General features: G+C 40.5%; 4 protein-coding genes across 8 annotated transcripts; all 4 read left to right on the top strand.

The window, feature by feature from the left end:
* The first annotated feature begins 17415 nt into the window (after positions 1–17415).
* Positions 17416–21497, top strand: LOC127354941 (homeobox protein MSH-C). Of its 2 annotated transcripts, none has more exons than XM_051385329.1 (3): positions 17416–17519; positions 18884–19546; positions 20173–21497. In XM_051385329.1, exons 2-3 carry the CDS (start codon positions 18892–18894, stop codon positions 20583–20585), a joined length of 1068 nt encoding a protein of 355 aa, XP_051241289.1. In that variant the 5' UTR covers positions 17416–17519; positions 18884–18891; the 3' UTR covers positions 20586–21497. The 2 variants fall into 2 exon arrangements, with proteins under 2 accessions (XP_051241289.1, XP_051241290.1); XM_051385330.1 differs by lacking the exon at positions 17416–17519 and adding an exon at positions 18398–18407.
* Positions 21498–22744: 1247 nt separating this feature from the next.
* Positions 22745–26754, top strand: LOC127354942 (ATP synthase subunit d, mitochondrial-like). 2 transcript variants are annotated; one of them, XM_051385331.1, is made up of 6 exons: positions 22745–22858; positions 24068–24198; positions 25089–25185; positions 26000–26071; positions 26391–26453; positions 26571–26754. In XM_051385331.1, the coding sequence occupies exons 2-6, from the start codon at positions 24077–24079 to the stop codon at positions 26700–26702; spliced, it is 486 nt and encodes a 161-aa protein (XP_051241291.1). In that variant the 5' UTR covers positions 22745–22858; positions 24068–24076; the 3' UTR covers positions 26703–26754. The 2 variants fall into 2 exon arrangements, with proteins under 2 accessions (XP_051241291.1, XP_051241292.1); XM_051385332.1 differs by lacking the exon at positions 22745–22858 and adding an exon at positions 23047–23069.
* A 638-nt stretch (positions 26755–27392) lies between these two features.
* On the top strand, positions 27393–56039 carry pnpla6 (patatin-like phospholipase domain containing 6). 3 transcript variants are annotated; one of them, XM_051384030.1, is made up of 36 exons: positions 27393–27503; positions 31943–32031; positions 34474–34527; positions 34766–34853; positions 34953–35035; positions 35175–35266; positions 35400–35540; positions 35982–36141; positions 36285–36365; positions 36614–36742; positions 36925–37005; positions 37234–37369; positions 37531–37605; positions 38652–38752; positions 39161–39340; positions 40151–40228; positions 41098–41303; positions 41644–41775; positions 41941–42064; positions 42226–42339; positions 42415–42490; positions 42591–42740; positions 42869–42932; positions 43228–43396; positions 43506–43688; positions 43982–44100; positions 44383–44539; positions 44740–44856; positions 44993–45062; positions 49871–49987; positions 51781–51929; positions 52048–52200; positions 52756–52872; positions 52991–53078; positions 53382–53524; positions 54172–56039. In XM_051384030.1, exons 2-36 carry the CDS (start codon positions 31984–31986, stop codon positions 54238–54240), a joined length of 4044 nt encoding a protein of 1347 aa, XP_051239990.1. In that variant the 5' UTR covers positions 27393–27503; positions 31943–31983; the 3' UTR covers positions 54241–56039. The 3 variants fall into 3 exon arrangements, with proteins under 3 accessions (XP_051239990.1, XP_051239988.1, XP_051239989.1); XM_051384028.1 differs by having other exon boundaries at positions 53379–53524; XM_051384029.1 differs by lacking the exon at positions 49871–49987 and adding an exon at positions 47937–48053 and having other exon boundaries at positions 53379–53524.
* Positions 56040–60294: 4255 nt separating this feature from the next.
* Positions 60295–64625, top strand: LOC127354582 (ependymin-like). The gene is made up of 6 exons (XM_051384561.1): positions 60295–60448; positions 61091–61125; positions 61226–61360; positions 62437–62620; positions 63337–63424; positions 64037–64625. Exons 1-6 carry the CDS (start codon positions 60373–60375, stop codon positions 64185–64187), a joined length of 669 nt encoding a protein of 222 aa, XP_051240521.1. The 5' UTR covers positions 60295–60372; the 3' UTR covers positions 64188–64625.
* The last annotated feature ends 6582 nt before the right edge of the window (positions 64626–71207 follow it).

Raw genomic sequence — 71207 nt, 5'->3', positions numbered from 1 at the left:
AAGGTGTTTCTATTATTTTCCCCACAACATTTCAGACTAATTAGGAGTACCTAACACTCCCAGTGTAGAGCAATGTAAATATGAGTGCATGACTGTATTAGTATATAATAATGAGCTGGGACTCAGTGCCTGTCTCTCTGTCTGTGGGTGGGACAAAACCAAACTGAGGGCTTTGTAAGGACCTGAAAGCGGGACGGAGGAGCCACTGTTGTGTAACATATCACATGATAGGAGGACACGTTCATTCACTCCATCGACACTTCAGAAAATCCTACATATGCGTACAGTAGGCTACATATGTATGTACATTATGTTAAGAATGAAGGAACTATTTATCCCATAAACCATTGGGACTGATAACAATAGTAGTACACCTTTTCTTCTTCATTTGACCATTGTCATTATTATAGTGTTTAAATTGTTAATAATAGTGTTGTAATATATTGCAGTTTGTGTGTATATATATAGTGTAATGACATGATTAGCAAATTATCCAGCCTACAAATATGAGGCCTCACAAACAGGCAGCGTCAGAAAGAGAAATCATGGTTGCTCTGTGGTAAATGTAAACAACCATACAGTTCAGTGTTAGCAGTAACTCACTAGCTAAACCTGTTGTAAGTGTGTAAAATAAACAATAACAGCTATCTCCACCAATCAGAGACGTCGCTGTTACACTTTAGGATTGTGGGCACTATAGTACTTCTCTATGAGACCGCAAATAAAACGATTAAAATCATACAGACAGGTGGCTTCTACAGGAGCATATACCATCATTTCACAATCTCATAGCTCGTGGTAAGTCAAGCTTGGATGGTTGCGACATTATGGCTAAAAATCAATATCCTTGATTCAGAATATGAAAGAGATTTTCCTCTCACTGTTGAGCTCTATGTGCCTGATGTTGTGTTTAAGCTGTATATTTTTCTGAAGGGAGCAATCAACACAAGAGAGTACGTCTCTAAGTACCATTTTATTAAAATACAACACGTCTAGTAGCTGCATTGAATGGACTATTATCTCCTCCTCTTCAATGATTTCTGCCTCTGTAAACGGGGAGATGGAGTTTTTTCCTCTGATTGTAGCTAAACATCAAAACCATTATATCTCCACGGGACATCACCTCATTTGGTCAGTTTAAGAAAAATAAACCAGACAAACATGGACAGAAAATGTCACTCTTAGCAGTTTTTAACAGTGTCACGTGATTTAAGCTGCATTTTTCCTTTGAAAGCAAAGATCAATATACAGTATTTATACCTTCTGTTTTTTATCTTAAAGCATTTCCATAGTATATCACAAGAATGCGGCTCTTACACAAAAAAGGCTGCGGTTGAAATCCAATACATATGAAAAGAGGCATTTAGCCTTCCAGAAAATCTCCAACATTTTCTTTTTCCTTTGCATTTCTTCTCTTCCTCTGCAAACCTTTTCATCTTATTGAGGTTTCACCGCATTACTACAGGGACCTTAAACCGCAAGACCAAATCCTCAAGGTACACGGTACATAGGCTTCGTTCCCACAGACTTTAAAAACCCATATCAGCCCATGTCTGCACATCTCTCCCTTACATCTCCCTCGCAGCCTGTAAATCACCAAAGCTCACTCCCGGCCCCATTGAATAAACGTGCTGGACTCGCTGACTAATTGATAGCGTTACAATCTGAACTGGTTCATAGTGGCGCTAAATTGAAAACACCGGGGGAGGAAGACTGGGAGATGTTCGTAGTAAAGAGAGGGAGGAAAGGCTGGTGAGGAGAGAGAGACAGAGCTCAGGGGGATGTCAGGAGGAGACAGAGGGAGGGAGAGGAAGAGGTTTTGATGATAGAGAAAGAGGAGGAGGAGAGAAAAAGGGGGAAGCTGATAGGAGAAAGGGAGGACACGCTGCAGAGGAGGAAGTTCAAGAAAAGACAGAGATACAGTAAAAGAGAGGGAGATGGCCAAACAGAGGGGAGAAGAGGGAGGAGAGGAGGGACAGTATCACCAAGATAGGGCAGGAACGGCATCTGAGTCATTTTCATAAATATCTACCCACAATAAAAACATACACATGTACATCACATCCTCTGTTGAGTCTCTGCTGGTTTAACTGTCTTCAATACAGCCGAACTTAGAATTAGTTCTTCTCATTTACATATCTTTATATCTTCGTTACAGACAACTGAACGAGCAGTTCTGTTAACCAGAAAGTGATTCTATCCTATCAGCAGGACCACATCATTTGTCTGTAGGGAAAGATGATAGTCACGGTTAAACTTAACTAGTATCGACTGTTGGCAAGAAATAGAAAACAAACAGTTGTCTCCTGTGTACACAACCCATGTTTAGTTTACCTGTTCAACCACCATGATCTCCTCCCTGTGCTGACCTTTTTGCTCTTGAACGTCACACAGCTTTCTCCTCTGCTCCGCTAGAAGGCTTGGTCACAAACATAATTCTTCAAGAATGAATGATGCTGTTTTTTTGTTGTTGTTGTTTGTCATATTTGTTTCACAGTTTTCTCATCTTTCACTGCTATAGCAATGGTTTTGTGAGTTTAGACCCTGAACCCACTTTGTTATGATTACGGAAGGTTAGGTTATAAGCACGAAAAAACATTTGGTTACAGCTGGAACAATTTCAAATCACATTCTTTGTTAACCCGCCATCCGCTCTGAGAGACTCCTACATACAAGGCTTTGACACTAGTCCTGCTTGTCTTTGTGACAGACAAGAACAGTAATTAGTTCACTAGAGGTGCTTGTAAACATAGGTTGTATTAGAACAGCAAATTATGTTTACAGTGGCTCTATGGATGGCAATGTCGGCCTGTCGGTTGTAGAAGAGCATGCTGGTCCAGACTGAAATATCTCAACAACTACAGGATAGATTGAAATATGGTACAGACATACCTGCTCCCCTCCAAATGAACACCACCATCATCAGGTCAGATCAGCCTCAGCTGTATCCTACTTTGTGTTTAGTGCTAATTAGCAAATGTTACCATGCTAACACGCTTAACTAAGATGGTGGGCATGAACCATATACCTGCTACATATAAGCATGTTAATATTCTCATTATGAGCATGCTGGGATGGCTGTAAACTATTGTTTTCCTTGTGAGGACCATAGATGTATAAAGAGAACTGGATACAACGTTGGAGGCGGCGCTCCATTCATTACTATGAAAGCTGCTCCATTTTTAAGTCATTTCACGGGAGCTGTGACGCTCGAAAAAATGTATTTACTGTTTACATCCGCTTCTTTCACATTTTAGGCTTATGGGGAAAAAAAGTACTTTGAGGCCGTGTGCATCACGTTATAGCTGTAATTACACGGTTTGGCCACTATGTCGAATTGGCTTCAAAGCCTGGATCTCTTCCTGGGGGCTTGGTGAGGACAGTCTCAACAAACAAATGACTGTGTTAAGATGGTGGTCAAATCCTTGTCTTTAATGACTCATCTGCCAGAATTAACATAAAAACAAGTTATTGACAGCACCTTTATCATGTGTTCGCAGAGAAAGTACGAGCCCCTGACCATGTTAGAGTGAGCATACAAGGTTGTTTTGCAAAACCTTGGTATTCCTTATCTACACTAAAAAAAACATTTTATCATTGATCCACTCTTGGGTGCCAGAGTGTCCGAATGGTTTAAGGTGATGGCCATGAACCACAATGTTTTCAGTTTGAGTCCGGCCTCAGACTGTTTTTGTATGTCGGTCCCCATCTCTCGCTCTCTCTCTCTTTCTCTCTGAAATTCTAATTTAAATGGCTTTATTGGCATGACCTAACACTGTACATATTGCCAAAGCAAGCGTGTAGATATTGAAAAGTGAAAAATGTATTAGAAAACATAGTACACCAAATAAAGTTACTACAGCAAAGAACCTACAAAACAAACAATCATTGAACATAACGGTAACAATGTGTGTTCCTTAACTCTCTCTGTCTCTCTCTTTCTCCACCCTCATTTCCTGTCATCTCTTTACTGTCAACTTTAATAAACGCATTAAAAAAATGGATTTATTTACTCTGGAGAATCTTTCCAAAAGTTCCATTTTCTTGTGAGGAACAGCGTGGACGAAGGGCAAAAGCGGAGACGCACTTTCAAATTTAAAGTGTAGGCGTACAGACTATAGACAGAGGGAGAGAAAGAAAGATAGAGAGACAGAGCTGGATGGGGAGGAGGCGACGGGGGGGGGAGTTGTCTTTGATCTCAGTGCATGTCTGCTATGCTGTTTTCCTTCAAGGCTTCCTGGTAAGTTTCAGTAGACACCAGCGGGTCCACTCTCAGGGATCGGACGCTAATGGATCAGTTAAAGGGGCCTATGCTTTATGGCCGGGCTAAGTGTTATCATCTGGGGTTAAAGACACTGACCATAGTGCAAACTCCTGCCAGATAGCCGCTCCTCTGGGGGATTACAGTAGGCCCTTTGCCAAAGTAAGGAGGCAATTGAGGGAAAGTGCTGCTCATTCTTTGTTTTGTTTTGGTTCATTTATCTCACTTAGATCTCTCTCTTCTATCTCATTTTTCTCCTTTCTTTTTCTGTTTCTTTCCACTTTCTTCTTGTTCTCTCTACACACACATCAGGGAATACCTCACTAAAGCTTCCTGAATGCTGTTTGAAACCATTTGTCAGTTGCGCAAGACAGAAAGCTGACGATGGATTCCAGAGGTTGAGGTGACCCCTTTCATACAGCAGTTTATCCGTGGGACCTGTCAGGGCCGACTGCTTCAAATACGACGCAGGACCCGTCAGATAAGGATCACAAAGGCAGAGACATGCCTCCTAAAGTGATCGTTCTCCGTCTGTGTTTTTGTTAAACGAGCGCGCCGAGGGCTGGATTGACAGCTCATAGACTCCCTCTAATTGAATGTGATAGATTCAGTCATTAAGTTAATTGGCAGCTGGTTTTGATCAGGACCTGTCACACTCACTCACAGATTTTATGGCATAATTTTTGTAGTCAATTGGGAAAGTCAGTCTAACAGTGAATACCAGGTCTGTGAGAGAGCACCGGACCTTTCAGTTGTGACTTTTCATCACGTCATGTTAACAGCATGTGTTGTGCCAATGTGTCGCTACTGACGCAAAAGTAACATGGATCAGTGGGACAGGAACTGGCTGTTGACAGGGTTTGATATTTGCTTAATATGTTAGTTTTGCAAATGTTGTCCATATCAGTAAAATGACATTAAATGTGTTTTCCATTTTTGACATGAGAAGAAGAAAAGGGTACAAATAATACCAACTTTCATGCTGCGACATAAAGGTTAGTGTTAATTACCTATCTGTTTTCAAAAGTTAAACTATATATTTGTGATCCATTTTATAGTTGGAACATATGAGTGCCACAGACAGGAAAGTCAGAAATGATTCAGAGACTGACTGACAAATTGTTGATACTGAGCTTTTCATGGCATTTGACAATATGCTATGAAATGACAATAACAAAAATATAAAATATTTCCTTTTTAATAAAGAATACTCCTGTGTCATAGTCTTATGTTGCAATTTAAAGCAATAACCAACAACCCTGCTCAGCTGCAGAAGCTACTACTGTAAAATTAAGAAGAATAAAGTCATAATATCACCAGAAAAAAGTCGTAATGTTACGAGAATAAAGTCATAATAATACGAGAATAATGTAATAATAATACAAGAAAAAAAGTCGTTTTAATGAGAAAAAAGCTTCCATAGAGTTATAAAGATCTGACGTAACCAGATCAACCAAACAGCAGCCTCAGTCTGAGCCCAGCAGCCGCTGTTTGTCTCAGTCCTACTGTACAGTCAACAGGTAAGCTAACTTATTGATAATTTCGTAGGTAAACAGTTTTGCTGGCTGAGCCAACAGACTGACAATTCTCATAAAATTACAACTTTATTCTCATAATGTCACGACTTTATTCTCGTAATGTTACAACTTTATTCTCGTAATATTCTGACTTTATTCTCGTAATCCCCCCCCCAATTTTATTTTTTTCTCCTAGTATGGCCCTATTACTCCGTCATACAAAGCTGTGAGCACCACGAGAAAAGTTAATTCCTTCTATTGTATTTAAGAGAGACATCTCAAAAACCTGGCAAATGAAAGCAATAGAAAATATTTCTCAATTTGGGAGTACCAGGTAAAAAGGTCAAATAACTCTAAAATAAAAAAAACCTTACACTGACTTTGCTCTTACCACCATTTCTTTATACAGTCAATAAGTAAATGTTGTTGTCTGAACCTGAAAAGGTCCTTGTTACACACCAAAACATCTCAGTGAAGTAGAAGAGAGGGGACCTGTCGTAAAATAGCCAATAACACGTGTTTCAAATTGACCATTGGTTATAGATGGTTTACAAGGCTGGCTGGTTATCGGCCCAGTGGCGTTTCCCCGTGTTGATAAAGCACCAGGGAGTTGTGGGTCAATTAGTTTGCCACAGCAGAAATTCCTGCAGACAGCCAATTAAAGCTCTTGGCCTGTAGTCATGAAGCACACTCTTCCTGTTGACGGCTCACATAGTTATTCTGAACCCCCGGCAGCTCCTCACCAGCTCTGCCAGTGTAAAATCTCATTCTCAAGTCCAGTACTATTATGAGAGCACTTTAGGAGATCTCCATAGTTAGCTGAAATTACTTTGAAAAAAAAGCTAAAGCATGTGTTTTTGTGAGCGGCTGACGGACGGGTTATTCGGTTCAACACAGTGATTGAGTTCCTTATTTTGTGCTTTTAAGTCACTGAAAAGCGTATGCAAAAAGATAAACACAACATATAAAGAAATAAACAAAATCAAAAAGGGTTAAAACAAGTTCATGTGTTCAAAGGAGCAGTCAGTGCAGGGATGATTGGAGTGTAGGCCAAAGTGGTGCCGAGTGTAGACAAAAGACGACATGAGATGATTGCAGGGAATCAATTTTCCATTCTGCTCCGTCTGTCTTTGTCACAATGGCCTCCGAGAGCAGACCTATCTTCTACAATGAGGAGGATAAACTTTTATCTTTTTCCCTTTGCTTCAGAGTCAAAAAGACCAAAAAAAAGCTCCCGCTGTCACAAGCTTTTATTATGAAGTCTTTTGTTCACGTACGGGCTGCAAATTGTTGTTTTTGTGACATGACGCAAACGGAGCACAAGAGTAAACACTGGTCCGTTGTGGGAAGTCGGCAGAGGTTTGGAGATCACCAGATTCTTTGTGAAGGGCAGAAAGAGCAGCAGCTGAGTCATAAGCTGACGTGTGTGTGTGTGTGTGTGTGTGTGTGTGTGTAATGGAGAATGGTATAAAACTTACCACTAAGCTCTCATCAAACTAATAAAATCATGCAAAACATTGGTGTCAACGTTTTTATCAAAATACAAACATCTCCGTCACAATCCTCCATTTTACAGAAAGTGTAAAACTTCAAAGATGAACCACATAATTTGATCAGATTCAGTCACACACCTGAGAGCTGCTTGATCTGTGTGTCTGTCCGTGTGCTGGGGGCCTCAAATAAAACAGAACTGGTTCCTGGGATCGCTGTCATCCTCGCGGCTACGACTACATGCATAACCACTTATGATCACTTATAACAAGTCTATAGACACGGCGGGCGTCAGCTGATCCACGCCGACAGGCACAAGGAGCGGCACCCCGGGAGAATCCCCCTTTAAAGCCCAATTATCCCGTGGAGCCGGTGTCGTTTCAAAGGCCAACAGTAGAAGATGTTGGCCCCTGATAAGGGACACATGTGTTCCATCACACTTAATTGAAGCAGGGTTTCCTGAAAAAAACACAACCCTGGAGCAATATGACAAAACAAACAGATTTAAGGACATAACAACTGTATTTGTAATAGGAACGTTTTTCATGGTGCATGGAAATTGCTTTTTGTGGGGTATATTTCTTTTTGCTAAAGTCATAGTTCAGCGCAGCGCAGTGAATGTGTGTGTGAGTATTTCTTTTCTTTTTTTTTTCTTTACTGGACATCATTCTGTCTTGGAGAGCACACCATGACGATAGGTTTCCAAACCTTCCCAAATTTGATTACAGGTCTGCAAAAACCTCAAACAATGCCGTGGCAAGCATGTCACTTACGGTCACAAGCCAAAGTCCTTCTCTGTTTTTTTTCACTTCTCTTCTCTTTCTTTTCATCCTTATGATCTGAAGTTAAGAATAAAGACATAAGTCATGTGTTTTAACAGGAAACACGCAGAACAAATTTACAGTTAAAAAAGAGCTGAGCTGGATGGAGGAAACAGATAAATCCTGATTTGCGGGTAAGGTAAACAAAAAAGCAGTGTATAGTAGTGTGAGAGTCAGTGAAATCCCTGTTCAACCATTACATCACCTTTTGTGTTTGTATGCACATAGGAAAGTTGAAATAGCTTTTAAATAATTTCAAAGAAGAATGTGAGAAAAACAAGACTGGGGGTCAGTGCTGATAAAGTTATTCTCAGTTATATATTTGTAAAAAATGTGTTGTTCCAGTCTTTTCCCATGATCTGCAGGATGTATTTAGCATTTACAATTTCTCATTTATGGGGATATTATTACTTCTCTGGCACCGAGCGCCGTTTTTGGAATCCCTCCCTTTAATGTTAAATCATGAGGACATTAAAGTCTTTCCTTGACTTACAAGACATGACATCTCTGGAAACATACAACCCAGGTCAAAGATGGAGCTCGTTAAAGGATTGCACACGACCACAAATTCACAGAGAGAAAAGGGGATAAAGAGAAAAAAATGTTTAGCTAACTCAGACTTCAGTCGTCGGGGAAGCTCGGCTTTGTGACTGGCCGCTGGAGATGAGAGACAAAGACAGTTTTGTGCAGACTTCTCAATAAGGCTCCCCTGTCGTATTCAGTTTATCGCAGCAAAATTGTGTTTGTTATCGACAATGGCTTTTAACACGCACCACAAGCAACAAGGGGATATGACTGTAAGGAGATAAAACCTCAAAATAACGTACACTGTACTTTTCTCCCTGTGATGTTAAATTAAGACCACGTTTTTTAAAAAGGTCAGATATGATCAAAAGCTGGTGCGCTCACAAATTGTTTTCCCCTGTTTTCAGTGGCACCTAACTGACGTAATATTGGCTCTTTTCTCATTTTCTATCCAGAAAATCATCCCTTCTTCCTCATGACTTAGGTATTCATACTGCACCTTTAATCATCACTAAAGAAACTAATCTAAAACACATTTAATGCACATCATTCAGCCAATAAATCTCACCTACAGACTACAAAGATATCTCAAATTGACTTGTTTAGTCTTCACAGCGTCCACAGCCAACAGTCAGCCAGGCATAACTACAGCTAACTGTTTGTCTCATTAACTGCAGTTTGTATCCCATTAAACCAAGCCAGGGGGACACTTAATGACCCCACAGACGAGCAAATTACAGAGTTAATATTGTGATCTTTAATTAGACTTTACTAGCAGCTTCAGATTTGGAAAAGTTATTTTAAAGTCTTATTTTTCCATAGAAATCCAACAGACGAGGCTTCAGCTCCACGAGACAAGTTTACACATCCCATAACTGGTCAATAATCCCATTCGCTTCATTTGGAGCATTCTTTTTTTCTCTCTCTTTGCTAAATTGCCCAACATCATGATGCAATTTGGGTTTTTTTAATCACCGTTTTAGCAGTTACAGCGCGGCTGTCCGATTTCCTGCAACAAAAGTGTGTAGCACCATTAGCACAAGTAATTCCACACAGCAGGCCTCCAGTTGTGCATGTGATCGGAGAGAGGAAGAAAACAACAAGCTTCACAATGGAAAACCTGAGCTAATGTCCTCGATCGTCCCACCTTGTTGTGGTTGTTTTCTGAGGCAATTACATTCTGTAGACATTATGGGGCAGAAATTCCCACAGATGGGATATAATCCCTCGGCTCTGTTGTTCTGTAGAGTGTGCGTGTGTTTATGCAAGCTGAATTTCAGGTGTGTTTAGCGTTACACTGTCTCACATGGAATTCTGAAACGTGTGACAGTCCCATAAGATTTCCTAAATGGGTCTGGAGGAGTGCTGGAAAGTTATCGCAAGGTCAGCGGTGAGTCATGGAGCTGATGGCAGACCACTGGGGAGTGTGGTGCAGTGCAGTTTGCTACTGTGTCATCGTTACATTAAGAGAAGTCAAGGTCGGGCTTTTTAAGTGCTTCCACAAAGAATCCCCTCTTCCCTCTGCGTTGGCCTGCAGGAGTCATTTTATGGACAACCACGCACCTATAGTAAAGTGTATTTTTACATATACCCAGTGCCATATGCCTGACAACATGCAGGCTAACCTCACCGTTTTGGCTCCCTCCACATTTCAGTCCATTGCAGAAGTCAAACAAGCAAAGCCACGCAGCGGGTCAGATATTGAAAATCCTGCACTTATAGAGTGAAAAGCAAAACAGAGAGAATTCTTGTCCTGTTTTAAACTTTGTCTTATATAAACGTAGCCAGGGCTGGGGTGATATCTGATAAAATAGATCAAAATTACATTATTGGCTTTTATAGCCCACTGAAAACATAGCCCAAAGGTATGCTATTTGGCAGAGAGCTGCTCGTAATATGTCTAAGAATTGTTACCATCTGGCTTGACTGCAGGGAATGCTTCTCTCTTAAAAACCTCAAAGTCAAAATGATACAAGTAAAACCCAGCATTCATAACCAGGTTGGCTTTTTATGGACGCCTGTCCACATCGATTTGGCTCCACGGTGTCTTGAAGATAACTCATGCTATTTAGAAGTAATCTTTTTTTTCTTTCTAAAAGTGGGTTTTTACCTTTTCTCTCTGATGCTACGACATCTGAATACAGTATTATATCAGAGCATGACGAGCACTGCCTTTTAGAGGAGTTTTTCTTTGTGAAAATTCTTCTTAATTCTGCTATAAAGCCATCCTCTTACATAAAGCATGCCATAGAGATAAGGAAGAAGAGTGCTGGTATCACTTTTATGTTTGGCTGGTTGGCTTCATCAATACAGCCTACCCAAAAACACAAACATACAATATGCAATCTCTCTGTCTGTTATCCCCTGACATTTTAACCCCTTTTTTCAGAGCTACACCCTTCTAATCGCACTCCTGTACACAGTTTCAGCCCCCATTACCTTATTATGAGATTACAATGTCAGTGTGTTCAGAATTGTGACAATTACAGTAAGTGGTGGAGTAATTTTCGGTATTAAATGGGGTCTTTGTGTGCTATGTTGCTGTATGTTTCCGCAGCCTGTCATAGGCTGAAAGAGGGCATTCTGGCGTCGAGTCAAATACTTTCTCATACGTTCAATGATGTGAGCAGGTATATGGATTTATGTGTATATATATGAGCATTATGATCGTATAAATGCAGAGTTACATATTCATATTAGCAAACACGCTCAGACTGACACACTGACAAGCTGCCATAGAGCAGGAAACCCGTGTGTGTGTGTGTGTGTGTGTGTGTGTGTGCTGAGGCCTGTGGCATATGAAACATGAGTCCCTGTTTAGCAGTGTGAACCGTGGGGGGGAAGCAAGGGGGGAGGCTGTTTTCTCAATGCCTCCTTGACCTGTCACTATTGATGATGTGTGTATGTGCATGGATCTGTGCGTGTATGCACGCGCATGTGAGTGTGTGAGAATCCGGCAGACATCTACAGGGGGACAGCACCCCCTCTCCCCCTCCTTCCCCGCTGCCGATATCCTCTCATGCCACCACCACCACCCCTTCCCTCCCTCCCCACCTCTCTGCCTCCTCTCCTCCCCTCTCCTGGCGCCCCGGTATGAGAGAGAAAGCTGTTGTTAATAAAAAGTTTTCAAAGAATGGGATGAAAAGGGAGGTGAAATTGAGCGGCCCTGGCCGTATTATTTCTTCTCCGTATGGGAGCTGGCCTCTCGCGGTCTCTCCGACGCTCTCGGACCAGGAGGGGGTCGCTGGCTCGGTGACCATTACTGCCCCAGGGCCAAAGCAAATGATTTGCCTCTCTGAGGCTTCAAAGGGGAGCAATTACACTTAAGTAACCAAATGAAAAGATAGCCCAGCTTGGCAGCAGTTTGGGGGAAACAGTGGAGGCCTTTGAGGGAAGAGGCACCACACCTCAGGAGTAATATGTAACAGCTCGCATCACAGAGAAAAAAAGAAAAAGAGAAGAAGAAAATAAACAACAGAATATTCTGCCACTGAATTCAGAAGAAAAAAGGTGCTGAAACGTTCCCAAACCAAAACAACAACACCATTTAGAGTGGTTTACCATTCCAGCCGATAGCTTTTAAAGCAATTGTGGCCATATAGAGGTACAGACCCAACCGCTGGCCACTTTGGCTTAAACACATGCTGTATGCAACATTATATGGTGGCAAATTTGGAGAAATTAAATATGATTTTTTTTTTTTTATTATTGTTCTTAAATTGTGCTGTACTATATTTTCAATGCTTTGTTTTTGTTAGTTACTTGAGATGAACCTCAGAAAAGGTCCAGTCTGCTTGTTTCTATGATACTTGTGTTTGTTTGTTTGTGGATACTGTAATTACTATCTGCACAAACTTCGAAAAGATCTCCATCCAATTGAGCTTGAGACAATGATGCTAAAACAAGATATAAATCATCCCTGTGCTGAATTAAACTGCGTGTGTAACACAATGAATAACATTAATTGCAATCTTGAGAAGCATGAATTGTGGTTCTGTGAGTGGCACACATAAAGTCAACCTCTCCCCACTGATAAAAGACTTGAAAAAGGCCCTATTGAGTAAAATGGAGACTGGGAGTTTGGTAGGGGAGCTCACCTGTGGAGAGGAGTCTATAGCTGCATAGAAGGCCCAACAGCTGCCAGGGTTGTAAGTCTAGGCACCTAGCAGAGCCGCAGAATGGGAAATGCAAGGCGCTCTTTCAATGCACTGCCACTTAGTAACAGAAGGCATGTGCCAAACTTGCAGAATGAGAATGAAAACTCCCCCTTCGGAGTTCACTAAATATCAGCAGCGCCTCTCTTTTTATCCCCCCCCCCTCCTCTCACCCCCTCCTCTCTTTCTCTTTTCTCCCTCTCCTTTAGTCTATTATAATTCCTCCATAAAAGAACAATGGTTGACTGAAAGACCCCCAAACCACAGAGATATACCAACAATCGGCAGGGAGAAGGAAAAAGGGGGGACTCGGCTGAAGTGTGGAAGCCATCAATTACTGAGGGCCTAAAGTTAACATCCCAGCAGGATATGAGCATTAGAATGCAGATATAGGCAGGCTATGGGCAGCAGATGCCTAGCGGAGCGGTCAAAAGAGCACCCTGAGCTCATGAGAGGACATATGCAATGTGGGAGACTCTCGCCTCAGAATCTACAGAAGAATAGAAAATTAAATTGAATGATGATTGTAGTAGCGGCTCAAAAGAGCCATTGTGTGGAACTAACTGGAATTATGGGTTTGAAATGTGACAAACAACTGACATCTCACATAATGGATGCCAGTACACATGGCTGTGGTGCAGCCTCAATAAATCTCACACATCATCAGCGAGATTGCCATGGATCTGCAACAAGTGGCCCCGTCGGCTCCAGTCGGCTCGAAAAACGCACCGTGATTCCTCCGCATGCACTGTCCTAACAGGATTTTCCCCTCTCACCACATCTCTCTATTCTGTTCGCTCAGCAAGACTCAGCCCTCTGGGCTTCCTCGCGCTGCTAATTTACACTAGCCTGCAGGCTACCTTCACAGTCAGAACAGTGCAATTGTATTTTCAGGCTCATTAAGCAATAGCACAAAAAAAGGGCAGCTCTTACCCCCCATCTACTTTCCCGTCCACGCTCCTTTCAGCGGGAGAGAAAGGGGAGTACAGAAGAGATGAAAGGTGGGATAAAGAAATGGAGCAAAGTGCTGAATTATAGTTGCGAGGCTCTATCAGGTTGTTTGTGTTTACTACATCAGTTCATTTTGGGAGCCAGCGATGAGGAGGAGGAGGAGGAGGAGGAGGAGGAAGAGAGCCTGCACAGTCGCTGCTCTCGATCTTCTGAGAACCAATCCGGCTGCTCGGTAGCAGCCCCATTCAGGATCGACCCATGCTTGTTTATTTGAAAGAGACCCCGCTTTTTTAACTTCCCACCCTCTCCATTGTTCGACTTTTCATGGGGAGGACTTTGAAATTGTAATCTCAGGATATTCAAACACACACATTTGTTCTGACCTTTGGTGCCTGCAATAACATTATTACTATCAGACAGGCATCGCCAATTTGGATCTGTATTCAACAGCCTAAACACTTTTGTTGACTTATAAAAGATTTATATGACGAGTTAGATTAAGAATCGTGGGCTGAAACAAGTGACAAACTTTTTTGTCATGAAAAAAATTAAAGGAAGTTATGGCCTGAGAAAATTTAAACTTAACTACATGTGTTCTCAAAGTGCACAAGTCCTGCAGCAAATGTGCAGAAACGACAATAAATGCCAGTTGAGATTTCCTGTAACCAATCTATTCAGTGAGTTTTTCCGTTTTCTGTTTTATGAAGCACTAATATAAAATGCCTGGTAACTGGAACCAATTGTCAGAATGAAAACACTATTAACTGTCACACATTTAAACATGTAAGATCAAGATTTTACCTTGTGAAAAGACACATTTTCAGTTCTAAAACTTTACACTGTTGTGCTTTATTGAAAATCCGTCCGTCATTATTGCTGAGATCATTATTGTTGCCATTTCATTTTCAGAGCTATCAATGATACTCCTGTAAATTGTCAGTGTAGTCTATCTGTCATGCAACAATAATGGTCTCAGTTACAGTCTTATAATGAAATGAAACAAAAAGAAGAAAATTGGTTGCAAAATATTCACACCCAGTTTAAATACCAACTAATACATGTTTTATGACCTGCAAAAGAAAAGATTTCATACAATATATTCCCAATTGCTGTAATTTATACAATAGTTGCTGGTTTTGGCCTCGCTGGGATTCGAAGCCAGCAGTAAAAGAGAAAATTGATGCTGCTGCCTTGAGTTTTTTTTTTTTTTTTCTCAAATCTACTGCATCATAGCTTTGGCTGCTAAGAGCGTATGAGATTGTGGCGACATTCTTCGGTTTGTGAATGAGACCACAGAGTAGCCACACAAAGTTCCTCGTCCCCAGTCTTCAACCTAACTCGCCCACTCACATTGTCTCTAGACTTTCCTCAAGAATGTGGATTTCTATGGCCGACGGCAAGCCAGACAAAATTGCCAATTGCATTGTCACCTCTTGTGGTTTTTCTCCTTAACAATCTCTATTGGCAGCAGAGTTCAGGAGGAACCCTCTCAACGAAAACATCTGTTTCTGAAGATGCTGGAGTGGGGAACGGTGTTAAAGATGTTATTCAAAAATACAGCGATCAGTGTACGTGCAAACATTAATTTCAGCTTGAGTTCAAAATGCAAGTTCCACCACCACAGTCGAAAGAAATAAACCCTGTTGTGTTTAGGTTTGGGTTTAAAACAGCAGCTATAACAGGACACTCTGTCCCCCTGACTGCTTTTTACAGTCCAAAAAAGAAGCCATGATGAAGGCAATTTGCTGCCTTCACTTCAGCACGGCAAAAATATTTCCCTCATTACCCTGCATTCAAACACAGGGCACAGGGATGCCACAAAAGGAAGTGGCTTTGGCAGAAAATGTCAACCCAGCGTTTAAGTGCAGGATTGAAGCCGGTCTGATGTGGATTGGATCAACTTGTTAAGTCAAATGAAAGGTCAAGATATTTTTCCACAGCGTTGAGCAACCCAAAGAACAGTTATTTAAACTGCTGTTAAATGGAAAGTGCCATGCTGGTCACCTTATGTGAGGAAGGCACACGAGTCGAAGTGGCAAACATGAAAATAATACATGGAAAGATAGATAGTTACCTCTTGCTTTCAGGCAGAAATGAAGACTAAACATGTCCACGGAAATGTTCCTTTCTTACGCGTAACCATCAGTTACGTGAAGTGGACAACCATGTACAACTTTAGCACAATATCCCCCCCTCCTTCTGCTGATTTCAGATGAGAAAAGTGAGCAGACTGAGAGAGTGATGTGTCGGGACGCGCTCGCTTGTCCTCATCTACTCTGCGCTGTCATGTCAGCAAAGCGTCCAACTGGCCGAGCCCTGTAGCTACAGGTCTTTGTGCCACTGTCGACACATCTCACAGGGATTGGGTTCCATGGCTCGCTCGCTCCACTAAATGATCGGTTTGTTTGCCGGAAGGCCTTGCTACTGCAGGGAATTCACACATTGTTGACAGAGGACAGACACCAGCTCGCCTAGACTCCCACAAAGTCATCAGCTGCATCAGTGCACCTGAAGGGTCCGGCCGTGATGGGACCGTCTTTTGCCCAAGAAGACGTTTGATATGAGAACTGAGCTATACGCATATAAAATTGTCCTCTCTCTTGGCCCTTGCACTTTATGAACTGGTTAAGTGGTTTCATCGAAGCATGAGAGTACTGTAAACGGACCCCCTGCACATACACGTGAAAAAGTTTTCATTTCTGGTGCCGGCTGAGGGGAAAGTGCTTGAAGGACAGATCTGCTTTCAAACTCACTAACACCTTCTGACACAGTTCACTCGCCTGCATGCTGTTACTGAAATGTCTTTTGGGGTAGGGGTGAGGGGGCCCGAAGCTAAATACACTGGACCAAACACCAGGGGAGGAGAGGTAACTGTACTTCTTGTGTAGATTTATCTCTGGGTGTACCTGTATCGGATGAATCTCTGTATGAGTCCACGCGCTCTGCGGGCCGACTCTCATCCCCTTCTTTGCACGACACTGCGGAGATGAGATAGAAGGAAGGGTACGCAGTCTCTGGGATTTAAACCCAAACCAGCTGGGTGACGAGAGGCCCCTGGTGTGTGAGGAGACAGAGGGCCGGCTTTGTCAGATAGAAAATGAAGGAGCGGACTCAACATCAGGATTTACTCAAGCTGAATCATCGACCGAAGTTGTGCCTCTCACCTGATGAGGGGTAAATTGTTCTTTGCACCTGAGGGGCTTTCAAGAGGCCGGCCATTAGTGGTCTCAATAAAGAAATCTGTCAATCAAACGATCTTTTGTTTTCTGTTGTTTTTTGTGAAATGGCAGCTAATTTCAAGATTCCAGCAGCATGACAGTCATGTGCTGCGGGATGGGGCTGCAGAACTGAACCAAACAACTATTTGTGGTTTCTGAAAAAGGCAAGACTAATAATTCATTGTTTCATCCAATTAAGCACGTAGAGGACTAATAAAGTAATTTGGTGGAGTAAAAGAGGGTGGGACAGTAAAGATCTTAGGTTCTTAGGAGACTGATTATCCCATCTTCCCACTTACCCACTTCCTAATTGTATATTTCACAGAGTTGATGATAGTGGAGCTCTCAGTCTCGGGCTTGTGTTGGGTTGGACTGATGATGTCCAGGAGGCCGCAGTGTGCTGCTGACACTTTTAATGAGATGTCGGCTTGGACGTGTTGAAAGGGATGAACTTAGATTACACACATCATGAAATTGAAGGGAGTTTAGGTCTCCCACTGCAAAGCTCAGGTGGTGTTCATAAATACAGCTGTTTAATGCAGCTTTATACTTCTACTTTCCGACACCTCACCTCAGTATTTGTAAGTACTTTTTATTCAACTACATGTAACTAGTTGCTCTGCTGATTAAGACTTTATTTACATATGATCAGTCTGTAAAATTTAATTTATTATAGATTTAATTGTCTGACAGTACGTTAAGTATTTAAAATAATTTCCACCCTAACCAAACACAAAGGTAATAATTATCCAATAATGTTATATTAATGACACTTGTTGGGATTATTCTGAATACTGATACTTTAAGTCAATTTTGCTAATAATATAACGTACATTTTGTTGATAAGCTTGTGTGCTTTTTACTCCAGTTAAATTGTGAATGCAGATGAACTGTGGTATTGATACTTTAAACAAAAGGATCTGAATTAAAAGGACCAGCAGCCATCACAGCGGATCGCATCCTGTACAGCTGAGCTCAGCAGTGACTCTTCTGAAACATTTTACCTCGATTCTTCCAATTCACAATTACAATTACCTCGATTAAATTAGTCTTAACAATTTAACAATTTTTTTTTTTTACCTGTTGCAAAATCCATGCTCGTGCTGCGGCGATTTTGATGATGCTGCTGATCTGATGAGTATAATTTTAATAAAACTTGTCCAAATGAATTAAATCCCACCCTCGTCGATTTCAGAGTAGACGTGAAACAGTTAACTGTCAGCGGCTGCTTCCTCCCAGCTCCATGCAGTGGACTATGAAATATTTGGAGGACAATTGGTTAAGTGGAGTTAACCATTGCCTTTTCTCCCCGAGGTATCTTCCTTTTTGATCCTGCCGAGCCTGGCGCCTTGCAGAACACAACTTGTCTGGCTTATTAAATAGTATGACCTGGAGAAAGAAAACGCCTGTTGCTTCTCAACTGAGGCCATTGTGAAGGGAGAAGAGCTCATGACAGGCTTTAAATTGCTGTAATGCTGTGTGACCAACACTCATACCTAATCAATTTCTGTCCTGGGTGCGCACCTTTTCTTATCTGATTTCATTCTCGGTTTCATTGTTTTTCTCGTTTATATTTTCCGTCTGTCATTTAATGACTTTATGCTGCATGTTTGTTTATTTATAAATGTAATCCCGTGTGCTGTTGGCCCGTTTAGTCTGTAGATTTAAGATATTTTAGCGTTGTTCCCTTGTCCTTCTTCTTTGATAGAAGTAGCCCTTATGGCTTTGATACTGACATGTGACTCTTTAGTTCCTGCTCAGCTTTACAGTAGGAGAATAATTCAGTGACCGACCGATGGAGTTCCCGGCTAATGGATGTAAATGGTCAACAGAGTCCTCCCCACTGGTTAATTGCGCTAAAATTGGTCTAAGCTACTTTGTGAGGGCCATCAATAGCCCTGCGCCGCATGGGGTCTGTATGATTAACTTCTCCTTCCTTTCAAAGGCCTCTTGATGTTCCCTTGGAAGGCAGCGGGCCAATCAAAACCGCACTCGGAGACGTCACGAGGCCAACCTGACGAGCTGATTGGTGGGAGCGGGGAGGGGGACCAGCCCCTGTCCTTTTATAGACGACCCCGTACAGCGCGTAAAAGCTACTGGGCACCGCTGACAGCGCAGAGACGCATATTGGACACTGTACACCCTCAGCAACTCCATTCCTCTGAACGGGCCGCGCGGAGGTGCATGGCCCCATTTCCCCGTATCATGATGAATCCTGTGCAGGGGTCGCCGTCCCAAGACGCCAAACAGCTTCATCAGAAAGAGGAGACGGACACGGAGGGAGAGGAACTTCAGCCTAAAGACATGACCACAGATAAAGGATACAAACTCCAGCGGACCAGCCTCCCGTTTAGCGTCGAGTCGTTGATTTCCAAGAAGACCACCTGTCGGACTTCTTATTCCCCCGCAGATTTAGCTCTGGTGCTGCCGAAGCCTGTGGCCGGACAAAGCGGCGCGCAGTTCTCTCCAAGGACTCTTTACGCGGAGAGGAAGGTTTCCGCGGAGAGCTCGCAGGGTGTTTCCAGTAGCTCCAGCGAGGACAGTCCGCAGTTTTGTGAGAAAGATCAGAGCACTTGGTTCCAGACGTCCTCCTTTCCCACTCCGCCTCGTAAGTCCGTCCCTCTGCTGGTCTGAGGGGTTTCGCAAACTCTACAACCAGGACTCACTGCATTTGTTTGTCTTTTACTGTAGATAACCAAGGCCTCAAAGCATATTAGTGTGTTATCAGGCTATAGTTACACAAAACTATACTTTCCTTGTTGTGTCACAGTAATAATAATATCGCCAGAAGCGTTAAATGCCTGTGCGTAAAATGTCTTTCTTGCTTTTTGGCTTTTGTTGTTGTGTCTTAGAAAACGCAGATAAATTATGACAGCGCGAGTATTTGGCTGCTGCTCCGGTTCTTTGACAGATTGCTCTTTCTTATACTCTTTATATTTCTTTATATATTTAACATACACTGTATGATGGCCACAGCGTGATTAAATATTTCAGTTAATGTTTGCACGACTGAATTTGGTCAGTTTGTGATGCAGATTTACAAAGAAGTTTAATTTGTCAGCAAAAGTAAAGTAAATGATTTTTATTGGTGTGTGTTTACTTGCTGCATCGTGATTGTATTTGCATTTATAAACACTGAAGGCTCAAATGTTTACCTGCTGTGGTGAACAATAACAATTACGCTTCAGTTGAACGTAACTTCAACTAATTTTCTTTGTTTTTTTTCTCTAACAGGGAGCTCAAGTCCAACTCAGTGTACTTTAAGGAAACACAAAAACAACAGGAAACCTCGCACGCCTTTCACTACCTCCCAGCTGCTCGCGCTGGAGCGCAAGTTCCGCCAGAAGCAGTACCTCTCCATCGCCGAGAGAGCCGAGTTCTCCAACTCTCTCAACCTGACGGAGACTCAGGTCAAAATTTGGTTTCAGAACAGGAGGGCCAAAGCCAAGAGACTGCAGGAGGCTGAGCTGGAAAAGTTTAAACTGGCCTCCAAGCCCGTCCTGCCCGCCTTCGCGCTGCCGTTCCCCCTCGGAGCGCACATGGGGTCTCCGACGTGGGGCCCGTCAAGCGCCTTCCCGAGGCCCAGTCTGCCGGTCCCAGGACTGTTCAGTGGACCCGTCACTTATGGGATGTACTATTTGTCTTAGTGTTACTGTGTGTGTATGTGTGGTTTTAAGAGACAAAAAACAGTCGTCTGTCATGGTTGCAATACACTTATGAACGAGGATGATGCTACATCTCGGAAAACATTTTCATATTTTCAATTCGGAGTTTACAGAAATGTTCTGACCTCCAGAATAGAAAACTGTTCAAATGTGGGACATATTTTTGATATGTAAATGTGTGCGTAACTGGACGGAGTGAGTTCACTTGCTCTCCTCATTTTAAGACAGCGTCCAGTTGTGGGTTGTGGATTCACAGGCCTAAATTGTTTAGGCAAAACTCCAAAAGTAAATGTCAGGTTTTCAAACGACATGCCTTAAATATCTCATTCCAGCTCCAATCCGCCGTGCCCCGCAGTAGTTTGTGTAGATGCACATTTAGTGCGTCCAGACATGAAGGCAATGATCTGAGGTGGAGGAAAATGTTTAAAAGCAACAGAAAAGTACTTAAACGGTGTCAGTGCCTTAAGACCAGAGTATCACTTGAAGTATTTCTCCTAATTCAGCTTTGACTGTTTCTAGTAAAACTGCAGTTTTCCGGAGTTGCTGTTTGAATGTTTGCATTTCCCTACAGTTCCTGTCACGATTTCTATATTTTGTAAAAATGGAGCAAAATTATATTTTAGAACAACACATGTATTAGGTCGTTTTTTTTGTTTTTCTTTTACTCTCACAACGTGGCCTTTATGGGAGTGATGGTAGATTTTCTCTGAGGATTTTTGCTGTAAATGTAAATAAAATGTGTAGTGTTCATAAAGTCCTGCGGCCTCGCTCGCAGGTAAAGTGGTATTTATTGAATATATTTGTATCTGTACTGTGTACATACATCACTCTATCTAAATGTTCAGTTACTTGTAAAAACTGATTTTAGTAAATAAACATTATACAAGACCTGAAGTGGTGGATTCATTTTACAACCGGTTTCACTGTCTTTATAATTATTATAGTAGATAATTAGTCTGATGAATCAGCGGAGCAGCAGTTTGAAGGTTTGCTTTGGGTTTATATAAAGAGCTCCTTCAAGAAATATGACTTTATCAAAGGGAGCACAGACTCAGTTTATTACTGTAATGTTTAATAAAAGCTGTTTGTAAGCCAAACGTCAACCATTGTTGCCAAAACCTCGTCGCCTGACCTACATAATTGTTATTATTATCCAATCTGAAAATGTCCCAATAATTATGTAATTTTTTCCAATGTCGTGCCATTAAACAACTTTAGTTTAAAATAGCGTGCAGACTGTGATTGAGCCATTAAACACTTTGGAAATAAATTGTTTGGGAGATTTCAATATGTGCCAATAAGACAACAGTTCAAACCGCTATTCTGTTAAAGGAAAAACTATTTGTTGTATTTTAACACAACCTTATGTTTTCTGTGGCACATCACACGCGTTTTACATTTAAACAAAACATTTTCATGTCATTACATTTTAGTCCAACACATCTTGTCGCTTCAGACATGTTGAAAACGCAAATTGAAGACACACATATCTGTTTAAAGGGCACTAGGAACAAAATAAACACCTCCTGTCTAGTAAAAACTATTTTATCTAGCCTATTTAGTGCAATTGTAAAAAACAGCTTAGGCTATATGTCCTTGCTACCGCACCTCCATTAGACAACGTTCGGCTGCCATACGGCTGTTACCATGGCTATAATAAATAAATAAATAAATAAATATTGCGAAATAAGCACAAATTATCAACATGATACGATTCGGAGAAAAATCCATTATTTAATTGCCAGCTGGTGTCGAGCGTGATGCATTTTATTATTATACTTAGCTTATTGTTTGGTAGCGCACTTGTAACACATTGCTCTATTACACTGTCACCCTGTAGCCTTCCAGCAGGTAAGTAGACCTATATAAGCCTATGTTTAACACGGGTTATATTATAAAAAAGATCATTCTATAATTAATCATGTTCCTATTTTCATTCTCTTTTGTTCTTGCCATCGTACCTCTCCAACAAAAGGGATCCTGTGTCGCCTTTTAAGCTGAATAAAATCACAGAGACACGACTTTATTGTGAGGTATATTTATATTTGTCCCATGAAAGCGCAGATATACAGATATAAGTGCAGATACACGGTATGTCAGTGCAAATGAAGCCTCCTCTATGAACGAGTGGCCGTACTCTCTCCGTCCAGCAGAGGGCGCTGGCGGACTCGCTGTTTGCTGCTGCTGGTGCTGACGAAGAAGAAGAAGCCCTTCCGCTGTTCCGCTCAGTCGCAGACTTCACTGTGTACAGCGAGGTGAGTAAGAGGACGAGTTCATGGCTGCAAGAACATCTAATGGAAATATACCTGAGTGACCATTTATGCAGAGTACATGTGCATCATTGTGCATGAGATTGAAAAGTAAAGTTGAGGTTCAGTCGGTGTTTTAGTTGAAATCCCGGTGTTATTTCTCTGACCTTGGCTAGCAAGCTAACAGAGCTAGCTACCGTTAGCTAATCTTGCTAACGTGAGTTGAACATGTCAAGGGCCCGGTGTCATTGATTGCTTCTGTCTTTAATGTGTTTACTGTCTTCTACAGGAGTTAGTACAAACATACTGTAGCATGTGTCACATGCAGTTGGACGGTGTTTATTGTTACTGATATTTACAGTAACGTTACACTAATGTCTTCATTTCTACCTGCGTTAACGGTGTTAGTCAGCGGGTTTAACCTTTATTTATTTATTTATATATTTATATATATATACTGTCAATGGGGCTAACACACATTTATATGTGTCTCATTGTGAGTCAGTCATTAAAATCATCGCAGTGCGCATTCAGTTGGTGGTGAATATGTTTTTGTCTGTGTCGAGGCTACAACACTGCTACATGTATGAAGTACATTTTGTTCAGGTTAGATATATCCATTTTGTCAGCAGCTTGTATAAATAACGTGGTGTCAATACAAAGGTACAGCGTCCTGGTTAGATCTGCCATACATGCATTACTGTCATTAAAATGTTGAAGGATCGTGTAATCCAGCCACATACACTCACTTTCCAGTTCATTAAATACACCCAGTTAAAATCAATGTAGTCTAACACAAAGTCCTGCAGTGACTCCTACCTTCATGAAGGTCACAATGTTTTATGCACTTTTTGGAAGCTGTATATGTGTTTCAAATATTTTGTCTACTCTCACTGATATAAGTGGAGTAGATCAAATATTAAATTACATTAATGTATAACTCGGTATAATTCATCAGCAACTACAGCATCCAAATTCACCATGACCATGGTAGGATTTATTACCGGGCTGTTGGTTGTACCAGACTCCATTAGTTTTAGCTAGGTGTATATAAACACACACACATATTATATATATATATTTATATATATATATAACCTGAGAACATATGTATGGGCACACATTTTATTTTCCAGCCACATGTAGTCGGGATCATCGTGATGTTTTTTGTTGAAGGTTTGTCTGGACTAAACAAGATTTCTTTTGACCTTTCAGACCGTCAGGATGGCAGGCAGACGTATGGCCCTGAAGGCCATTGACTGGGTGGCGTTTGCTGAGCGGGTTCCTCCCAACCAGAAGAGCATGTTCAACGCTCTAAAGACTCGCAGTGATACCATCGCTGCCAAGTGAGTTTGAGACCAACAACAGGGTATAGAAAGTCAACTTCAGTCTGAAAGAGCGGGACTTCTATCATGCTATAACACGGTCCGAGCACTGTCTAACAATACAACTGAATATTAATAGATTATTGAAGTAAGTGCTGCTTGGTGTTGGATGTGTTTTCTTGCTAATAAGCAAACCGAATCAATCTGAGGGGACTTTTGGAGAACTCTGCTGCAAAGTTAACTGCATGAATCATGCAGTGACATAGTGGCATATATCAGGGATACTAAACTTAAAGCTGGACCTTGTTTTCCTGAGGTCCTTTTGTAATGTTGTCAGATAGATAATAATCTGTCAGTGGAAAAAAAAACAACCCACTTTTAATGTTTTAATGGACTTACTTTGGTGATGCACAATTGCTTTTGAGGATTACATCGTAGTCAGTTTCACGGCGGCAGCTCTGTCACTTAATACTGGACTGTGACACAAAAGAATGGGAAATTAATGTTGAATTACCAAAGTTATCCTTTAATTATCTTCTGCTCACCTGACTGAGAAGCTTTGGACAATCTCATGTAAATACATAAAAGAGTATCTGTACATTAGGATCTATTTATTTACAATGTGCAGGAGCTAAAGTCAATATTTAATAAACTTGTAGTTTGCTTGGAAATAATATAAAAGGTGCAGAAAAATACTGTAAATTAGTGCACCTGCTACTTTATTCTTAGTTTCTTTCATGTAGCTTATCAGGTCATTATCAGTAAATTAAATTGTTTCCTTTAGTCATCTTTTAAAATTTTTATCAACTCATGAACATATTTTCTTATTTTTTATTAGATGTTTGTACTGATTGGATTATTTGCTTGCTTAATTGACATCTGTTAAACTACATTGTCTCTCTTTACACCAGGCTATCCTCCCTGCCAGAGGCTCCTGCAGCCATTGACTGGAGTTACTACAGGAGCGCAGTGGCCAAAGCCGGGCTGGTGGATGAGTTTGAGAAGAAGGTGAGCTTTACCTGACTAGTTTATTTGTAAAGGCATCAGCATTAAGCAGTCTCTATGTGAAATGTGGTTTAAAAATCCCACCTTCCCATCTTTATGGCTGCATCCAGTTGTGCTGAGACTTTTTAGGATCCAAATTAAAGCTGCAGTAGGTAACTTTTACAAAAAGTAACTTTTTTGTCATAGTTGCTGAAACTTTCCTTTATATCTTGACACAGATAGTCTGTGAAAAGAAAATCTGGCTCCTTTTAGTGCTCACAATGGCACTTACAAGAATCCACCGCGCTTGTATGAAAACAACCAATCAGAGCCGAGAAACATAAACAAACATACACATAACATAACAACATAGATACAAATCATCTATCTTTCGTAGCTCTTATCCATTAGGATCGCTAGGAGGAGCCAGAAGAACCATATTTTTATCACTGAATATCTTCTCTCAGGATATAGTGAACGTTTTGGAATATATAAAAAAAGTTATTTTTATAAAATGTACCTATTGCAGCTTTAATATTGATTTCAATGGAGCATACATACATTGTAGCTGTCTGTAGAGGCCATAGAATCTGACTTACAAATCTTAGCTTGTTGCTTTTTATGATCTCTTGAAGTTACTTTTTGTCTGAACACCTTAAGGGGCGACAGTTCCAGTTAATAATTGTGGATGAAAACTAGAGGTTAAATACTGCTTTGGTGCCTCTGCAAAAATGATCAGTTTAGTTGGTGATTGTACATCTAAGTCATAATGTAGTTTGTTTAGCATTTGTTGGTTTGTGTTGGAGTGGTAAATCCTAAATGTTCTTCCTACACACAGTTCAAAGCCCTGCAGATCCCGGTGCCCGTTGACACACAGACGAGTGCCATCAATTTACAGGAGGCAGAAGCTGTAAGTCATTACACCAAACAAATCTGTGTATTGCCTGAATTGCAGCTTTACGTTTCCGCTGTAAAATTGGTTGATCATTTGAAAACTATTACAGTTGAACCAAAGTTGGCAATCATATGTAAATGTATGTAATTACTGTGGGAACTCTAATGTGCACAAATTCAGTAGTTAAACAGTCAAATTCACCAAACCTGAAAACAGACATTGTAAATCAAAGCAAAAAGAGAGAGACACCACCAATGTAATGAACGTTTTTCACATGACCGCAGCAATATGATTGGCTGTTGTCAGATGTAATCATTTTACTTTTCTTTAACAGGACAAAAGTGCAACAGCCTACATCGAGGCATCTAAGGTTCGCGCTGCTGAGTATCAGAAAGAGGTGAGACAGTGGTTGCTTTAATTGATAAAACACCTCCATAAACAAAATTAAATGTGTATTTATAACCTTGCTGTTTTTTCTGTCCCTCTCTTTCTGTTCATTCGTGTTTGGTCTCAGTTGGATAAGTTTACCAACATGATCCCGTTCGACCAGATGACCATCGAGGACCTCAACAACACCTTCCCCGAAACCAAGTTGGACAAGGTCAAATACCCGTACTGGCCCCACAAGCCCATTGCGGATCTGTAATCCTATGACTAGACACTCGCCTCACAATAAAGATTATGTATTTTAAAAAGAATTGTTTGGTGATTTCATTATTTGGTAAATATCTGAAAAGAAATTGTGTATCTGAGTTGTTTTGAAATATGGTCCAAATACAGTGAAAGCAGCTTGGGATGTTGTAGTTAGTGCCCATGAGGGGGCGATGTTACTCTAGCTTTACTTTAAAAGGTAAGCTTGGTGGTTAAAATAGGTGTGCTAACATTTTGACAAACATAATGTTTCAATCCGTCTAGTTTCCTTCATCTATAACCAAAGCATTAAATCAACCGTGGTGTTGTAGAGCGCAGAGGTCTGGTAAATAGAACACAATCACTTTATTCCCTGTGGTCAATGATTAAGCCTATATTGATTATTAGCATACAGTGCGTCATGCATAAAATATGTACTTATCTGAACAGTGTCCCATGTCGAAGTCCGTTGAAACGCTCAAAACTGAATCTGCATTTATAGGTTAATGCAGTATGTCAATCACTCCTGATAGTATCCAATCATGGATCTACTGGTAGTGTCTCCTAGTAATCATTGGACACCGACTGTTTATTTACATAGAAGTGGGTGGGACTTCGGCCCTTCGCTCCAGCTTTACATTCTGATTGGTCGAGCGTTAAAGCATCTCGGTCGTTGATTGGTCGAGCGTTACAGCTTCTCAGTCGTTGATTGGCCAGAGTTGTGGGGGCAGTAAAACAGGAGGGGATTCATGAAAGCTAATTTCCGCTGTATGTTGTTTGACAGTCAGTGACGATTGACGGGAGTCCATCAGCTCAGGTAAATGTCTTCTTTAATAACCTATCAATAATTTAATGACATGCTCTCAGTGTGATATGTTTGAGCTCACGGTCCTGTCATTCACTGAGAGTTTTTCGTTAGCGTTGGTGAGAAACCGGCGGATGAAAACAGGAGCTATCCGGTCAAGTCTGTGTCAATAACGGTAAAGCTCCTCCCGAGGTCGAACATGGAAAAACAAAAAGCAGTAGAAACCATTTTCTTTTGAACATTAATGATGTTTTGTTTATTTATTTACGTCCACATCCGTGGTGATGACCACAGTAAAGCGCTATCACCGAGAGCAAGCTGACGTTATCCGGGGACAATGGTAGCCACAGGAGATTAGTACGCTGTAGATGGGATAGGTCCTCTCTGCCCTGGATGGTGGAAAAGAGGGTTTTCAACCTCACGTATTGAGCCTAAGACCAATAGTAATATCACCCGGACACTTACTGTGTATCCAAGTGGAAAACCCCTCATTTTATGCTCGTCCGGATATAAACAATAAGGCCTGACTCTATTTATTTAGCCACAATCACCTAGAGGCTTCATGTGACTGTTAGCTAGCTAACGGTACACCACTGCGTCAAAACACCCTCTACCGGTCTGAATCAGCCACATTTCGTCCGAGCTTCAGGTTTATTGAAAGGCACTTCTACTTTTTAGTATTCTGTTAAGCGGTTTCCCGTCGGCTCGGTGTGTTTACAACACAACTACACAATCCTGCCAAGAGATTTACGAGAGGTCAGTAAGGCAACACCTCTGTGGGTGCAAATTATGCAAAACTATTTTGGTTTGAGGGAAATATGAGCTGATGTCGTCCTCTGAGTTCACCTTGGTCAGTACTGGCGTTTGTGTAAGGGTGTATGTCATGGTATTTATTTACTTATAAGCTTCCATTTGCTCAAAACTTTAAGACATGTTTCTATAAAGGTGAAATTTAACAGTTTGCTTCTAGGGTCAAAGGTGACAGACCAGCTTGTGTCTAGTTGGTGTCAGTGAGTAGCACATTCAACCAAAGACATGTCTCTCTGTTGTTGTTGTCTTCTTCCACTGATAAATAATTAAAATATGGATGTAGTGCAGAGCCATTGCATTTTGTTGTTGTTGTTTCCCATCTATACATCCTCTAAATGACGGGTTCAAAACCATCGTAAGGCCTTGTTATTGTGAATCTCATTTCCTACACTGTGTATTGTGTTAGGTGAAAACAGACATGGTTGTGTTAGTTTGGCCCAGGTCTGCCCCTGGACAGTGGAGTCAACAGTAGCTTCATTGTACACAGAGAACAATGGGAGTAGGCCTGTGTGGAGGGAGGCACTGGTAAGAGGCTAGAGATGGGCTACTGTCTCATCCCCAGGGCAGATCAGGCCTGTGCTTGTCTTACAGTGTTATTACCCCACACGAGCCAATGTCGAGACAAATAGAGGCAATGTGAAGCAAAGTGTCATGTGTAGCAACAGGTTTAGGAAAACTTTCTTAACTCGTATGATGTAAGTTCTGTTACAAAGGATGCTGCAATAGAGACAGAGTAAGAAATCTTTTACAGCACTGGGGACAACAGTATCTGTTAAAATCCACGAGCAAAGCTTAATTTTACAACGGGGAATTTTCAGAATAGAAGAGAACTTGCAAATTATGACTGGCTATCTGCCAAAAAACAATAAATAATGATCCAACTGCAGCCAAAATTTGCTAACATTTGGCTGGTGTTGATTTACCACTCTTGGGTGTCAAACATACATTTCCATTAACTAACTCTAAATCATTTACATGTAACATTATGAAATATTCTCATATTTCAAACAGATCCTGTTTCTGTCTCTCTTATAACATGTGAATAAAAAAAAAAAAAAATTGGAGGATTAAATTTAGTTTTTAATGTTATAAATAGATGCTGCACGCAGAATAGTCAACATTTAATGCTGAAGATTCAGAGATTATTGCTTAGAAACTGTGTGTCCCTCGCACCAGAATCCTGTTCTGTGGTTTGTTTGTGACTTACTTGCTTCATGTAACATGACACTCCATCCTCAACCTTTCACTGATTGAATTTCATCAATGCAGCAGTTCGGCCACCCTCTCTGAGCCACTAATGTTAAGCCAGAGATACATCAGACAACAGATGCAGCTGATGCCAGCCTGTGTTGTTGCTTCATACATAGACCAGAGAATATGGGGACATTGCCGGTGTCATCTGCAGATATGCAAATCATAGCATATGATATCAGTATAAAGTATAGTAATTGTTGTCAATAACCACATCTCAGTTAAGCGCTGAGCTATTTTTACATGACATAGTAGAGTTAACACAGGTGTTACCAGTGATACTAATAACGGCTCCGTTCCATTCAGTTCAGTCAGGGTGCTGCCATTGTACGTGTTGGCTCACTGGAAAGGCTCTGCTACACTAAATGGAACAGAGCCCTAAGCACTATCATTGACAACGCCTGTGATTACCTTCCTATTTAACGTAGAAATGGCTGCTGTGTAAGAGGTGTATTAATTGATAAGTTGATCAGACAATACATGAAAACTATTCTGATAATTCATAAACTGTTTAAGTAATTTATCAGAGATCTTTTATAGAATAAACAGTTAACCATTAGTTGTCGTGCTGCAACTAATTATTTTTAATTTGCCCATTATTAAAGAAGCTGGAACTAAATCTTTTTTTTTGTCACAGTTTGACAAAAAAGTAAAAAAGACAATTATTTTTCTGTCAGTCAACTAATAGTCTGTATTATTAGTTGCAGGCCGTCCTCAGATTATGATTTTAAAAAATTAGTTTTCAGCTAGAGAAGAGTAATTATAAATCAGTGCATCACAATGTATCGTCAGACCAAATTGTTTTTTGCTCTTCATCTATCAATATTCACATCCATTCAAATCTTTTAGACGAATACTTTGGACACAGAACAAGGGGCCTATATGTAGTCTCATTTTATAGCTGTGATAATGTCTTTTTTTTCTTCTGGTCTTGAAGTGTAGGCTAAATGAGCCATGCTTGTTTATAGGCTTCCTCATGCAAGTGGTGTAGCCTACTTTGCATGCCCTCAGCAAACATAGAGTCTGTGTTGTTAGCCAGCTTGTTTTCCCTCCAGCCTCACTTTCTGCTGGAGTTGTCAGAGTAGGAGTGGGTAATCAGTGAGCCTCTGCAAGCTAAGCTAGCATAGCTGTTTATTTGTCCATAGACATTGAATGAAGCTTGTTGTCCCAGCCATAGCCCATACGCCTGTGTCAGCTGAATCAGTCTGTACTGGCAGATGTGGGCAGGGAGCTGGTATGTAGCTAGCCTGGATGAACTTTAGGAATTATTGCTCCAGTGCAGTAACTCAGTGACCAGCATCAGAGTTATATTGGACTACTCCCAGTAAACATGCATGGTAATATGACTGTAAGAAGGGGCAACCGGGGTAAAATATTGCAGTATGTAGATGCCTGTTGTTCTTTCAGTGTTTGGATGAGGAAAGGGAATGAAAATTGGCTGTACAGTGTATTAAACAAAGCAAAAGGTAGTTTTGGTCCTTCCAAAACTAAACATCTAGGTTCTCTACAGTTGTATGCAGGTGAAAACCTGTCCATCACTACTGCAATTATTCACACATAATAAAATAAACGCATAGAAATTTTCATGCTCACAAAATGAAAAGGAAGAAGTTCAACAGGATTCAATAGAAAAAACGATGTATTATTATGTTGCCTTAAATCTTCTCTCTAAATCCCCAAAAGAAGTGGTACCAATTAATTGGGATGGTAAGATCATGTCATTAGTCAGAGTTGAATGGAGAGGGATGGATGGATAATAAGAGGGGAAGGGGGTATTACCATCTGGACATGTTTTTATCTGTTATTTAGATAGCCTGCTGTGTTTGTGTGTGTGTGTGTGTGTGTGTGTGTGTGTGTGTGTAAGAGAGAAAGAGAGAGACAAAGCCTGGCCCAGTGTCCTCGTGTAGGATGAATTCATTTGGTCCTTTGCTTGATTCTCGTTGTCAGCTAAAGCAATTTTAAGGAGAGATTAAGTACGGCTCTTACAACCAGACTGTTAGCAGGAACGTTTAAACCCTCTGCCCTGAGGCATGGCTGTGTGCTAACAGCTTCATAGCTATTTAGTGTCTGTTTGTGTGCACGTATGTCCTTAGTAAAAACAAGACATTTTGTTAATAAGAGTAAAAGCTGTGCTGAGGAACTCTGCTGAATCTTGAGGTCTGAGTGGAGTTTGATGATGTCAAGTTCGTACAAGTAAGGTGCCATCTTTCCATGGAGGCAGCGGAAAAGTCAGGGAAAATTTTTTAATTTCCATACGTGTTTCTGCATGAATCAAAATGGTCATGTTTTCCCCTTTTGATTTTTGTATTAACATCTGTGCTTTTCCAAATGCAACGGTATACTTCCATTATAAAGGCCTGTTGAGTATGCATGTCTGTCTTTTTTTCCAGTGGCCGTTGATGGACCATCCCTATGAAGAAACAGTGTTACAATGGGACAGAGTACCTCGGAACAAGAGGTCCAAAGAGACCCCCCGGAGGTTGGTTCACTGTATTTATTTGCATAATGATAAGGCACCTGGAGTAAAGCAATAAAGCAAGTACAGTAAATGCAGCCCTGCAACATGGGTGTGCCATCAGAAGTGTTCAGTAGAGGGTAAGAGGGCTAAGAGAAATGAGTGTTAGACTTCAGACACACAGAAAGACTGTCACAAATAAGACAGGTAATCTCTGAACAGCCATAGCGGCCCTACACCAGCATAAAACTCTGCACTGGTGTCTTATATTAGCTAATGAGAAAATACAGTAGATTACATGTTTAGTGGCAATTACACTGCACACAGTGCAGCCAACTAGCAGTGCAGTAAACAGCTCATAATAGCAAATCATCTGTCTTACTATTATCAAACTCAACATTACCTTGTCCCAACATTGGTCACATGAATGTGTCTGGTCTTTCCCAGCTGAACTGACAGTTTAAACGGCCACAATCACAGGTCATAACATTCCCATAATGAAGCAACCTTCCTCAAGTCATTTGGGGATTTTGAGCTTCCCTTTGAAATAAAGGTTTTGCATTATTTGTCTCCATTCCTGTTAGCTTGCCAGGTTAATGCAGTGCTCTCTTTTTTTTCCCAGCCAAACACTTCTTCTCTTACTTTGAAAATAACTTAACCAAATCCAGACCTTGGCCCAAAGCTGTACACAACAGAGTGTCTTGAACTCAACCCAAAACCCTAGTACATTGTCCAGACCTGTCAGGCTCGCTTTAAGTAACAGATCTTTACACGAGAAAGACTTTCTCTGAGTAAGGATTCTGAGAAGGAACTTCAATAAATATAAATAACTTAAAGGTTGAGATGCACCGTATTAAATGTTTTTCTGACATGTCTTAACTATCTTTTCCTCTGTCATGTGAGGACATGTGACAGTGTCCTCATATTTATAGCAACATGTGGGACATTGTTTACCACACTCCTACTGGCATTGTACATGCTGTACACTTTTCAAGTAAACTCGACACATGTGTAAATTTTACACGCTTAAACCATGATGCCTATGCACTCACCCCTCTGTCAGCCCCGCTGTCAATATCCCCAGTGTCCAGCTAAGGCCTTTTACTGCCAAATAACCCTTAGCTCCTCACACACTAATCAATAACCACTGATAACAGACATGTAGTCTCATTGGCTGTCAGCCAGAACACTAAAACGTATTACTCTTGCTCCTACAATATTGTATCTGATGGCTAGCTAACCAAACACACACACACACACACACACACACACACACACACACACACACACACACACACACACACACGATAAAACAAACAAGCTTATCTTGGCCACAGGATCTTTCCACTCCCTGTACGAGCAGTCTTTTTGATGTTAAGTAAGTAAGTTTGATGTTACTGAACTAAAGTGGTAAAAGTCTCTTTAATCAAGCCAAAAAGAAGAGCTGCTCTGCTTTCTATCTATCCTCTGGTTAGCTGCTCGTTTTTAACCAAGACAATGTATATATGCCCTTAGCTTTTTTCAAAAAACCAAGCTATAATTTGCTTTTTGTCTTCCTCTGCCTCACCCAGTCCAGCTCTATCCATTTATATTATATTGGGTTGTGAACATATGGGCCTTGTCTGTCTGTAGAGAAACTACATTCCCTCATGGCAGCAAGACACCATATTGTTGCCTATTCAAAGCCAGACTGTACTGCTCCAACCACTAGAGTGATTTAGTGAGAGAAGTTGGGAATTAGCGAAGTTCAGGTGCTGATATTCAGCACAGGTTATCTTGAGAGTGACCCACAGTGACTGTGGCCTCCAGGTCACTCAGAGCCTGATGGGATTCTTTTGTGAACATTTGCTGTTATTATTTTCAGGCCCATTCTGCCCCTTCATAGGGTTATCTTCATTCTCTGGATCTATCTAGCAAAACAAGCATATCTTTACCACAAGAACTGTAATCTGCAGTTACAGTTTTTTTAGACACATTTATAGAAAATCTTCACTCACCTGGGCTGTACTCTATCACCCAGCACTGGTTTGCCCTTTACAGTGTGTCACTTTGTAGCCTGTGAACCCAACAACTTCACATCTGGAATCCTCAGTCATGTGGAGCAGAGCAATGCCGATCTGAGTAGTGCTCATTGTTATTAATATAATGAGAAGTAGAAGTGCAGACTAATGAGAAGTGTGGAGAAGGTCAGATAAGATGTTACGTCTTTATCCCCTTTTCCTCTCAGTTCCCTGGCACTGATAGCCAGACATTCCTGCCTCTGGGGCAAATCCCTTATTCCCACATTCCATTACACTTCAGTGAAAGTGAAGCCTCCAGGCCCAGACTCACACAGTGTTTCAATATCAATGTACTGTAGGAAAAAGCAGCCAGCGGGTATGCTACCAAACCACTAGCATGCTCCCCGGACAGGTTTTGGTATTTTGTTGTGTTTATAATTGGCCTGTTATTTCTCTGTTGCATCAGGACGGGTTTAATAATATCAAGACATTTGTGGAGGAGGAACTACAGACGAGTATGGTGAGTTTCAGTGAGATATTTTGTCCTTGTACACTAGCATAAATGTTTTGCTTAATAACATTTAGAAAATGCAATGTAGATGAAATAATTAAGTACTTATAAAACATTAAAAAATGTAAGTAAATAACTTTAATTCCTGCAGCGTGTATACGCCATTACATTGTATCATTATGCAACCTCTGACCTTGTACACAGACCAACTCTCTTCCTATTTTTGTTCTTTTGTTCTTCTCTTCAGATGGTGGGGATGGTGATTGGTGCGGGCATCGCCATAGTCCTCATCGCCATCCTCATCTTCTTCATCTTGCGGAGGATCCAGCTTCGAAGTCAGTAACAGCTAATGGCTAGATCCCTATCTCACCCACCAATGCCCTGAGAACTTGTCTGTATTTCTATGGTAATTTGTCATTTCTAATATTTCACAGACTTAGAAGCTCAAGAGGCACCCAAATACCGCTTTCGCAAGAGGGACAAAGTCATGTTCTACGGGCGAAAGATCATGCGCAAAGTGAGTATGGGGCTGACCAAATATGATAATCCTTCAACAGCAAATCAGTGTTGTAGTTATCAATGCTCTGACTTACAGTGAGTCACATGCCCTTCCTCTACTACAACAGCAATATCATGGGAATTCTGTTTCTCAACAGGTCTCACAGTCTACCTCTTCCCTGGTGGGTACGTCCTCTTCCTCTCGGCCACGCTTAAAGAAGAAGCAGAAGATGCTCAACATTGCCAAAAAGTACACCAGAAAGCTCACTCTCACCAACAATGAAACCTTTATTACTGTCATGACCAGTTCCCTGTTAGTGGTTCACACTCTTCTACCATCTCTTCATCTCACCCCACTGTCCTCCTGTCTTTCTGCCGAGCAGGATCCTGCGCTTTAAGAAGGAAGTGCCCACCCTGCAGGCCAAGGAGCCCCCTCCATCAGTGCTGGAGGCTGACCTCACCGAGTTTGATGTGGCCAACTCCCACCTCCCCTCTGAGGTGCTCTACATGCTCAAAAATGTCCGGTAGGTCGGTCTTCTTTGTCATGTCTGTGGAATTGCGTTAGTCTTTTAAAGGCCCAAACATGGCCGTATACTACAGCATGTCTTTGAGATGTGTGGTTCTGTTGTGAAGCGGTTGCCTGGAAAACTGTTTTTAAAAAAGCCCTGCAATTGTAAATATATAAACCCAGGCCTCTCTAAATACGTGTGTCTAAAGCTACTAGAACAGTTGGGCAAACTAGACTATAATGCACACATACAATATGAGATGAGTTCATTTGATTTATGTCAGGTATGAAGACAAAGAATATACTATTATACTGTCTTTTCCGATAATGTGGCCACGGGTTAAATAAATAACACGTTTTTAGGGAGTCCCATACAAATGCAGACGGATTCACACCTGTCACAGCGGTTTGCATGTGTGTACAAATGTGTTAACCTCTGTGTTGCTCTTCACTGCAGTGTGCTGGGTCACTTTGAGAAGCCCCTCTTCCTGGAGCTGTGTAAACACATGGTGTTTGTGCAATTCCAACAAGGGGAGTATGTCTTCAGGCCGGGCCAGCCTGACAGCAGCATCTATGTGGTTCAGGATGGAAAACTAGAACTGTGCCTTACTGGAGCGGTATGCAAGCGGTTGTTTTATCCTAACAGAGATTTTAGTCCAGGGTCAAACTGAGTGTAGCTACTCAAGTTCTTAGATAAATGTATGAACACAAGTTGCTTGGTGTGTACACTCATATACACATTGTACTGTCTGTCTTCCAGGATGGTAAAGAAAGTGTGGTGAAGGAGGTTTACCCAGGAGACAGTGTACACAGCCTCCTCAGCATCCTGGATGTTATCACAGTAGGTCACACCCACTTCTTGCTCCACTCACAAAAATCTGCACAGACAAGGGCGTTACATCTCTGCTGTACACACATACACATAATGTACACATTCCTGAATGAGATGCAGTCTTATATGCAGTCTTACTCCTCACATCTGACCCTACCTTTATTTTTTACAACAACAAAAATTATCTAGAAGACGCGACCTTCCACAACAGAGTTTCTTAAAATGTGAACATTTTGTGAAGTATTCTTTGTGTCCAGGGCCACCAGAAGCCTTACAGAACGGTGTCAGCACGGGCTGCAGAGGTTTCCACTGTTCTCCGTTTACCTGTAGAAGCCTTCCTCTCTATATTTGAGAAGTACCCTGAGAGCCTGGTGCGGGTAGTACAGGTGAGATTTATTTAATTTGTGTAATTTTCTTATTTTATGGGTTTTATTTTGCTCTGCTGTTGTTTTCCTCTGCTGTACAGTTTTATGAATGTGTGCACTCACAAGACTGAAGTGGTGAGAAAGTCATCTGTCAGTTTGCACATGATATGCCAAATGACTCCCTTCCTGTTGTATCTGTTAAGATTATCATGGTTCGTCTTCAAAGAGTAACAGTCCTCGCCCTGCACAACTATCTGGGGCTCACCAATGAGCTCTTCAGCCATGTGAGTTCATCACACAACACACACATACACACAACACAGAACACACAGTACACCGGACAGTCCAGTGTGGTTTAGCATTTATCAGGAATTCTGCATCATTTGCCCAGTAAACATACTGTTTTTTATTATGATATGGGTCACTACATGATTGTGTTTCTTTTTCCACTTGACACACACATACACTCACAAATGAACACATACATTATACCACTCGCACTTGTCCTGTAGGAAATGCAGCCCACGCGTCTGCCACCTCCGTCTCCCCACCCCACTCGCACCAGTCCCATCCGCCATGGCAAGCGTTTCGGCAGCCTGACAGTGACTGAGGAGCAACGGGAAGCTGCCATTAAGGGTGAAGTGACAGGTAGGGAGAAAATACAGCCAAAAGTCTGTGAAATACAGCTAAAGTCACTCTGAGTAAATGAATTATATATTTATTGGTTTCTATTTTGACTCTCCATTTTCCTCCAGTTTTGTGTTTGGTTGCTTGTTAAATGCTGCATCTGTGGTTCATTGCATGTACAGGCGGGGAACAAGGGAAGGATGGATCAACAGTGCCAACTCTTAGCAGGACCATCTCCATGCCTGTGGACATTGCTGGTGAGGGACTTCTCTCCTGTTAAGAGAGATCATATTTTCTTAATGTTCTTTAGTTTAACTAATAAACAGGGTATGTTTTAACTGTACAATGTGCTACTCTGAGAAAGGACTTGCAAAGAAACATTGCTGAGGAAAAGTTCTAGAGTTGAAAGATGGTTTGTTGAATTATCCAAAGTGGCACCAAAAAAGGTGTGTGTCCTAAAACCACCCCACTCAGCTCTTCTGACGTCATACCCGTCTAGTCCGTGGGCATGTTCATACCAGTCATGTTGAAAGCATTTTTTTCAAGCTCTGAAATCCTTAAGTTTACTTCTTTTGGACATGTATGAACAGTTATTACCCTCACTGTAGCTGCCTGAAAAGACTGTTCTCTTTCAAATGAAGCACAGTGTGCAGGTAATGGCACATTAGAGGTTTATGGCTATGAAGACACTAATGTTTAGACTTGATAGCCAGCAGTGAAGTCATGCTTGAAAAGCCTGGCAAGACAGAATGAAGTGAGAGCAAATTGCAGTCTTGCTGCACACTTTTACTCACTAATGCCTTTATGACAATAGAGGAAGACAGGTCCATGATGTAAAACTTGGAGGAAGTTACAGAGATTGATTTCTTTTGAGCCTGTAAAACTTCTCAGAATCTCTCTAGTAAGTAAACTGTCAAATAAAAAAGGGTTTGAGTTATCTGTTTTAATAAATGTTGTATTCCTACTCTTGTTTACTCTAAAAAATGGGAAACAGGTGTGAGGCTTATAGGATAATTGCCTGCCTGACTTGAAAAAATATGTTTTTAATCCTTTCATCCACACAGTATATTTGTTTTTTAGATGGATTTTATTTTGGTTAAAAACTGCTGTTGACAGATTGATTACGATTATTTAAACATGCTACACTTAGCTTTTTGTCTTGTTTGGACTATTAAGATATTTGTTCTGTTCAAACATGATAATCACCAGTATATAACCGCGAGTAAGATATATTATATTTATCACCTAGCAAAATCAGAATGTGGATTAAAGACTGAAGACTTTTTACACTTTGTCTGTGCAGGTATACAGAAAAGTCTGCGATCAGACTTTGACATGGCATATGAAAGGGGACGGATATCTGTCTCTGCAGAGGATGGCAACACTCCTCCTACTTTTTCTCGGGTCAGTACGTTGCAGACTCTTGGGACACAAATGAGATAAGGTTGACTTAACTGATCTCTAAAAGCAACTACAAGGCATAAATAACAACTATAACAAGTAATCCTGTATATAAAGTAACCCAAATATTTAAAAGGAAGTGTCTCTCTTAAGCTACGAAAATGTTTGTTTTTCTTGACAACTTTTGATGAATTGTTACTGGAAATGGTTATCTATCAATAATGTTATCCTGTGGTCTAAGATGAACATGTTTCCTAACAATATTTGTATGTTAATTGTTTTGAATGTCAAAAACACTGCTACTTACTGTTTAGGATATTGTCTGACACCAATCAGATTGTTTTTAACATGAGGAAGTCTTTTTTTAGATTGAGCCTCATCAAACATTTTCTTGTGTGTGTATCATTACAGTCTATATCCCAGGACCAGCGGGAGAGGAAGGTGACAGTAGATGAGGTTCCTTCAGGGATCTATCTGTATCCAGAGGAAGAATCAGGAGTGGATAATATTTTCACACCTGTGTCCAGTCGATCTAGTGCTGCTCTGTTTGAGGAAGCTCAGAAAGAGATCCTCAAACTCATGCGGATTGAGGTTTGTTTGTTTTTTTTGTTTGGTTATATGTCAAAATGGTGTTATCAAATGTGTTTCCTGCTGAAGCACTCAAACTACTGCAAGTAAAGCAGGGTCTAAACATGCTGTTAGTGCAGTGTTCTTCCAATCATGCTGTATACTGTAGGACTATATTAAGAAAATAATAATTTTGTTTTGCATGGATGAGCACATTGTTGCAAATAACCCTGGAGCGTCTGCTGTCAGATTATGATGTTAAAAGGGGGTCAGTCAGTAGAGGAGCTGGGCCCAGTCTTTAGATGAGTGGAGGGAGGGCTTCGCTTGTTAAGATACAGTCTCTCAAATGCTGAGACATGAGACGTTTGGTAACATATAAGAGAAAAAATGGGAACGGGAAATATGCATGCTAGAAAAGCTTAAAAAACACATGACAATCCCAAGTTCAGCAGAACTGGATGCTAGTAACTGTAACACTTTGCATTTATCATAAAAAAATCTATAATTCTAAAAATAAACACTGAAGGCTTCTCTGTGCAGATCAAATTATAACGCAGATTACAGCCCAAGACTAAATCTGGTACAAAGTTGTATACATGTGTTAGATGCAGTATGTCGTAAACTCTCTATGTGCCTAAATATTGCTACACCTAATATTTCAACACATTATGTTGGTGTAACTAGATCAAAGCATGATAGATGAAATAAATGTTGCAGAATCGTCTGCAGCTTGAAGAAAGTAGTGTGAAGACATTTCATCCACATTTTTGCTCCATGTTGACTCACTCTTTCATCACTGCTTGACTTTTTGTCTGTCTTTCTTCCTAAATCCAGGACCCATCCTTGTTAAATGGGAGAGTGACTCTGCACCATGCGAAAGCTGGAGCTGTCTTAGCCAGGCAGGGAGACCAGGTACTTGACACACTCCCTTTAGCTGTATACTGCCCTACAGAGGGAGAGGGCAGTAACTACAGAGGCAGTAATGCTTAGTAAACAAGGGTTTAAAGCTCTGCCATTGGATTATCTTAATGGAGAGATGGGTATCTACAAATAAAAGTGGTTATTTCAGTTTTCTTGTCTATTTTAACTTGTTTAAGAAAATAAACTTTATGTCATTCATTTTTAGTTCATAGCTTTAGGCAGTTTGTCTGTTTGGTAGGTGTCTGTCCATATTATTCATAATTTATTGAAATCAATATAATAACTTGGTTTAACAACCACACCAGATCCAGTAGAGTCAAAGCTGACATGGCAGCTCCTAAACTCGTCGCAGCTAGTTAGCTTTAGCAAGACTTTGTCTGTTTTTTTATCTATCATGATTGGATTTAACTAATTACTAATTACTCATTTTAGTTAAGTGGAATAAATACCTGTATTACAAAGATGTAAGTTCATCAACAACAGCTAGGGAACAATCAATAAGTAAATTTAGTTGTGACTGCATCCAGACGTACCTAATTCACCATGGGGCTATTTTGGTGAGTTATCTGTGGCGACAGTGAGTTCTACAGCCCAAAATGCAATTATAGTGCTTTGGTTTGGTTTTTAGCTCCGTTTTGTAGTTACTGAAAAATGTAAGACCTGTTTTCATTGAAAATAATACATTTGTGTTTTGCCTTTCTGGTGCAGTATAGTGTAGTAGTATCAAGTACAGTAATCAAATATAGTAAATACAGTAGCTGTGTCACTGCAACAACAATTTGAATGTGTCAAATAGAGCAAAGTTATTTTTATCATCGCTTGTTTCTATTTTCTCTGTCTTCCTCCTTTCACTTCTTTAGGACGTGAGTCTGCACTTTGTCCTGTCTGGTTGTCTGCATGTCTACCAGCGGATGATTAACAAGCAGGAGGCCGTCTGCTTGTTTGTGACCCACCAAGGGGAGATGGTGGGTCAGCTCGCAGTACTCACTGGAGAGCCCCTCATCTTCACCATCAAGGCCATCCGAGACTGTACTTACCTCAAGATCTCAAAGTCGAATTTCTACGAGTGAGTCTATCATCTTTAATGTGGACAAACACGAGTGTGACGAGTATTTATAAAAGTTTTTCAGTCCTCTTTCAGCAGGCATACAGTGGAGTCTAACATTATGTATGTGCTCTTATTAACGGAGAAACAATGTCTCATTATATGTTCTACAATGCAATTACACAGTCTCTGAAGTTTGAATTTCAAATTGAAGCGTTCTATTCAGACTTACTGTTCTTCCATAATTGCTGGAACCATTCAGTATTGCTATAAAACATCCACTTACAAACAATATAAATGATGTATAGCCAGTATTTCTCAAGCCTGTGCCTGTTTCTGTGCTGTATGCTGCCCCCTGCAGGATCATGAGGGAGCAGCCCAGTGTGGTACTGAGTGCTGCACACACGGTGGCCATCCGCATGTCCCCTTTTGTCAGGCAGATGGACTTTGCTATCGACTGGATGGCTGTTGAGGCTGGTAGAGCCCTCTACAGGTATTCTACTTCAGCTTTTTCTTGAATAAACATACAAACAAATATTTAGCTTCTTTTTGCAAACTGTAGTCATTCATTACCCTGTGTTAACACCACATCCTTGTTCATGTACTTGTACTCATTTATAGTTTATTTGTATTTGTTTCTTTCTCTTCACATCCACAGACAGGACGATCAGTCAGACTGCACCTACATTGTTCTGAATGGACGTCTGCGTTCAGTCATCCGCAAGGCGAATGGCAAGAAAGAGCTAATTGGGGAATACGGCAGAGGAGACCTCATCGGAGTGGTGAGAACAAGGCTCTTTTCTCCTCAGTCCTATTGTGCAAAAGCTAGAAAAATGCAGGGACAAGTCAAATCATAATGAAATTAAGTCAGTTATTTATCATTACTGTTAACTTGCTATAATTATGTTTTTTAGTTCTGAAACATCTCCTGGTCTTTCTTTAGGTGGAGGCCTTGACCAGACAGCCAAGAGCCACCACTGTCCACGCTGTGAGAGACACAGAGCTGGTCAAACTGCCTGAGGGAACGCTCAACAACATCAAAAGACGGTATCCCCAGGTCAGTGACTTCATCTTGATCTGATTGTGCTTGTTTGTACAGATGAAATGGCACTCATGCTTGATCTCTGTTTAGGTGGTAACAAGGTTGATCCACTTGTTAGGCCAGAAGATTCTGGGGAACCTGCAGCATGGTCGTGGGCCTTTCTCAGGTAAGGTGATGTTAAGGAGCATTTTCATGTCTTTGTTAGTCCAGCTTGATGCATTTAACATATAATATACTCAATTTAAAACTGTGATCCTGTCTTCCAGGTTCAGCCCTGAGTCTGCCCAGTATGACAACCAGTGCTGATGTCACCAACCCCGCCAGCAACCTCTCCACTGTCGCTGTCCTGCCTGTGTGTGATGAGGTGCCAATCAACGCGTTCAACCTGGAGCTCTGCCATGCCCTCAGTGCCATCGGTAGGCCAACAAATCCTACATTGGTCCACAACAGTCCTTTTTTTTCAATCTGGGATTGCTCCTACTTCCTGGTATACATTACTGCATTACATGGTACTAAGCCAAATGCCTCTGTTTGACACTTGCAGGACCCACTTTGCTATTAACCAGTGACATGATCAGAGAGCGACTGGGTGCTTCTGCTTTGGACAGGTCAGTGTGACAATCACAAAAAGTCTTATCAAGCATCATCACAAAAGTTGTAATATTTTTTTATTATCTCCTTTTTCCCATTTAAGTTTGTCTGTATTGCTTGCTATAATTTCCTTCACTTTATTTACCAGTTTATTCTTCCTGTCATCGTAGCCTCTTTCCCACATACTCTGTATGTGGAAATGACAATAAACAAACTTGAACTTTACATTTCTCTCCATCCCTGTCGGTGTCTGTTTCTATTAATTAAAACTGTTGCATATCCTCATTCCTGCTTTTCTCCTGTATCCATCAGTATCCATGAGTACCGCCTCTCTGGCTGGCTGGCCCAGCAGGAGGACATCAATCGGATTGTCCTATACCAGACTGACAACAGCATGACCCCTTGGACTCAGCGCTGCATCCGCCAGGCTGACTGCATCCTCATCGTTGGCCTGGGGGACCAGGAGCCCACCCTGGGAGAGGTATGTGTGTGTGTGTTTGTCTAGGAGGGAAAGGGGAGACAAAAAAGCTTAAAATGCAAATAAGAGCATTTACTCTCTATTGTTTCCCTCTTCTCCTCTTCCCCTCCAGTTGGAGCAGATGCTAGAGAACACAGCAGTTCGGGCTCTGAAGCAGCTGGTCCTTCTGCACAAAGAGGATGGGCCAGGCCCCTCCAGGACGGTCGAGTGGCTCAATATGCGTAGCTGGTGCTCCGGGCATCTGCACCTCAAGTGTCCCCGCAGGGTCTTCTCCAGACGCAGCCAGAGCAAACTAGTACGACGCAAACTTTACTGTCATATTTAACAGTTTTTTAAATAAATTGTTATTCTTTAGTATACTACATACATACAGTACTATGGTATGCTATGCTAGCTAGAATCAGGTGACTTTGTCAAGTGGACAGTGAAAGTGATCAGGCACTCCTACATAACTAAGAATGAAGTCATGAAGCAATGTTCTGATAGATCAATTCAACATCTGCAAGAACACTGGTCTTGTGTTGCTAAATGTTAATTTGAAAGTTGATGCCTTTACTGTATTTTCATGTGTATCTTCTATGTTTGCAGAGGGAGGTATACGAGAAGGTGTTTGAGAAAACGGCAGACAGGCACAGTGATTTTTCTCGGCTGGCCCGAGTCCTGACAGGGAACAGCATCGCCCTGGTCCTGGGAGGAGGTGGAGCCAGGTGAGTAGGGCTGAGCCACAACTATCAGTACAGACATGTAGAGAGCAGTTTGTGTCCTACAAGTCTTAGTGTTTTGTAATATTGACAATGGAGTCTATCCATTAATGGTAATATTACGTAACATCAGAAATACACCAAAGTTTTATCATTTCCTCTATTTTGAAACTTCAGTGATTTGAACTAAAAAAAATGTATACCAACGCATCTCAAGTCATTTTTTCACCACTCCTGTGACACATTAAGTCATCTAGTGTACCTGAGTGTTTATTGTCCTTCCTGCAGAGGCTGCTCTCATGTGGGTGTGATCAAAGCTATGGAGGAAGCGGGGATTCCTATTGACATAGTGGGAGGGACCTCAATCGGCTCATTCATTGGTGCACTGTATGCTGAAGAGAGGAGTGCCGTCAGAACCAAACAGAGAGCCAGAGAGTGGTCCAAGGTGCAGCACACATCTATGTCCATTATTCAGTCCTTTTTGTCTTGTCATTTTTTTAACTTAAAATAAAACCAGTTTCATTTATCCAGCAGCCTTTCTGTTAACTTCTTTCAATGTATTAAAAGGGGAATGTCTAGTAACTAATAAGAAACAAAAACCAATAGACTTAACGTCAGGTTTCTCTGTATTTTATTGTTCAACAGGCAATGAACTCCGTATTTAAAACAGTCCTGGATCTCACCTATCCCATCACCTCGATGTTCTCGGGTTCTGCCTTCAACACCAGCATCTATAAAGTGTTCCAGGACAAACAAGCTGAGGTGAGGGATTGTGGTATGAAATCACTGCCTCACTGCAGTATGGCCTGCCAGAACATAAGAACAGGGTCATGTTTTTGAATCAGTCACTGGGAAAATAATAAGGTTTATGGCACTAAAATACTTTGTGTGTCCCCAGGACCTGTGGCTGCCATACTTCAACGTCACCACTGACATCACAGCCTCAGCCATGCGTGTTCACCAGGATGGTAAGTGACAGCTGAGCTGACTGCAGGGGCCTCTCTATCATATTACTGTTGTGGTTGGCTAAATGTTTTTAAAGCTTTGGACAAGCTCAAGACAGTACCTTTTTACATTATAGTACATTTTAGTACATTATTTGACAGCAGTAGATGAGCACACATAAATGCAAATGCACTTACAGAAACCTCCCAAGTAAAGGGCATGATTAATTGCTCACAACATTTAACACGACTCAATCAATAATACTGCTCCGAATGACAGAGAACTAATGTGTGAAATTGACATTGTTATCAATTCGTTTTTCGAAAGTAATTAAACAGTGAGCAATGCCTGCAGCAGTATATTATCCAAGTGAATGTATTGACACATTGCACGCACTCAATTTCAGAAGTGACTTTATGCACTGTAGCATTTTTTATTCTTTATACAAAAAGTCTATAAATATTGTACTCTTAGGCATAACTTGGGACGATACACAAAGACTTTACTGGTTGATCCATCATCTAGAGTGACTGGAACTGCATGCCCTCAGAATTATGGTTTAAGACCGGTATACTCCAAACTAAATTGAAGCTACTGTGTTCTGAAACTGCTTTTGTAAACATCGCTTTGAGCAAGTGCCAGTATAGTTCCAACAACTCTAGGTGTGTCCGTTTAAACAAATGTCCACGTCAGCTGGAGGATCTTGCGAGACTTGCGATTAACTATTTTAAGTAAACGTGTTAAAACTTGAATGGATATAATCCTAAAACACGAGGCTCAGAGAACATTATGTAAAAACTGAAGCAATTTACATCCCATTATGGATGAATTGCAAAGAGTATGTGAGGGAGGGATGAAATGACCAAACAGGCCAGCCTGTCTACATTACAGCCATCAAAACCAAATGCATTGCATGCATTTAAGTCACAAAGCCTCTATTTTGCCTTTACAAACATGCTAGTTTCAATTTGGTTTGGAGTAAGCCTACAGCCAAGGGCTTAGGAGGTCTTTTCACTAAAAAATTACAAAATAAAACACTGCAGATGTGTATATGCTTGTGTCTGTATTTGCTGATATAAAGGCAAATGTGTTCTGTTTGACTTGCATAAAAAATGCACCATCACTAACATTAGCTAAAGTAGATTTAGCCTGAAAGGACCGCCCAACCAAAAACACACTCAAATCCAGTGAGATATTTTCTGTGCCGTGTAACTTTTAAGCAGAATCCCTGTAATGCTAGCTTGTAATTGACAGTATTGTGCATCAAATTAAGGGCATTGCTAGTTTTACTGTAAATATAATGTTTTGTTTGTAATTACACACATTATTTCACACCGATTACTGGATTTGAGGGGTTTGCAGGCCTGAGTCCTGCAGTGAAACGCTGAATGCTTATGTTTGCCTCTTTGCATGTGTATGAACTAACTGCTGGAGCAAAGCCTTTTCCTCTCTCTCTGTCTCATCTTGTTCCCATCATCTCCCTCTCTTAATTTTACTGCACAAGTTTCCTCCCTTTTCATCTCTTTATTTCCTTCTTTTCTGATTTCTGTTTGTCTTTATTTTCTGATCTGTCTCTGACACTCCTCTTCATCCTTCTTAACTTCTTCATTTTCATATGCTAAATTGAAAAAGCTGCAGCTTTTTTATCATTTCTTGTCCATCACATTTGTGTCTAAAACTCCCACTTTATGCCTTTTATATAAATGCAGTCATCCCTTACGTCAGGTCTTTCTGCACATAGACATCACAGAGCTGCCACTCTGTAGGTTACGCCTTAGATAAAATAACCTGTGTAGTTGCAGACTACAAAACGCTGATTCCCCTCCCATGTCCATGTCAACATGTAGGATCCAGAACACTCAACCTTGCCTTTCCCTCCTTGCTCCTTAATGACATCTCATGTTGCTTTTCTCACTCCTTTACCCCAATTCTGTGCTTTTCTGTAGTTTTCACCGGTGTGCTTTTGTCAAACATCGCTAGCGTGGAGTCATTTTGAATATGTCACTTGGAGTAATTGTACGACATTTTGATGGATGTAAGGTACAGAGTATCATGTGTTTGCATGACATCCTTTGGTTTTATCCAGTGAGAAAAAACTACAAAGACTGATATCTGATATATGAGAAAACTAAACTCAAATTGCAGAATTAAGTTGTACGCCCAGTAACGTTTATAAAGTAAATGGTGGGCTCTATACCTCTCTTTCTGTCCCTCTGTCCTTCTTCGTCATCTTTCTGCCTCTCTCAGTAATATTCTATTATTTCACTCTCTGCTTGTCTTTCTTCCACCTTGCTTGTCAGACCAGTCATCTAACAACGCTAATACAATTTTTAAAATATGTTTAATGAACACATCAAACAAACAAAAAAACTGTTTTTAAGTTGTAAGCTAATTTACATACATCTGGTGTTATTCATCCGGCGTATTTGTTGTCATTTATATCACATACTGGATTTAAAGATACACCTCAATTGTGTTGTTTGGGGTACAGTCACAAATCTTTATTGTGTTTATATTTTGGTTTCCTGTCATAATTCTGAACAAAGTTTATTATACTTCCTCAATTAGCCTTCAAATATTTAAATTAATTGGCTGTCCTGGAGTATAATTTTTATCAAAATTGGCCTCATACTAGAATTAACTGTATTTGGTTAGAAACCGTAAGCGACGAGTAAATAATTTTGTTGAAATTGTATTCCCCTTCCTCTCTGTCTCGCTCCTGGCAGCTTCCTGCACTCTTCTTCTCTATGTTGCGAGCATTTCTCTCTCTCTCTCTCTCTCTCTCTCTCTCTCTCTCTCCTCTGTACTCTCTCCATCTTTCTCTTTTTCCATCTGTAACGTGGAGTCCGGTCCATATTTGATGTGTTCCTCCTTCTCCATCTCCATTTCCCCGACAGGTTGCGTCTGGCGCTATGTTAGAGCCAGCGCCTCCTACACCCCCTATTTACCTCCCTTGTGCGACCCCAAGGATGGCCACTTGCTTGTGGATGGTTGCTATGTTAACAATGTGCCAGGTCAGATTTTAAACACCCGCTCACCTCCTCCCCCATCCCTAAGACAACAGTCAACCAATCGGCTACCCTCCTCCTCTTTCTTTTCCTCTCCCTCCCACTCGTAACTAACCCCACCGGGACCAGGTGGACATTGGGGGCCCATGGTTTGGAAGGAAAGACTAAATCCAATATATATCTTAGGATTGATCAAATCAGTGCCTCATCTTTCACTGAATAACGGCCATTATAACATTATGTCCAATTGGCTTGTTTCACACATACGACACACTTTGTCCAGTTGGCTTGGATATACACCCTGACTTTAACTTTTTTATTAGATGTAAGGTTTTGCTCACGCATGTCCGGGCATCTCATAGAGAGATGCATGATGGTCTGGCTTCTTCTGGCCACCTATATTTGCTAAAATGTTCCCTTCTTTATATCTATAAAGTTGTGGATGTGGCTTGTAAAAACTCTTCATGCACCACTGTCCTTGCTTATTTTCATATATTTTTTTAGTAAAACGCAGTTACTCACTTGCAGGTATACTCAGCTTGGCCAATGTAAATCAAACTTGACTGGTTTGGATTTAGCTGGATTGTCAGTGTGAGATCCGGTACAGGGACCAGACAGTACTTTGTGTTTTGATCAAAGGAAAGCCGCCTTACTGGAGATAGTGAAGGGCTGCACCATATCAACATCACATCTGTCTGTTGTTGTTGTTGTGGATCATTGTGCGTTTCGGTGAGCTTAAATGTGTCTGTCCTTTGGACTGAACTGCAGCTTGTTTCCCACTCCGAGGTCCTATTGAAATTGCTTCTGTTTCATTTCAATCACATCTACCTACAGGAACATGTTCAGTCTCTCCTACACAGCACCTGTCCTCTCTCCCCTGGCTTTGCTTGCTTCTATGTGCATGCCAGTGTTGAGCCAATCTATATATTTCTCATGGATATATATTGATGGCATGTATTACCTTTTTTATTTTTCTATTTCTTTTGAATTATTCAAGAATATGTGTTCTGGATCCTGCTGTTGTCCATTGTAGGTCCTGTACAAACTGAATAAAGCCATTAAGTTACAATAAATTTAGAGTAAACAAGTGGAAAAAGGTGATGGTAACTCCACTGAAGTCAGATTTTAAGATAATTCTGCCTCAGCATCGACACATACCCCACGCACAGTTGCACCCCTCGCTTTTGTCTGCGGTGCTCCTTATCCTTCCAACCCATGCAGCACCCGGCCTGCTCCTGCCCCCTGCTGGCACTAAGCTGGACTGCAAGACTGGGCAGGCTGGGTGCTTCCCTGCCATGTTCACGGTGAAGGATCTCCAAATATTGTCACAACATCTGCCGCTGCTCCCTCTTTGACATGTAGACAATTAAAGCAGGTCCATTACAATATTTTCAACTTCTTCTACTCAGGCTATCATGATTGGTTTCCACTTAAATGTACAGTATCTGTGGTTTTTGGAGGAACTTCAGAAAGTAGCAAATTCATATGATCACATGCCATAAAGCGATGTTGTTGGGACACAGTTTGGAGGTTCAAACAGCCTTGGCGCTCTGTGATGGTTGCCATTTACTTTTTTACCTCAAGCACAAGTCATACAGGGTCTCTGTGCAAGGTAATGAGGTTTTCAGTGGTGTACAACAGAGTCTAAGGTGGGCAGAACCACAGTCCTATCCTTTGTAGGGATTGGCTACCCTTCTTTGTCCAACCTCTCTCTGGTTTTTGGACTGCGGTCTGCATCGACACTAACCTGAAACGTATAGCAAACATTATTGAGCTGTTATCCCCCCCCTTCCTCCTCCCTCCTTCCCTCCCTGGTGTGTCAGGCTCTCTGTGGCGCTATGTACGAGCGAGCATGACCCTCTCGGGTTATCTGCCGCCTCTCTGCGACCCCAAAGATGGCAACTTGCTAATGGATGGTGGCTACATCAACAACCTGCCAGGCAAGTAGAGGTGGTACTCCTCACCATTCCCCCAACCCTGCCAATACACCATCCTCAAATTCCTGTCCCCAAGAGGAAGGGGGTGGTGGAGTGAGGGACAGAGATGATTATTATAAGGGGTTTTAATCAAGTTGTATAAAGGCTGGGTAAGTAAATCAACGTGGGCATGTCTTAATTCTGATGGGGGGAAGTCAGGTGGTGGTAGCGTGCTGAGTTTTTCCCTTCTGAATAAATCTGAGCTGGTTCAGACAATCAAAAAGGACAAATTGAGTCTGAATCAGCCACATTAGCAAAAGGTAAAAACCAAACTCTCTCTATCAGACCTTGAATTATTCTGTATTAACAGATGGGGAAAAAGTCAGCACTTGTATTAAGGACGAATTCAAGTGTATATAATGACAAACAAATACCGCATTGAGTAGGGGGAATGTGGTATTTCTCTGTCAAACAGCCTGGTGTCACAAAGGTGTAGAATTAGAAAGGAGGTGGGATTATCACCAGATTATCACTATGAAATTTGAAAAAAAAAAAAGTAAAATTGACATTAAAACCGTTGCATGATTTGCAATTTGATTTTTTTTTTATGTCATAAGACACCGGTCTGCTTTGACATAGGATTCTGGTTCCCTTCATGTCTCAGTGAGCACTTTTCTGTAGGGCTGGGCAATATTTCAATATTATTGTGATTGACTTTCGGCACAAATCATACCGTGGTGAAATGATCATATCATGTTATCATTGTGTTGTTAACAAAACAAAAGTAGTCATTGAAGTTTTACACTTACGAGGAGTTCAGCCTCATGTAACACGTAATTGATAACAGAAAATATCTTTCTTCATATTGTGATAATGATTGTAACCATATCGCCCAGCCCTACAGTTTTTGTTCAGTAATTGCTTCCTTTTTCAACCAGAGGAAAAATGAGTGGAGTCTGTGTAGAAAAGCAAGGAACTGGTTTTTGTCTGCGAACCATTGAATACATCCCCATTACCAGACCTCTTACTGAGGCAAGATTCAAGTAAGACATAAGCTGTTTTTAGCTTTCATGATGGTGCGCAGATGAAAACCCTCCAGTCTGTGTCTGTAAAGTTTTGATTAAGAATGTGCTCTGTACTGTTGAAACAACTATATTTCACAAAGATCTAGACTGAGCTTTTGTAATTCTCTACTTTGTATGGGAATTGTGTCCCATTATCTCCCAAGTGATACTCATTCTTGAGTTGATTGTGAAATATGGTGTTTTATGGGCCCAAACATTGATCCAACCCAAAGGGAACCTAGTAAAATCATAATCCTTTATTTCTGACTTTTGTTAGTCTGTCTTCTCTCTGAAGAGTTTGTGCTCCGTCAGCAGCATTTATAGTTGTTCTTGGCGCACTGGGTCAGTGTTTTGGGCCTGTGGGATGTTGTCCTGTTTCTGTGTTTGAATAGGCTCATACCACAAAAATGTTCACTTCCCCAATGCTCTTTTTAACACTAGTGTGTCAATGAGAAAGATCATGACCTCATGAGCTCAGGCCCTGTGCTCATTGGCCAGGAGAGTATACATTTTTATTTTTATTTTTCTAAAATTGCAGTGTTTTCTGTCACAAAACTGATTTTGTGGTGTAAGTCTGTTTGAACATTGTGGTTCCTAAAGTGAAGGTTTTAAGAAACCGATATCATCCTGAAACAAGCTTAATAACACAGGATTCATTGTCTTACCGTCTCTGCTTCTGGATTTTGTCGTGCGGTGTTTGTACGTCTGTGCCCTTGTGTGTGAATGCTGGTGTACACGTTACACGTCCAACAGCGGACATTGCAAGGAATATGGGTGCCAGAACAGTCATTGCCATCGACGTGGGTAGCCAAGATGAGACTGACCTCTGTAACTATGGCGACAGCCTGTCTGGCTGGTGGTTGCTGTGGAAACGGATCAATCCCTGGGCAGAGAAAGTAAAGGTACAGTAGGGGCTAGTGGCACAAGGAACTGGTAACTGTTTGTGACTCAGCATTTTAAAATATAGAATATATATATCGGTGATTTCTGGTAGCATTCTCACACCAGCCTCTTGTACAGGTGCCAGACATGGCAGAAATCCAGTCTCGGCTGGCCTATGTGTCTTGTGTGCGGCAGTTGGAGGTGGTGAAGAAGAGTGCCTACTGCGAGTACATCAGACCACCCATCGACCGCTTCAAGACCATGGACTTCGGCAAGTTTGACGAGATCTATGTGAGTTACTTCATGAATATTACCTGGTATTATGTATTTGAGGATCAGAATTTGAATTATTGTGATACTTTTTCTGATTTGAATTACAGAGCACAGAGAGAGCAGAGTCATTATTGCCTGTTTCATGCTAGTTGTATTGAGTGTGTCAACTGCATTGCTTCATTCGGCAAAGACGATGTTGCTACTATTTGTTTTTGAAGGTCACTGCCTTGACGGCAAATAAAAGACAGAATTGCAAACATGCAAGCGCACATTCCTGATGGATTACTTTGTAACGTCAATGCATACTACTGTTAACATCATGATCATCCAGATGGAGGGTTAAATAATTCACGTAATTGATGCAGATCTGTTACACAGACTGATCTGTTCAAATACAATTGGCAGAAAAGACTGTACAGATAAGTTATACTACAAATGTTAAAATCCCACTAGCTGCACATTTTAAAATGAATGTTATGTTACGAAATAACTTTGAAAATAAATCATAATCATGAATTTCCTCAAAGTGTGTCTACTTACTTTAAAGTTTCTGTTTCCATTCAACTACCTCAGGATGTGGGCTTCCAGCACGGCAAGTTGGTGTTTACTGGCTGGGCCCGTGGGGACATCATTGAGAACATGCTGAAGGACCACCGCTCAGCCGACTACAACAACAGCAAGAGAACTGATGTAAGAAGAGCACACACGTGCCATAATTATACGTAATATGGTTGACATGTACCTCCATACACATGTTCACCATCAAAGTTATTACGTCAGCATATAACAAAAATTTCTTGTCTCGTAGTCTTGCACGTGTCCAGGAGCTGACTTCACTGACCTTGCAGAGATTGTATCCAGGATAGAGCCAGTTCAAAGCTATGTAGCTGCAGAAGGTGAACACATTTATTATTATCTTGAAATAATTGTGGTTAACATATTTTTTACACAACTTGCACGCATTATTTTAAAAGTCCCTGGTGTGGCAGTCTCCTCTTTTAGAGGTACAGTTCCCCTTCAAAATCATTTCAGATTTAATAAGTGTAATAAATAAGGGGCCATAGCTTTCACCTGTTCTGTTTTATTGGAATACAGTTGGAGATGTCCCTGATATTTTATGGGAGCTATCTAAACCTGGTGGGTCAGTCACACAATAAATTCTCTCTGTAATATCACCTCTAAATCTTTCCATTCAGCAGAGGAGTCAGACTGTCTGACAGAGTATGAGGAAGACGGGATGGACACAGTGAGAGAGGAGGAGGGGGAGGAAGAGGAGGAGGAGGCAGAGGACCCTGAAGACCATTCCCCTGGAGAGTGGGGCCAGAATGGAGTCTTTCAGACAGTAAGCGCAATCCAACACAGAAAACATAATGTGACCAATTCATATTAAATACAGTTTCTTCTTCAATATCATTGGTTCTCCTATCAGTTACATTCATTAGGTCGCTGCAGGCCACAGATTTGTTTTTGGTGACACAGTAATCCCTGGCTTCTTGTTCACTTACATTAAAAAATATTTTATAAAAGAGTTCCATCCAGTGAGGTTTATATTTGGGAAAAAGACAATATTGGATCTGTAAATGAAATTCCTGCACAAAAAGATACATACACACAGGTATCTCATTCCCAGTTCTTCCTTTGTTCCACTTGGACAACACATTTGTTGTCAAATTATCGTGTCTACGGAGAATAAAAGAAGTTAGAAGCGTGAGAGCAGATATTTTTTCTGTCTTTTTATTCTTAGAGCTTAACCAGTAGCATGGCTACAAATGTAGAATTGGTCCTGATGGTAGTACTGGAGGAACAGGGGGCATGATTATCAAAAGGTTTTTTATCAAAGTATAAATGATATCTGTTTAATATCTTGTGTGCAGAGATGACATTTTGGCACTTGTAGGTGACAATAGAGGAAAAGAGATTTCCTTTAAGCAACCTTTTGATCTCAGTTTTATTGAATAGGTGAAAACAACTCTCTCTTCTGCTCTGTAGGATGAGGAGAAATCAGTGAGACAACGCAGAAAATTCACCAGTGACACCTCAGAAGTCTCTGACTGCTGACAGAGGGCCACGGAGGAGTAGAAGGAGTTTAAACAAGAACAAGGGCCAAATTCCGGGTCCATAGACTGTCGGGGATAAAGACCTGGATGCTGCACTCAGCTCCTGCAACTTTTGAAAAACTGTTGTTCTCCTGGATGAAAGCACCGTTCATCCTCTAAAAAAGTTGGACCTTCTTCGCATAAAGTGGCTTCCTCCTCACTCTCACTCTGGCTTCATTGGTTCACATTTCAAAAACGACTACTATGTGCAGTCCCAAATAAGCAGGTCTCCCCCACCCAACTTTCGCACCAGACTGACCCATTGCTAGAACCCCTGCCTGCCAACTCCCAAACCTCCCAAAAGCGGGACTCCCCCAGTAACCAACACAACAAAACAGGGACATTTTAAACTTCCATTTCACTCTCCTGTCCTCAGTTTCAAATGGCCAGAAGGACCCCGCCTACATTTCGCGTCTTTGTATGTTTCCAATGTCGGGATACCTTCTTTGCACTCCATTATTGATGTTTTGACGTACTTATGGTCCATTCATTTCTTGTGTATGCTTGTTCAGATGAGTGTGTATATGTTGCGTCTGTGTGTTAGGATGATAGATATGCAAAGCTGTGATTTGTTGAAGTAGTACCAGGACACTGAAAAGAAAAGTTAGAAATACATACTCTAGAGCTGTAGCTAGTAAGAGTTATGTACGTTAAGCATAGATGTCAAGTTGGGAGTCAGGTAAAGGGGAAGCTGTAGGAGGAATAGATGTTCATATAGACACCAAAGTAGACTTGAATGAACAGAACTGGACCGGTGCTCAGCAGCAGGACGAGGATGGATTATTAAACAGAAAGACACATAAGTGAATACTGTAGAAAGTTTTGAAATGTGGATTCATAAAAGTGTGTAGACAAGAAAGGAGATGGACCAGTGAGGAAAGTGTTATTTTAATTTCATTTTTATCTAAAATTCACTGAACTGAACAGAGGATGGGGAAATCGAGATGAAAATTAGGAATGAATGAGATTATTTCAGTGAGTGGATGACATTGTGTCTGCGTGTTTTGAAATGTTGTGTTTCAGCTGTTTTGTTAGAGATAAAGACGATGCCTTTTTCAACAAGTGTTTGATCCACTCACAATGAACAGTGACTGTGGAGAAGAAAGTGATCATCTGACTGACACTACACAAAAAAACCAGTGTGAGACCGCCTCTGCTTGCAACGTGCACATACAGTGCTCAAGGTTCTTGCGTATGGTGAACAAGAAGTGCAGATGACAGTGCTGACTGTACAGTAATGAAAATCCTTAAAGACTAGCCAACAAATGATTGTCAAAAAATAAGTAATTTTGACGTGGATAATACGCAGAAACCCTGAGTAATCCTTACCTTCAAATGGGCATAAACACACCTCGTGTAATTATTAACACTTAATTAATATGGACCTCTTGTAGAAATTGTAACAAGATTATATTATAATAAACACTGTTGATATTCATATATGTATATGAGGTGAACATTTGTAAGTTGATGCTTTGCTGCAAAACAAGGGAATCTAGACCTAAACAAAAAGTTTTCTTCTCTTAAAATCCATTCTGTTTTATTTATACGTAACTACTGGCTTTCTAATTATGAATTTTCTTTTTTTTATTATTATTTGGGGGTGAGGGATGTCTTATTTTAATTAACTTTGCTTTAGCTGTTTTGCACTGAAATATTTGAAGTTTTCCTTGCTCAGAAGATGCCAAGGGACCCTCAAGAATAGAAAGAGAGATGATGATTTAATATGCATATTGGAAAATAAATATAATATGCATCATGTCATGTGGCATTTGAGTTTTCTTCTGTCTAACCACCTTTACACTTTACTCCTTGTTAAGTTTCAAATGCATCAAAACCTGGCTGAACATACGGTCTGAACTAAACGTGTTTGACAATTAGATCATATTGAACAAGTTTCAAAGAGGACGCTGTTAACACCGCCGGTTGGTTCTCGCTAAAATATTTTAGGCGTGAAGAAACTGCATGTTGAAATTAGGCCTGCTCTGAAGTTCTTACTGTTAGACCAAGTCCTAATTCTGTCTGTCTGTCTCACATGTTTATGTTAATTATAATAAGTTGGTTTGAATTATAATGAACTTTTTGATCGAACTGTGTTTTCTGTTGTTTGTTGTCCAAGCAATGCTAAAAACAAAGCCAATATGTCAATTTAGGAGGCTTTAGGAATTTTTAAACAAACCACTCCTTATGCAAGAATAATAAACCCACTCTACTAATTCTGTACATGATGACATTTTGACTGATTATACTTTCTGTACTCATAGTAAAGCAAAAAACGAGTCTACAGCCATGTAGACTCATTTAGTTTACTTTATTTAGGCTGTAGCACAGTAGGTAAATGCTAATGTAAGGAGGATGAAATGCTAACAATGAGGAGGTTAACATGCAAGAGGTACAATACCTACCAAATTGTCATGGTCACAGGTTTTCATTTGTCATTTTGATTGGTTGCCAATATCAAGATATATATATATATATAGACAGATCTATAATGTCTCTGGTGTGAACCTGCCAGAGAAGTGAGAGGAGAGGAAGAAAAAAGCAGAGTGGCTGCTGAGACCTTGATGGACAACGAATCCCTCAAGTACTTTTAGTTTGGTTTCTGCCAGCTTCTATTTGTTAACCCAAATGAACTGAAACCAGCTGAGTTGGAGAAGAGAACAGTTACACCCACCATGGAGGAGAGCGTTCAGCTAACCTAGGTTTCAGGTAAGGCCTGCAACCATCTTGTGATGTGTGGCCTGTCAGTAGCTCGTACAGCCAGAGTGGTAGTGATGGAAGGATAAAGCCTAATGAAGCTTTGGGGCTTTCTTTCCATAAAAAGTGTGTAAGTATGTAAAGTTATTGGTGTAGATTAGACACAGTGTGGCATAACTTCCATGTTTAACAAGTTGTGGTGTGATTGAGGAAGGACATTCATTAAATTAGCCTATTACTTTCATTACATTATTACTTGGTATCAGTTGGAAGTGTTCCCATACTTATGATTATGTCTTTTTAGCGTACATTACCATACTTCTCAGTTATTCTCTTTTTATCCCAGTGGTTATCCCACAAAATTAAGCTGCAAAACCTTCAAAACTTGTTCTTCTGACGCCATCAGTCACATAGTACTCGCAGTATACTATGTATAAACAGTAGTTAAACAAGCTTCAGGATCATCCGTCCATCTCTACTTAATTAAATCCCCTAGACCCCCTTAAAAAAATATTTCACCTGTCCTACCTGTAAACCAGCTTTGTTTGTCATGTTTGATAACATTTACTGACTAGCACTAAATACAAAGTACAACTGAGGCTGATGGGAATGCCATCATCTTTGCAGGTATTTTGTTGTAAAGTATTGGACCAATTTCATTTTTGACCTGGTAATGGTGCTAGTTTCATAGCACACCACCCAACAGTTGTTCAGACATTTAACTAAAATCCACAAATATCAGCCAATCAAGGTTGCACTAGAGGAAGAAATGTCTGTACAAAACTTCATGGAAATCCATCCAATAGTTGTTGAGATATCTCTGTCTCTATCAAAATGGTGGACCAACCAACCAACAGACTAACATTGCCATAGAGTCACACAGATAATAAAAACATATTTCATTGGATTAATAAGTAACTCACTTCAAACCTGTTCAAAGCTTCTAATGTGTGACTTAGATTATGTCCGTATGTCGTTGATGAACTGTCAGATAAAGATGAAGCACCTGACTCTGAGCTAACTGTTTTTATGATCATTATCAGTGTTTAGTTGCAGTTATTTCCATTGGAAAAGGCCTAACCTCTGAACGTTCATGTGATGCAGGCTTATCTGTATGCCGTGGATTTTCCTTTGACCTAATATGGAGTTTAACCATGCTCTGACAGGCCATCTTCCTGTCATCATACTGTAAATCAAGATAAAAGTATCAAAGGACTCTGGATTAGAATCACTCCTACTTCTACATTTTGACATGCTGTTATAGATTTAAAATATATAATTTTGAGTTTTAAACATTCTACCTTAATAGAATTTAAAAATGTTTATTACAGCAGTATAGCATATTTAGATTTTGGCTCCGACCTCATCACTCCCCAGAGATATGATTATATAGAGATATTGGGGAGTGATGCAAATACCTTAAACCCCAGTCGGAGCCTACAGGTGGATGCTGGGTTGGTGGTGGGGCTTACAGCGCAGCAGGCAGGTAAACGGATGCAGGGCAACAGCAGCATTGACAGAGCAGAGGGACAGCTGGGAAATTGTGCAGTTTAAATAGACCGCCAGATTGGAAGGGTGCATTTGGTTAGTGATTATGGAATAAGGCATGTCATGTGTGTATATCAGCGCAGATCGAGTTGACTGCCTGAACTAGCTTGCAGGCTTCGCTCCATTTATTTGGAAGAAGTTCAGAGACACACAACAGAATAACCTAAAGAGTAAAAATCATCTGAAGACCAATACTGTAAGGATATCTTGAGAAGGAAGCATGTCTACAGAGAAGTGTACATAAAAACAGAAACATGTCATCTGTAGTTGGTAATTCCTCTCAGTTTTCCATAACGTCATTGGTCCAGGCTTAAATGTATGTAGAGGAATATTCATTTTCAGCAGGACATTAATGTGTCAAGGTTTATCCAAAAGAACTGCATGGCTTACCCCCTCAAGTCACCAGACATCAGCTCCATTTCCTAAAAATCCTAAACTAAAAAAATCACAAGACACATAATAATGAAACAATTTAGCTTTTCAAATTCAGTAAATGTGTGCAAGCTGTGATAGATGATCTCAATTAGCATCACTACACTTCTTGTTAAAGTGAACATGACAGATTGCAACAAATAACAGTCGACATTTTGACCAGAACTATATAAAGGTATTGTTTGTATTAGTATTTAATATTGATCATGCAATTAATGGAATTTATATTATAACTTGTAACATTATTCTTGTCAGTGACCTTGACTGAGGTGGATGTTAATTGTATCTGAGTGACTTTCTGAACCTGCAGATAAGGATGGTGCACCTGACTACCTCCATTCTTATTTTACAACTTTCACATGATCAGGGTTATTTATGAAACACATTGTTGATTTTAATCAGAAAGCATAGCCTCTGAATTGGAGGAGATTTTGTGTAAAAGAAATGTACAATCAAATGGATTTGTTGAATGGTGTGTGTGTATGTGTGTGTGTGTGTGTGTGTGTGTGTGTGTGTGTGTGTGTGTGTGTGTGTGTGTGTGTGTGTGTGTGTGTGTATCTATATATATATCTACAGTTCAACAAATCCTTTTTTACAGACAGAATACTAAATTAGTTTTAAATTTTTTTGCAGTTAGCTGTGAAAAGACATGATAAAGTTCTCAAGTACAAAGAAAATCAGACTTAAAGGTATATTTTAGAACCAGATGAGGTATAACAGTAAGGAGGCATGCATTGTAGCATTCACACGTATTTCATGCAGCCATGCCTGAGAAAAAAGCAGGTGTGTACAACATGGGAATATTTACACCTGCAGTCAAAGCACTGGAGCTGTACTGTTGACTGGAGGAAAACAATTCCATCAACTCCGAGCTAAACGTGCTTTTGAAGAAGCCTGAATCTGGTGTGACCTTGAGGAAGAGTAGCAGGATGTTGTATATATACTACAGTGCCATTTTTCATTTAGTTAATATTTAAGAAATACATTAACAAAGAGATCAGAATGATATTTTATACAAAGATACCCAAAGGCTTTTGTACATTTATTCCCATTCAATGTCATATTTAAAGTAATCCTTCTTTAATGTGGAAAATAATCACAAGGTACAACATCTAAAAATGGGGAGGGCAAACATAATATCTGATGAGTTATGGGACATAAAAACAAGCATGTGATGCATTGCACAATCTTATCAATGGTCATATGTCACACCAACTTTTACAGAGGAGGCCATTAACTATTTGGTCATATTTTCCCTCATTGAGGCAGTCAGCAAAAATGCAGAGGGGGTTGGACCACGTGGTGTGAGAGGGGGCAGCTGTGAGCACACATATATGGTCTATGTCGTCCCCTGAGACCAGAGCGCTCACAGGTTCTTCTTGTCTGGTTCCTAAAGCTTCTCATAAAGTTTCTCAACATGAACGTGCTCGGTGTGCTGTCCTGCCTTAGCCTGCTGCTGGCTGCTGCTGTCGCCCAGGACCCAAAACCTTGTGGTGAGTGTGGACACCCGGTGATCACTTATGAATGAATTTCAGCAAAGAGAAGAAAGAGGAAAAGATTCAATGTGTACATGATGGAGAAATAAAAACAAAGACAAATATTGGCAGGAAAAATACATATATACTTTCATGGTGTTCATTTGTCTTTTAAAATACTGAAATACATGAACAGCATCTCAACATTAAATCTTAATGTTTTGTTTTTCAAATGTTTTTTTTTTTTTGGATTTTGGTTGAATATCTGTTTTTTTCTGTTTAGTTGAGAAAAATGTTTTTAAAAATTTACATTGCATAGTAATTCATTCATTTAATTAGTGAGTCGTCATTTTTATTTAGTTTGACATGTCATTGTAATACCGGTGCCTTTAACTGTGTTGACAGAATAACTTTTTATGTGTCTGAAGCTGAAATTGGGACCTCAAAATCAGGCAGATTTTTGACTAATCATTTGCCTCCAAATACAAATTATGTTCTATTTTTTTTTAATCAATCTTAATATTGCCTACAATCAGCCAGGCAAATTTCTGATTATAAACCAGGCTATAAAAGTATTACTTTGTATGTTACGAATAGATTTCTTATGCCAGATCGAAAACAGAACGGATTTCTTTAACATTTTGATTTCCTCTTCTACAGTTTCTCCCCCACTGATGAGTGGAGGTGTCAGTGTGGTGAGTCTCCTTACATGCCTCACACATATAATCTCTCTTGGATGGACCAATGTCAAGTGATTCCATTCTTTCCCTTCATGTATCTCTGTATCTTTTTCAGATGGCTGCCAACGGACTCGTCATGTCCACAGGAACAATAAGCTATGATGCTTTTGGCCAGAAGATGCGAATTAGAAACTTTGGGCTTGTTGGCAATCAGACCTTTGCTCTGGACCAGCTGATGCTTTTCAGTCAGGTATATAACCCTGGTTCGATTGTTACAGCAAATGCTTTTCAGGGTTTGTTTTAATGTTGCTACGTACTGAGCGGTTTCTGTCCTACAGTCATTTTCCCAAATACACCTGTCATGTATATAAATGACAGTTTATCTGTTACTGTGACCTAACTGGTACTGTAGACAGGGAATGTGTGTCCTTGCAGTCCCTTTTGCTCCAGCTTCAGCATATCTAATCACTCCTTTTGCAATATAGCCCCATATGTCCCAGGACCATGAATGGTGGTCTGTACTACTCCTAACAATGAAGAGTAATAGATGAAGTGAATGAATGAGTGTATTTTCTCCCACCTCATGCAAGAACCTTTCCTAAATACTCCATAGGTTTATGCAAAAGCATTAAGCAAATAATGATTTATATAGTTTATAATAGCTACTGCATTCTTCTCACAGGGATTCTTGTTCTCTAGTGAATTCAACAGAGCAACAGTAAGACAGGGCTGCTAGAAAACAATAGTTTGTATTATCAGTGAACCTGCTGAATATTTTTCTTTACCAATTACTCAATTACTTATTTAGCCTAAATAATACTGTAGTCCTTCAATGACATTCATGTTTTCCTCCATGCATGTATGCAGTGATCCTGCCACCTCCAAAAACAGGTGGAGGGAGTCACGCTGCCCAGCCTTGTGCTTCCCCCCATTTCAATCTCTATTTTAATCACAGTTAGTTTTGTGGTCAGGTCATTCTGAGACAAGATTTGGTTTGTAAAGTTTACACTCTGCCATGCTGTTGCTCCTGTGTAGCTTGTGGTACAATAACACAAGGAAAAACAGATTTGACTGATTAAATGTGAGTTGACACTGGTTTCCTCACGACTGATGACTCTAATCATCGAGGGGCAACTAATAATTTAATTTATTACTCTAAATAAATTCAGTCATTAACTCATCAACTAATGACCTTTTGTGCGATAAAAGCAATAAAGCTAACACATCCTGAATGAGAACACTACATGGAGAGTGAGCACAAGTTAAAACAGACAAAGATATGACAAGTGAAAGGACAGCATTCATTGTCTTTCTTTGTCCTTTCAGAAAGTCTATTATGAGATAGACTGGAGCAAACTATCTTGCAAGAAGAAAGCACTGGACACCACCTTCATTCCCATGCAAGTTCCTTCTGATGCTAAACTGATGGGCCAAGTATTCATGGGCTCCTCTTCCTCCTGGGGAATGGGTGTGCTAGTCAACACCTGGCATGGAGACCTGCCACATAATGGTAAGAGAAAACATTGTATGCTAAACAAAGAACTCTGGTCTTATTTTGACTTGTTAACCAGCTAAGACAGCATACAAATGGGAGAATACTTTGGAGATACAGTGAGGACTGGAATTGAGGGTGTGATCACAGGGTTAGCTGATGACTTTTTGTGAGTTTGTAAATTTCTGAAATATGTAGGCTGGCTACTCACTCAACAATAATTTCACATTTTTTCCCCCAATATATTAAATATGAGATATGTTGGCGCAGCAGCCGTGGATATGTTGGAAGACACTTTTTAAGGTGTTGTCCTGAGCAATGAAAAGTAATTTAACAAAAACTGTAAATAGTTACCTCCACTGTTGAATAATTGGTACAAACTCATTGACTTGTATCCAACATTTCCCAAAATTGGTTGTGAGCACCAGAAACATAATTTAATTTTTTGCAATTGCATCAGGTTGCCAACAGAAATCCTTTAACTCAAAACTTTAAAAATATATATATATTCTACACAGCAACATACCAGGTAAACGGATAAAGGTATTTTATTTGTTTGGGTGATCCAACCCTTTCAATGCTGCTATCACATATTTCCTTTGTGTAAAATATGTTGTGGAAGTGAGAAACAGGAATTTTTTTCTTGTGCAATTTAAAAAACAAAAAAACGCGTCAGTTCAAAAACAAATCGCAAGAATCACTCTGTTTATGTGACTTGTGTTTCATGTCCTCAGGCAAGCATATGACTGTCTTCACTGAGGTTGGCTGCATCCCTATGACTTTCACTGCTTACACCCCAGCATCTGGATGGACCATTGTCAGGTGAGAGCATGAGCCAACAAAACCACTGGAGCATAGAAACAGTTAAATAAATCTGCCTGTCAGTATCATATATACTGTATTATTTTAACTCATCAATATAAAATAAGTCTATTTATATATAGAGGGTCTAATGGTATATTCCAGCTCTTCATTGAAGGTATGTGAAATATTTTAACCCAAACCAAAAATCCTCCAGTGTGCATGTGTTTGTGTCCTTGGACAAGATACTGAACCCCAAATTGTGTGAGTGTGTAAATGGGTGGGTAGAGAATCATCATGGGGCACTTTAGGGAGCATTTGATCACTTCTGAGGATCAGGTTGGCACCTTGCACGGCAGCCTCTGCCATCAGTGTATGAATATGTGGGTGAATGGGTGGATGTTGGCATGTGTTGTAAAGTGCTTAGGGCAAAATGTAGTGCATTTTCCACCAATAGAGGAGAATTCAGTCTGGGCATGACCGGCCACAATTTGGAATCACATGTAATTGAGAAGATTGTGCAGTATTTCTGCCTGTGAACCATAGTTTAAGACATTAATGTGGCAACATGGTCACACTGTGCTGTATGCAGTCTGCTGGCCATCTTCAACCAACAGTACATTGTTGTTTCAGCACTTTTAACTGGGTATTGGGCAACACAAACCCCATGGACTACATCCCTCCTTTCTTCTGTGCCAAATCTAAGCTGGAGGAGACAGAGACACCAGACACCATGTTCACTGCTTTGGAGTCTCTGGCCATGAAGACCAAGAAAGAGGAGTAAACATCCGGAGCAGCTCACCAGAAATAATCACTGATACTGCTCCCACCAGGGCAGCAGAGCTAAATTTGAGTTGATTCAGTAATCATCATGGAATGTAATGTTGTTTAGATTAACACAATTTCCAAAGTTGTTTCAACCTGCTAAGCCACAATATAGCCACCAGACAACACAACAAGTCAGGGATGCATGTGAAAGTCATTTTAATACGCTTTTGATATATCACTTGATCCTGTTGCAATGTTGTAATGGGGTAAAACCCCACACACCTCATTCCTTGGTATTGTTGGCTAAAGGAAATCATAAGATGGTAAGATAGTAGGAGCAAATCTAGGCTGTTAGAGTGAAAATTAGAAGTACACAGTGAGAACTACTTAAAGGAGACCTTTGTGTGTGTGTTCTATCTCTGGCAGCCTCTTCAATAAAATTAAGTTAAAAGCATTGAATAATACTGTGCTTATTTGGAGCTGGATGCTTGAGTGGATGAGGGAGCAGAAGCAACAGGAAAAATAGTTGAAATCCATACCAAACATGTTTTTCACACTGAGACATCATACTTGTGGCACATTAATGTGTTATGTTCATACCTCAATAATCAGGGGTACAAACTGGATGATGATCTGCAATGGCAGCAATGTTAAGTTGATGTGTAGCTTGCAGTGCACTTTCTAGTCCGGGGCAAAGTGGAGTCCATGGGCCCACCACCATAATGTTAGATTTGGATAGCCAAATGTTTCTAGTGAATATAAAGAAAGATTAAAAGGTTTTTTGTTGGGATATTTCAATTTAGATATGTAGGATCCCTTATTATTAATTATTGTTCATAATTTAAACATGGCAGGCAGAGTGACCCTTTGCGCAGGAACACAGTGAATTAAGGGAACTTGAGTACCATTTTGCATCTTGACAGTACAATGCAATAGGTGTTTGCTTTTGGCTTTCCGAGAGAAAAAGTTTGGGCACCCCTGCTCTAGTCTGTCTGTCTTGCTAACCTAGCGGGGCAATTCATCTCTTGGGCTTTCTGTGCTCCAGGGCTGTGGTCTGTGACTTTGTGCCTGGCGAAAGTGAGAATGAAACAACTAGTTGTTATGTTTGAAAAACGCCAACTGCAGCTTGGAGAAAATAACTGTCACATGTATGCAATCATATGTGATGCTTTAAATGAAAATTGTGCTTTACAGCAGCAACCTCTGTGGAGACCCATCCAGACAATATATGGGCAGGATGATACTGCTCATAGGCCCATAATTCTAAAACATGACAGTGAATCTCTTACAGTCTCTCACTTAAGGTTTAGTTACAACTCTGGATGGAAAGATGCAAGATGGAAAGCAATGTATTGACATTAAATACTAATTTTAAAATGTTGATTAGCTGGACATACTGGGCAATATGTATGCAGTTCTCTCAATAAATAACATCCATCAAGTATTCAACCAAGTCATAGTATAAATAATATTTTATATTTGAAATAAAAGGAAATCTTGCGGAGCCAGTCTGAAAGGGCTTAATCCAGCCATTCTGAGAGCAGCCATAGCCTACAAGGCTTATGTTTAAAATTTATACCAAAGCAGTCAGCTGACGGCATGACACCCAAATCACACTTTACTCTCACTCTTTGCTCCTGTGTTTGACATTCCTGGTCTGAACATTACTGGCTCTTGTTAACACCACCAGCCTATTTCATGTACAATGTTCATGTCTGGTCAGCAGTGTTTTGTTTAGGAGTCCAGGAGGTGTTGGTCCTGGACAGTAGGGGCAGGCAGGCTGGGGCCTCATTACAGAAACATTTCCTAACTGCCTGTCTTATCTTAAAAGTTTCAAAGAGGAAGAGAGGAAAAAATCATATCATCCAACAAAAGAATTCCTAAATTAATCTCAAATCTCCTATCTTATCTTCACGTAAGGAATCCTAGCTGGAACTGTAAAGCACTCATCCTGTGTCTGTGTTTAGATGAGACTGGCTGTCTCACTTCACTTGTCACTGGCTAACTGGCTTGCTATGATGGACAGGCAGATTGAGTTAGCAATGTGAAGTCAGCTTTTTAGTTTGTTTCCACAGAACATAGGAAATGTATGCAAGTGTAATAATCACGCCTCTTAAGTGAATTTTTCCACAACAGTGGTGCTGTCATGTTTGTTGTTGTATGTTTTTGTACCAAAAGTCTTAAAATGTCATCCTAACCTGAGATAAGATAGGGTTTCAGACTTCAGAAGATTCTGTATTGTATTGTATTGGACATCCATCCTGTCAGTCAGCAGCTCTCTGTGTTCCTGGAACAACCACCACATGCAGACACACAGGTGGACAATGTAAAAGCAACTTTCAGTCCTCGTGCTATGTGTTCAAAGCATTGAATAATACTTATTTAGGATGCTGGGACCCATGACGAAATAAGATGGAAGCAATAGAATGACTAATATAGAACAGTTTGAAATGGCATAGCAGTTAAACAAACTGGTGGCAAATTAATCATGCATCCCTTAAAAATTAAACCCCACTAATACAGTGCGTACCATTGCCCCTGTATCCCCCTGTAGTAACCTGCAGTTCTCACTGACCTACAGCAGATGGAGGCAGCATTGCTCTTATCTCAGTGGTTCCTGCTTTGATTTATGCATCTGCCTACTAAATCTGAGGGTTTAGCGTTTACTGTCAAGTACTGTACCCTAGGTGGGAAGGTAACACACACACACACACACACACACACACACACACACACACACACACACACACACACACACACACACACACACACACACACACACACACATTTATTAAGATTTATTATATTGTGTTACCAACAATTTAAGTGTATACTGCTTAGAAATGCTAAATTTAGGGGTTAAAGTAAAGTGACTGCAATATGTGACTTACATTCAAGGTAAAGTGATTAAACTGATACCAACATGATAACAGACTTTTGAGCCTTTTGGGGAGTGTTCGGAGTTTGTAAGTCTGCATACAGTTAGACTTCTCTGCTGACATATAACCCATTTCACACATATAAAGAGAATAACCATCCATTTAAAAGTTATCCTTTGTTGTTCCATCTTTGAAAGTTTTTAAAAACTTACTCAAATGACTGAATCCCACCGCTGTGTTCTCTTACAGAAATGGCTGACTAACCAACTGAACATCAATAAGAAGAACATCTTGTATTATCATTAGAGGTTCTTCACACTTGTTTCTCCTTCCGGGATTTGTGAGTCATCTTCTAATAATGAACGGCAAGGTGTTCGGAGGTGGCTACCCAACCCCACTGTCAAAAATTACTCATCTGTCCTGTGTGATTAAAGAGATGAGAGCCTGTGCTGGAAGTATTAGCAGCAATAATAGCCTTGCTAGTCTGTCCAATTATCAGTCTAATGATTATCTAAGCACGCTGGGACTGTGGCATAGGTCTGCAGAGGAAGATTTGGGGCTGAACTTAAAGTCCCTGTTGTGATAAGGAAATTACATTGTTAAAGTTAGTTCTACCTTCCAATTTTACCAGATTTAACTGAATCTAGACTGTTGAGGTGGGAGACGCTGTATGCAGATTTGTTAATTTTGTGCCTGACTGCCAGTCAATGACAAAGCCAGTGGAAAGTCGAGGCAATTTCAAACCCTGTCGCCTTAAAATTCTCAGCAGTGTCACATGAACGGCCCTAAAATAAAGCTCATTTTCATTTAACAGCTGCACACTGAAACAGCAAAGAACTTAAGCACTGAGGTAAACATTGCATGTTCAATGTTTATTGAACAGACGCAATTGTGTTGTCAGTGAATCAGTACTAAGCCGCTCTTTGCAACAAGGTGCTGACAATCAGAGAGGAAGATTTGAATCCTGTTAATAACCCTATTGTGATTTTAGTCAAACTGGCTGTCCTACAATTTAGCCAGAAAAACTAATGAAAAAGTACTGAGCAGATTAATGTTATTTACTGTGAGTATTCATGGTACCAGAGAATTAATCCTATATTTTTGATGATCCTCCACACCCTCACTGTAGCACCACCAATAAGTTTACATGTCCTCTTCTACAAAAAATATGTGATTTTTCCTCTAGCATCAAGCGTTTAGCCCTAGCCTAGCACCTAGTATCATGACATAAATAACATAAACGTTTATAGCCCGACTAAGTAGGCTCTATAAACAATACAATCGTCAGTAAGTTTGTATTATATCTTTTGTACTGCAGATGTATTTTGTACGAGATGCTAACATTAGCACGGTAACCAGCCACACTTTCCAGCCTCTCCGGCTGGCAGAGAAGCTCTCTGTGATGCAGGTGGATCAGGACCTCATGGCCTAGATTACAGACTATCTCACCGACAGACCACAATATGTCAGGCTGCACAGCTGCTTGTCAGACATGTTAACAAGCAGCACTGGCACACCCAGAGGAACTGTAATGTCACCATTTCTGTTCACCCTCTACACCTCTTCTGCTTTAACTCGGGAGCGTGCCAGCTACAGAAGTTCTCTGATGACTCCTCCATTGTCGGCTGTATCACAGATGATAGGGAGGAGGACTAAAGAGACCTGATTGAGAACATTGGATGGTGCGACAGAAATCACCTACAGCTCAACAAAGGGAAAACCAAGGAGCTGGTGATGGACTTCCAGAACAGCAAGAGGCCCCTACGCTGAGCTGAGACAGACTGATTCAGCCCCGAGCCTTAAAGCACACAGGCTCATTCGTAACATCAGCCATCAGACTCCACAACGCCACAGCACCCATACCACCCCTACTATGCACAAACTCTTTGCACAAACTACACCTTTCAAATTGCACATTAAATCAGATCAAATCAGAATCAGAAATACTTTAATAATCCCAGGGGGAAATTATTTATTTTATAGTCAAAGTTTTAAAGTTATAGTTAAACACTGTTTAAGATATTTTGCACCCCATTCTAGTGAATATTGAATATAGTGTATATATTTTTCATTATAGTTTTATATTTTCTATTATATATTTGATATATTTTTATTTTATTATTCTTTATTGTATTTCTACACTTGCACTACATTCCCCTGTGCTGCTGTGTCTGACCTGAATTTCCCTAACCCCTTACAGGGGGATCAATAAAGAAACATCTTATCTTATCTTATCTTAACATGATGAAAATGACGATGCTAACATGCAGATTTTTAGCAAGCATGTAATGTTTACCATTGCTGCTATATTAGTTTAGAGTGTTAGCATGCTAACACTTGGACTAAATGAAACTTTCACCTTATGATGGCGCTACAGGAAAAGTCGGGGATCTTCAAATACATTCATATGACCACCTTTTATAAATGCCAGTATGATTAAATTAATAGCACATGCAGTATATAATGCACAGTAGAGACAAGAGACTGTTTGTGTTAGAATTCAGTACATTAATCTACCAGATGTTGCATTCTTATATTTTGCTTTAAATCTTAGAGAGTGAAAGAATTGACTCCCAATGCATTTAGTTCAAATCAGGATGACTTTTGCCACTGCACTCACACTGCAGTGTGATTGTAAATACAGTCAGTTCCAGTGATTAAAAGGTGTCTCATCCACAACTGATGCTTTATCAGATATGTCCAGATGCAAATTAGTGCATGCTGTCATCTGGAGAATTTTAGTGACTTATTGAGCAGCTGGTACTTTTCCTCAATAAGAGTTGGCCACATTGTCTCAGGGAAAAGTGAAAAAGTAATTACAGAAAGGAGTCAGCTGAAGTGGTTATCTTAGGGTTTATACAGGTGGAATAGCTTTGGCTACATTGCACAATGAAGGATTTTCAAACATCTGTCCAAAATGGTGACTGTAAAGAGAAACTCTTTGTTTGATGCCAACAACGAAGTGTACATACAAAAATATTTCCCAGATATAATATTACCTCCTTGTTTGACCAGTTATACAGGAGGAAAAGACCAAAAAACGCATGTTGTATTGCAATTTTCTGTCTTTTATTTTTAACTTAAATGTGTCTCATTTCAAACTTTAAAGTCACTGATTGCAACACTACATATTTCACTGTTTTATCCCCAAACACACAATATTATTTGGGCCTGGGGTGAGATTTGAATGTCTGTGTGATAATCTCTCAATAAACACTCTCACATGAACCAGTCATTGTGTTTTAAACTTCAATCCTGTTCTGACGGGTCGACTTTCTGTTCTGAGCAGCATGTCCCAGGAAAGAAAAAATACATCAGTAAATGCATCCATGAACCCACTCATTCACCCACCACACACAACAAATGCCTCAAACACCTCTTTTATTAATACTCAGTGTACTTATTGAGCACTCATCCCGGCTGATCAAAGAGCTCTAATTACACGCATTAGTGAGTGATGACTCCACCGAGTGGGTACTAAATAAGAGTCTGTATGCAAGGTTACAGGTTTTAACGTGTGTGTATGAGAATTTGTGTCTGTGTGGGTGTGTGTTTGAGTTTGGAGTGTGAACTGCAGTGTACATTTGAGTTTGTGTGTGCACGTGATTCAGCTGCTCCTGGCTGCACCGGAACAGTGTTAGTCACTGTCAACCCGCTATTCAGCAGAGGATGATGGACGTTGGAGGGTCAGCCACCAATTATCCTCTTTACACTGATGAGAGAGGCCTCCTCTCCATATGCCTCAATCTCCTCCCCCCCCCTTCTCTCTCTCTCCTTTGTCATTCATGTTCTCTCTGTCTCCTTCAGTATGTTTATTTGTTAAGAAGAAAAGGAGCCTGATATATTTGTGGAGCAGATTTGACAGGCAACAGTTTTTAGACATACATACATAGATAGGTCTGTTTGGGGTAAATTCTTAATTTGTGTGTGCAAGTAAGTAATTCGTTGTTTAGGGAAATAAGGATTCAGTGATTTAAGGTTATTCATTTAATTGTCATTTACATGTAAAAAAAAAAAAAAAAAAATTAAAACATATATATTTTAATTTTTTTTTCACAGTAAAGTTGATGATTTTTCTGAATGATTTTGTGCTGAGGATGAATTTTGCAGTCTCACAGCCTGATGGAAGAAGCTGTCTTTAAGCCTCCGTGCTGTAC

The sequence above is a fragment of the Dicentrarchus labrax genome, unplaced genomic scaffold (genome assembly GCF_905237075.1).
Source record: "Dicentrarchus labrax unplaced genomic scaffold, dlabrax2021, whole genome shotgun sequence".
NCBI lineage: Eukaryota > Metazoa > Chordata > Actinopteri > Moronidae > Dicentrarchus > Dicentrarchus labrax.
This window is presented reverse-complemented; position numbering and strand designations above follow the sequence as displayed.

Coding starts and splice junctions, on each gene's coding strand:
- LOC127354941 (XM_051385329.1), top strand. CDS start 18,892: ATGTTCCCTTGGAAGGCAGCGGGCCAATCAAAACCGCACTCGGAGACG. Junction 19,547..20,172: donor CTCCTTTCCCACTCCGCCTC/GTAAGTCCGTCC, acceptor TTTCTCTAACAG/GGAGCTCAAGTCCAACTCAG.
- LOC127354582 (XM_051384561.1), top strand. CDS start 60,373: ATGAACGTGCTCGGTGTGCTGTCCTGCCTTAGCCTGCTGCTGGCTGCT. Junction 60,449..61,090: donor CCAGGACCCAAAACCTTGTG/GTGAGTGTGGAC, acceptor CCTCTTCTACAG/TTTCTCCCCCACTGATGAGT. Junction 61,361..62,436: donor AGCTGATGCTTTTCAGTCAG/GTATATAACCCT, acceptor TTGTCCTTTCAG/AAAGTCTATTATGAGATAGA.
- pnpla6 (XM_051384028.1), top strand. CDS start 31,984: ATGGGACAGAGTACCTCGGAACAAGAGGTCCAAAGAGACCCCCCGGAG. Junction 37,606..38,651: donor CATGCCTGTGGACATTGCTG/GTGAGGGACTTC, acceptor TTGTCTGTGCAG/GTATACAGAAAAGTCTGCGA. Junction 53,079..53,378: donor AAGCTATGTAGCTGCAGAAG/GTGAACACATTT, acceptor CTTTCCATTCAG/CAGAGGAGTCAGACTGTCTG.
- LOC127354942 (XM_051385331.1), top strand. CDS start 24,077: ATGGCAGGCAGACGTATGGCCCTGAAGGCCATTGACTGGGTGGCGTTT. Junction 26,072..26,390: donor ATTTACAGGAGGCAGAAGCT/GTAAGTCATTAC, acceptor TTTCTTTAACAG/GACAAAAGTGCAACAGCCTA. Junction 26,454..26,570: donor CTGCTGAGTATCAGAAAGAG/GTGAGACAGTGG, acceptor GTTTGGTCTCAG/TTGGATAAGTTTACCAACAT.